Consider the following 72,089-nt stretch of genomic DNA (forward strand, 5'->3'; position numbering starts at 1 on the left):
CTACTGACCCGTACTGGTATGAAAGTCCTGGAGTACAGAATATATGTGAGGTATTGTCTAGAGTCTCATGTTGCTAAGCTGAGCTGCTGTCGGGGATTAAAGAGTGAGCCCAAACTGTGTGTCATATGCTGTGAAGTCATGTGCTCTGGCCGCTGTGCCACATCTGTGCAAGTAGTGTCAGCATGTAGTTATAGGTACTTGGATGAACTTTTGTTTAGAACATTGTAGCTTGTGTATGGTTCTTAGGTGGTGTTGTATAGGGAGTGCGAAGGTAAATCAATATGGTATTTGTAGAGCACAAACTACTCACCCCTATGGGTGAGTAGAGCTGGGGATCAAAGCGAGAGGTCTGTGCTGCAAAGTGAGATGGTCTGGCCGCTGCGCCACAGCTGTGTGGAGAATACATGTTGGCGAGGATGCGGGAGTTGGCGTTATCTGGCCCTAACATAGCGGGCCTAAGTTGTAAGTTATAGGGTGACTCTAAAAAGAGCCCTTGTGTTCATTTGTTGGAGCTACATATAAGTGCGGATGAACAGCTTCAAGTTATTCAGGAAAACTCGGTTTCCCTGATCTGTGAAGTGTACTCCATCACTTCTGTATATATCCGCCATATCAAAACGTATGTTGTTGTTGTATATGGACCCCATTTGTGGTCTCTGAGGTATGTAGAGACAGCTTTGTTGACTTTTTTCCGAGATTTTTCAATCTGAGGACAAAATTGTTTGGACCATTTCCACTTCTGTCTTTGGCATATATTGGAATATACAAAGACAGTTTGAGGCAAAAGTAACAACAATTGTCCAAAGGTGTCCTTCTTAAGCATTTCCAAATCTACCCCAGTCAATGTACCTAGGTCGTTTCCACCACAGTGCACAATCATGAGGTCAGGGTGTTGGAGATGCAAACAGGTTTTAACCAAAGGCAACAATTGGTGCCACTTCAATCCTCTCTGTCCAAACCATTTAATGTCCACATTTTATAAACCTAGGTCTAAGTCAATACGTCTCTGTTCTGCATACCTCTTGCACCAGAAAACATAGCTATGTCCTACGATCCACACTAGCATTTTGAAGGTATGGCTGGAAGGTATGGAAAGATGTCTGTGGCTCATGCAGTTCCTTTGTAGAATAAGAGATATGTTTAAAGATGGGGAACTAGTTTCTTTTCGCATACAAAACAGTACCTGATTGGGAGATGAAAAGCATTGTTTTTTAAAAGTAGGGTGCACATTCGTTTTGTGGAAATGTATGTTTGTGATTGGTTAAGAAAAAGCAGTTTGCATGTACAAATTATAGTACATATTATAGGATATAATTTGCTCAACTCAACCACACCTGCTACTTGCATTTGGAAGGCACTGTTCGAACTTAAAACAATTGTGAACTTTTAACCTGCACGTGCTGTTAAATGTTAGAGAAAATGTTGCAAAAAAATATCGTCAGGTTTAAAAACATTGATGAACTTTTAACCTCCACGTGTTGTAGAATGTTCTAGAAAGTGTGTTGATCACATCATAACACATGGCAATATCATTTGTTCGGACCTGCGCAGCTAGGCTGAAGCACCCCACCCCTCTCGCTGCAGCGTGTTCAATTGGAGGCCCTGTGCACCCAGGCCGCTCTGCTTACCTGCTGTCATTGTTGTGTGAGCAAACACTACGGGCAGCAGTGCTCACAATTCAGATGGAGTGTTGATTGCAGGAGAGTGTACACCTCATGGATCCCTTTCGTAGACGACGGGCAGCAGGGCTCACAATTTAGAGCCCGTGTTGATTGCCAGGACCGAGTACACCTCATGGATCCATTTCTTTTTTTTATTACGCATTGTGATATGCGAGGTGGATGCGGCAAATCATTTGAGGTAATGTGGAAGAAGAGGAACGTGTGGCGTCGTGGTTATCCTATTTATAAGTACGCAAAGTGGGCTGGGCTTGCGTACGCCAGGCCAGCGTAGGGGTGTGAATAATTATTCCAGGGACTTTGGCGTTGTTCAGTTCCTGCCTGGCCAGGAAGTGTACTTATGTGTGTTTCTTTTGTAGTTTTGACCTCGCAGAGTGTGCAATTTAGATTAGTGTAGCATGCGTCGGGAGGGCGGAAACTATCGTTAATGAGATGGCATGTGATCTAGGATGTGCAGTCTGTCCGTGGCTGATGATGCTCCTTAGAGCCAGCAATACCCAAGCCGAAAGGCAGCACAATAATGTGCAGACACACACACCAGGGGCATCATGTAACACATATTTGTTTTTTGATGGAACGTTTGAGATGCATGGCAATCACACGTGGAAGGCTAATGTACAGAGCATGAATATTGATAAAGATGTGATCGTCGCATGGTGTGTGTAGTATAAGATATGTGTATACAGGAAAACACTTTTCAAAAAAGCTTTCTAAGCAGAAGAGGTGTCTCTCATCAAACGCTGAAGAGAGAATGAGTAAAATGGGTGGGGTCGTTCAACTGTTACAATGGGAAATGTTATGAACCAATCAAATGCTTTTTTTTCAGGTCACATGGAAATCGCGCATCGAGCGCGCAAGGAAACTGCCCCAGACGCAATTTTGACAAGTTTATTACAGTAGAAATTACAGTTAGAAATATATAAATGTTTAAAATAATTTAGATTTTTGCATGCTCTCATATACTGTTTAAAGTTATTTAGATATACTTTTGAGACAAAAAAAAAAAGGAATGGCGAACCCGGCGCGATACTATACGTCTGTGATGTAACACCGGGCCTGGCAGCGTTTATTCGTTGAATACGCAATGCGCAGCAGGCACGACCCCACACGTACATGACGTAATGCGTGGCTTGGTACTGCGTACCTGTCGGGTACCAAAGTAGTACCTGGGGTGACTTCATGCGTATATGATGTTACGCGGGACGCGGTGCCACAAACTCGTCGGATACGAAATGCGCATCATTTACGAATATAGCAATATGGCGGATAGGATTCATGTGGTGATGGAGCTTTGTATGCTACCGGTATGGGAGTGCAGTTTTCTCTCCAAAAAAAACCAAACATTTTTTGGGGGAAGATATAAAACATTACATGATTTTTAAAGTTAAAACCAAGCAGTATAATAGAGTTCCAAAATATTTTAAAATATAATAGAAAAAATATAGGTTTTATAAATATTAAAATATGAAATTAATATTTAAAAAACCTTTGAAATTCACTGAAAAAAACCATAGGTTTTACAGACGTTACAGTTAGGAATTAGCATTTAAAAAACCTTTGAAATTCACACAAAAAAAAACATAGGTTTCAGGGACGTTATAGTTAGTTGAACATTTGACTCATATAAAACCAGAGAAATTCGCCTGTTATAGTTAGTTGAGCTACCTATAACTCGCGCGCCCGCAATGCACTGCTGATGATGTCACATATTACATCACTCATGACATGGTCAGTGACATCACTGATGACATCACTCATGACATCTCAAATGACATCACTGATGACATCACTGATGACATCATCCAGTGAATGTGTGGAACGGCATGGTGAGCAAAAAAACGACGGATGTAGGCCCAGATCTCTGTACTGGGGTGAATGTATGACATTGTTCTGCATTCTGTCCATCAACTGTTGTTTTTGCATTTGTCACCCCGAGTGGAAAGGGTATGCCCAGACGTCGGTCCCGTGCTCTCCATGCCACTGGAATCATGCTATCCTGGCTGAAGAGGGGTGAAACCTCGAAACCGGTCCTAGGATGCTTGTTTCCAGTCCAGGGAGGACCTGGCTTGGCAGTTCAGGCTGGACTGTACCCATGAGGCACTGGGTCAAGACTGATTTGCATATGGCTGGGTTCAAACAGGAACGGCAGGGTGAGCAAAAACACTATGGATTTAGTCCCAGATCTCTGTACTGGGGTGAATGTATGACATTGTTCTGCATTCTGTCCATCAACTGTTGTTTTTGCGCTACAAGAATGAACCTGTGGCATTGAAACCCTGATCCTGAGGCATAGAAACCCTGTGCAGCTACAGGGATGGGCTGTCCTGCTCCAACAATTAACCTGTGTCAAAGAAACCCACATTATTTGAGGGAATCATTCTGGGTACTGCAGACTCATGTTATACTCTATCACAATTGAGTCTCCACTTGATAAAGAGGAGTCATCAACCAGGAGTACTGGAAGGAGGGTCTAGTACACCACACACAGGGCTGGGCCAGAATCTGAAGCTGACATGCAAACAGGCAGCTTCCATCATGTGTTCACTTGCGAATAAGCCATATCAGGGCCAGTCCCAAGTTATTTACCTGTGGGAATTTGTTCAAATAATGGCATTGTAACATTTAAAAGGAACCCATGTCTTATCCTCTGATGTTGTGTGTAAGGGCACAGCCTTTTATTTCTACATACGTTTACATTGTGCAACTTTGTGAAACTAAAATGGAGTACTACTCTAACACCACTGCATTTTTCGGTTACTGCACTGCAATGATTAGGTATTTGCACTAACAAATGAAAAGCTGTTGGTCTTTCATGCACTAAACTGGTTTGCATTTTTACTGATGTATAATTGTAGGTGTGTGTTATACCAGCAGCGAAGCAACTGGAGGTCTGTTCTACTGGTAATAGGTCTTGCATATGCAAGAGCTATTGGCTTTGCCAATATATTTCCGTCATGTTGTACACCACAGTGGCTGCTGTTCAGCATGGCTAAACATTAGATGGGTAAAGGAGAGTACAGTGGCGTGGAGTGTCGTAAATTGGAGTAGAGTGGAGTGTTATGGAGTGGCGTGGAGTGGTGTACAGTAGAGTTGAGTGGTGTGGAGAGGAGAGGAGAGGAGTGAAGTGAACTGGAGAGTCATGGAGTAGCATACAATGTTGTGGAGTGTTGTGTAGGGAGTAGAGTGTCAGAGTGGAAGGATGAAGTGTTGAGTGGCGGAGAGTAGAGCACAGTGTCAGAGTTGAGTAGAGTGTCATAAAGTCAAGTGGCATAGCGTGTCGTGTAGTAGGGTAGAGCAGAGTGGAGTGGCATAGAGGGTGTTGCATAGAGTGCTGTAGAGTATAGTGGTTTACAGTGGACTAGATTGTCATAGAGTGGAGTGGCATGGAGGAGAGTGGAGTATAGTGAAGTAGAGTGTAATAGAAGAAAGAGGAGTAAAGTGGCATGCAGTGGAATTGAGGGAGTTGCGCAGAGTGCAGTAGTGTCGTAGAATGGCATATAGTGGAGTGGAGTGTCAGAGGAGCAGGGTTTAATAGAGTAGAGCATCGTGGAGTGGATTAGAGTAGAGTGGAGTAGAGTGGCCTAGAGTGAAGTGGCGTAAAATACAGTGGTGCATAGCAGATTGGCGTAGAGTGCAGTGGTGTAGAGTGCATCGGTTATGAGTAAAGTGGTGTAGAGTGCATTGGCGTAGAGTGCAGTGACGTAGAGTAGCATAGAGTGCAGTGGTATAGAGTAGTGCGGTGCAGAGTAGATTGCAGTGGTGTAGAGTGCAATGATGTAGAGTGGAGTGGCACAGAATGGAGTAGAGTGGCGCAGACAAGGGTGGAGAGGCATAGAGTGGAGTGATGCAGGTTAGAGGCAGAGGTGTATATTGGAGTACTGTAGAGTGCAGTGGCATGGTGTGGAATGGTGCTGAGTGCAGTATAGTGGTGCAGAGCTGAGTGGTGCAGAGTAGAGTGCAGTGGCATAAAGTGCAGTCATGCAGAGTAGTGTCAGAGAGCAGGGTTGAAGAGTGCAGGGTCATAGAGTTGTGCAGAGTAGAGTGGTACACGGTAGAGTGGAACAGAGAGCAGTGATGTAAAGTACAGTGTGCAGAGTAGAATAGAGTGGCGTAGAGAGCAGTGCTGTAGAGTGATGTAGAGGTGTAGAGTGTAGTGGCATAGAGTAGAATGTTGTAGAGTATAGTGGTATAAAGTGCAGTGGTGCAAAGTAGTTGGTATAAGTCCAGTGGCATAGGGTGCATTGGTTTTCAGTAAAGTGGTATAGAGTGCATTGGCATAGAGTGCAGTGGTTAAGAGTACAGTGGCATAGCGTAGACTGCAGTTGTGTATAGTGGAGTAGATTGGTGTAGAGAGCAGTGGCATAGAGTTCAGCAGCATAGAGTTGATCGTTTCAGAGCAGAGTGGAGTTGTGCAGGTTAGAGTATAGTGGTGCAGAGTACAGAGCAGTGGCATAGAGTAGAGTGGCACAGCATTGACTGCAGTGGCATAAAGTAGAGTGGCAAAGAGTGAAGTAGAGTGGCATAGAGTGCAGTGGCATAGAGTGTAGTGGTGTAGAGTGGATTGATTCAGAGTAGAGTGAAGTGGTGTAGAGTAGAGTGGTGCAGGGTAGAGTGGAGTGTTGCCGAGAGGAGTGATATGGAGCAGTGGTGTGGAGTGTATTGGCACAGATCCCAGTGCTGGAGAGTGGAGTGGTGTGGTGTGGAGTGGTGCAGAGTGGAGTGGCCTAGACTGGAGTGGTGTAGAGTGCTGTGTTATAGAGTGCAGTGGTACACAGTAAAGTGGTGCAGAATGCATTGGCATAGAGTGCAGTAGAGAGGCATAGAGTGCTGCAGAGTAGAGTGTGGTGGCATAGAATAAAGTGGCGCGGAGTAGAAAGGCATAGAGTAGAATGGCATAGAGTTCTGTGACAGAGAGTACAGTGCTGTAGAGTAGAGTGACGTGGAGTGCAGTGGTGCAAAGTAGAGTGGCAAGAGTGCAATGGTGTATAGTGCTGTGGCATAGAGTGGTGCAGAGTCAAGAGACAGCTTGTAATGATGGAGAGAGGCGTAGAGTATACTGGCTTACAGTGCAGTGGTAAAGAGTAGATTGGTATAGAGTGCAGTGGAATAGAGTGTATTGGTTTTGATAAAGTGATGTAGAGAGCATTGGTGTAGAGTGCCGCAGCATGGAGATGCAGCAGCATAAAATTGAGTGGCGAAGTGTGGAGTGGCATAGAATGGATTGGTGCAGAGTGGAACAAAGGGGCTTAGACTGCAGTGGCATGGGGTAGATTGCTTCAGAGTAGAGTGAAATGGCATAGAGGGCAGTGGTATTTAGTAGATGGTCGTAGAGTGCAGTTGTGCAGAGTAGATTAGAGTGGTTTGGAGTGGAATGGCGTAGAGTGCAGTGGCATAGAGTGGAGTGCTGTAGAGTAGAGTGGCATAGAGTTCAGTGGCGGAGAGCAATATTTTAGAGTACAGTAATGTAGAGTGAAGTGGCATAGAGTGGAGTGGTGCAGATTACAGTGGAGTGGTGCAGGGCAGATTGTGGTGGCATAAGAGTGGAGGGAAGCAGAGTACAGTTGTGTAGGGTGGATTGGCATAGAGTAGAGTGGTGCAGTGGCATAGAGTATAGTGGCATAGAGTGCAGTAGAGTGGCGTGGAGTGCTGTGTCAAACAATGCAGTGGTGCAGAGTGACAGAATGCAGTGATGTAAAGTGCAGTCATGCAGAGTAGAATGTTTTAGAGTGCAGTGGCATAGAGTGGTGCAGAGTAGAGTGGTATAGAGAGCAGTGACCTAGAGTACAGTAGTTCAGAGTAGAATAGAGTGGTGTAGAGTGCGGTGATGTAGAGTGAAATGGTGTAGAGTGACATAGCATGCAGTGGTGTAAAGTGAGGTGGCATAGAGTAAAATGCTGTAGAGTATAGCGGTGTACAGTGCAGTGTTGCAAAGTAGTTGGCATAGGTACAGTGGCGTAGAGTGCATTGGTTTTGAGTAAAGTGGTGTAGAGTAAATTGGCATAGATTGCCGTGGTTTAGAGTACAGTGGAGTAGAATGCAGTGAAATAGAGAACAGTGGTGTAGAGTAGAGGGGTGTAGAGTGCAGTGGTGCAGAAAACAGTGCAGCGAAGCAGTGTGGAGTGGAGTGGCGCCGTGTGGTGTGAAGAGGTGCAGAATGGAGGGCAGTGGTATGAAGTGGTGCGGAGTGGAGTGGGGTACCGTGTAGTATGCATGGTATGGTACGTACAGCCATTACATACAACACATCTTCAATTGAAATGACCATTACATTTGCACTCACATACAGTTTTACTGATAAAAGTATACAGTGCACAAACTAAGTGTGCAAATGTAATCACACAATGTATTGATTTGATTGTCAGCACAATTAATTTACAGACATTTACATTTTGTTGTGTGCCAGAAAAAAAATATCTTTAGAGCCTTCCTCAAGCAGACCCCATTACCCAGAATGATTGTCACATATATCCTCTCACTTTGAAGTCAGAGAAAGAATTCCCTTTTCACAACCCTCAAGGAAGTTCTTACAATGTTGTAAATATGTAATCTATTCCTGTACGATCCTAATCCTATTGTGTTTTTGATTTTTGTGTGACTGCCACCTATTGTTATTTTACTTTTTCATTTATCTTGTTTGTATTTTGTAGGAGAGTAGGATCTGCACTTATGTTGCCCCCACTTTATTTCTGATGTTATCACTGGTTTCTGGCTATAGTCTGGCTGGGTCCCTGCTAATCAGGGCCCCAGTCTCTCTGTTCTCTCTAAACATCTTGAAGTGCATATTAGATGCACTAGTGATTGGATACTGTGGTACTTTATGAGCCCCTAGTATATGGTATCTTAGGTACCAAGGGCATAGGTACTTTACAGGCCTACCAGGGGCTGAAGCATGTATTATGCCACCCCTGGGAAGCAGACTAAATCTGACACCACAGGCCTGCTACTGCAGCCTGGGTGAGGTAGTGTTAGCACTCCTCACTGAGGTATAGGATCCTATATCTCACCATACACACAAATATAAACCTATCAGTCACCCCTAAGGCAGGCCCTATCAATCCTGAGGGCTGGGTGCTTGGTTTACAATGTGAGGGGGTGCCTCTGCCTGAGCAGGGACCCTCTGCATCTGTCAGTCTATTCTCTGTTGCTTTTTTGGGGGGGGGATGTGGTTAAACCATATACTCTTAAGTGCATTATAACCTAACGGTAAATGCTAACTTTGGAATGACTGCATCAAAACATGTTGTGTTTGGTGTCAAACAACTTGGAATCATACCCCCACACCAGTAACTGGTGTGGGAGTATGATCCCACCCTTCTAGAGGGGATGACATGTACCCACTGTGGAAACACGGTAGAAATCTGAAAGAGCCCTGGCATCACAAAATAGATGCCACCAGCACAGACACTGGGCTGCCCTCCTGCTACAAACTGAAACTCGCAGTGGAGGAGGCCCAACAATAGGCATCCTGTCACAAGGAGGTGTCACCACCTTCCAGACAGGATTTAGTGTATTGGGGCTGTGTGGGTGCACTCTTAGAGTGCTTTGAAGTCCTGCACTGGGGGAGCAGTAGGCTCCTCTGTGCATATGCCAACTCAAACCGGTTCAGGGGCTACCTGCCCCTGCTCTGGCACAAAACTGGACAAGGGGAAGTGGGTGTAACCACCCACTCCCCTGACCCTCCTCGAGGAGTGGTCATAGAGCTAGTTCGTCCCTCTCCTTTAGTAAAAGATAGGGAAACCTTGCCACTGCAAATCAGATATCCCTGGACAATGCTCTACAAGAAGAATCCTGGCCCTTCGACCTTCCACTACCTTTGGAAGACTGAAGAATCTCCCTTGGAGTCAAGGAGTGACTCCCCTGCTTGGCAGGCACCAAAAACTTGAAACAACGGTCGCAAACATTCCCGCTCCTGCCAGAGTCCGAAGTCCCTGCAGCCCCAGATGTAGATTTCCTGACTTCTTGACGGCCATTGTGAGTTCCCAGCAGAGCTGAGGTGAGTGCACCCAACGAGTGACGAGGAACAGCAATACCCAGGTACCGTGTACTATTGTTGAGTGCAACCCCTTCACGATGTTCTACGAAATTGTGCATTGGACCACATGTGGTCCAAGCCTCCAGCAGGATATTTCTTGAAAATTAGAGACCTACCTTATCCCGAGTGCCCGTGGCCTCCTGTGAAGCAAATCCTCACAAGGCGTCTTTGCGATCCCTTGCCCATTGGCTTGTGGGTCTCCTGATTACTTTCTCATCAAACCAAATGGCTCCTCTGGTTGCGCCAGGCCTGCCCTGACTTAGCTTTGCTGGGTGAGTCCCTCAGACCTTGCTGGTCTGCATCGCTGACTTTCTTCACATTCCACGAGACTTGCTGTTGCCAAGGCTTGTTGGCTCCAATCCAGTTGCCGACACCTCAGTAAGCTGCAGACTTCATGGGACACTCCGAATCCAGCTCTCGGCCATCATCGACGCCTCCTGGACCTCATGGCTGAAGAGTCAAAACACCCTTGATCACCTGAAATCACCCGACTTCCGTGGGCATCCATCTTCCTGGCCCCGGGTCACTGGCAAGTGACTGTGAACACTGTCCCTTCTGCTTTCAGGTCTTCTTCATCTTGAATACAGCCTTGGATTCCACCGGACACACCTCCAGTCTTCGCAAGCAGCAAAACTTCTTCGGCTTCCATAGAAAACGACGACGCGACCCGACACCAAAAGACACCTATGCACCCGGCTTCCCTGGGTGAGGTAACTCATGCACTTCGGTGCTCCTGTGGGTGTTGGCCCTCTAACTACTTACCTTGTAAGTTGCTTGCTTGTAGACTCTCTAGAAGTACCCTTAAACTTTAAAAATCCAACAGCGACTTGCTCTATTGAAATCAATAGGGAACCCGTGGCTGTATTCTCACACTGCACGCGTCTCCCGTGGGTCTTTTACTTACCTGCCTTGGGTGGATTTGTGAAGCCCCAGCGATTCTACAGGCCCTAGGCCTTGTCCCCTTGCAAGTCGACTTTCCTAAACCTCTTTTTTAGTATATGGTCTGGCACGCCCCTAGGGCTCCAGCCATATTTGTGCTTAACTTATTGTGAAACGTTGATATTTGCATAGGTTCCTGACTTCTAATCTCATAAAGAGATTAGTAGAGTGTGTCTAGAAATAAATACATATATATTTGATATATATACCTGTGTGGTGTCCTTTCATTTGGTAATTCAAGAGAATATAAAGTAAAACAAGCTGCTTTACATTCCTCTGAGACTTAGCCTGAAGGCTGCTCTCCACAGCTACCACTAGGATAGCTTTCTTTAAAAGTTTGTCTTAAACCTATCTACCATAAGAGTTGAATTGGACTGGTGCAAGGTGGCCACTATAACTAGTGACCAGCATATGCCAGGCCAACTTCTCATATATCTGTAATGTGTAAGTATGTAAATTTCCTCATGTAACATACTTGGGTCTATTGTGAAGCGCTCCAACACCTTTGGGTAGAGTCCGTGCTATATAAAATTGCAATAAATAAATAAAAGAATAATAAACACGAAGCTCCTAGGAAGACACAGCCTGACGTTTGACCTTTATCTTTGAATGCACAGCAAATGTTACAAGATAAGAACAAGATTTAAAGGCCTTTTTACAGAAAGCGAGTTAGTAGAAGAATACAGTAACAAGGTTCTGCGGGAGGGACAAACTCGAGGTGGACAGCCTAAAGCAAATAAAACCAGCAAACAGAAAACCGAAAATGTGGTTTACAAAGCCAAAGGAAAGCAACGGGCAGAATGCATTCCTAGGTCACTGTAGGAGAGTAGGATCTGCACTTATGTTGCCTCCACTTTTTTTCTGATGTTAACACTGGTTTCTGGCTATAGTCAGGCTGGGTCCCTGCTAATCAGGGCCCCAGTCTCTCTATTCTCTCTAAACGACTTGGAGTGCATATTAGATGCACTAGTGATTGGATACTGTGGTGCCTTATGAACCCCTAGTATATGGTACCTTAGGTACCAAGGGCATAGGTACTTTACAGGCCTACCAGGGGCTGAAGCATGTATTATGCCACCCCTGGGAAGCAGACTAAATCTGACACCTCAGGCCTGCTACTGCAGCCTGGGTGAGTTAGTGTTAGCACTCCTCACAGAGGTATAGGTTCCTATATCTCACCATACACACACATATAAACCTATCAGTCACCCCTATGGCAGGCCCTATCAATCCTGAGGGCAGGGTGCTTGGTTTACAATGTGAGGGGGTGCCTCTGCCTGAGCAGGGCCCCCCTACCGCTGGCAGGGTCTATTCCCTGTGGCTGTCTGTGGATGCGGTTAAACCATATACTCTTACGTGCATTATAACCTCCCGGTTAATGCTAACTTTGGAATGACTGCATCAAAACATGTCGTGTTTGGTGTTAAACATCTTGGAATCATACCCCCACACCAGTAACTGGTGTGGGAGTATGATCCCACCCTTCTAGAGGGGACGACATGTACCCACTGTGGAAACACGGTAGAAATCTGAAAGAGCCCTGGCATCACAAAATGGATGCCACCAGCACAGACACTGGGCTGCCCTCCTGCTGCTGACTGAAACTCGCAGTGGAGGAGGCCCAACAATAGGCATCCTGTCACAGGGAGGTGTCACCACCTTCCAGACAGGATTTAGTGTATTGGAGCTGGGTGGGTGCACTCTTCGAGTGCTTTGAAGTCCAGTACTGGGGGAGCAGTAGGCTCCTCTGTGCATATGCCAGCTCAAACCGGTGCAGGGGCTACCAGCCCCTGCTCTTGCGCGAAACTGAACAAAGGGAAGTGGGTGTAACCACCCACCCCCCCTGACCCTCCTAGAGGAGTGGTCATAGAGCTAGTCCCTCCCTTTCTTTTACTATAAGATAGGTACACCTTGCCATTGCAAGTTAGATAACCCTGGATGATGCTTTACAAGAAGAATCCTGGTCCTTCGATGTTCCACTACCTTTGGAAGATGGAAGAATCTTTCTTGGAGTCAAGGAGTGACGCCCCTGCTTGGCAGGCACCAAAACTTGAATCAACGGTCGCAAACGTTCCTGCTCCCGCTGTAGTCCGGAGTCCCTGCAGCCCCGGAAGTGGATTTCCTGACTTCTTGACGGCCATTATTAGTCCCCAGCAGAGCTGAGGCGAGTGGACCCCACGAGTGACGAGGAACCGCAATACCTGGGAACCGTGTACTATTGTCAAGTGCAACCCCTTCATGACGTTCTATGAACTTGTGCTTTGGACCAATTGTGGCTCAAGCCTCCAGCAGGTTTTTCAGTGAAAATCAGAGGCCTACCCCATCCCGAGTGACTGCGGGCTCCTGTGAAGCATTTCCTCAAGAGGCGTCTTTGCGATGCCTTGCCCGTTGGGTTGTGGGTCCCCCGAAGACTTTATCAACTCAAAGGGCTCCCCTGGTTGCTCCAAGCCTACCCTCACTCACCCTCGCTGAGTGAGTCCCTCAGACCTTGCTGGTCTGCACTATTGACTAAGTTCACTTTCCACAAGACTTGCTGTTGCCAAGGCTTGTTGGCTCCAATCCGGTTGCCAACACTGCAGTCAGCTGCAGACCTTGTAGGGCACTCTGAATCCAGATGCTGGTCATCGTCTATCTCTCCTGGACCTTGTGAGCGAAGAGTCAAAACACCCTTGATCACCTGAAAACACCCAACATCCGTGGGCATCCATCTTCCTGGCCCAGGGTCACTGGCAAGTGACTGTGAACACTGTCCCTTCAATTTTCAGGTCTTCTACATCTCGAATCCAGCCTTGGATTCCACCGGACACTTCTTCAGTCGCCGCAAGCAGCAAATCTTCTTTGGTCTAAATAGAAAACAGCGACGCGAGCCGACACCAAAAGACACCTATGCACCCGGCTTCCCTGGGTGAGGTAACTCGTGCACTCCGGTGCCCTAGTGTGTGTTGGCCCTCGAATTACTTACCTTGCAAGAGGTTTGCTTGTAGACTTCCTCGAAGTACCCTAAAACTTTAAAAATCTAACCGCGACTTGCTCCATTGTAATCAATAGGGAACCCGCGGCTGTGTTTCCACACTGCACGCGTCTCCCGTAGGTCTTTTACTTACCTGCTTTTGCTGCATTAGTGAAGGCCTAGTGATTCTACATGCCCTACGCCTAGTCATTCTGCAAGTCGACTTTCCTAAACCTCTTTTTTAGTATAAGGTCTGGTACGCCCCTAGGGCCCCAGCCATATTTGTGCTTAACTTATTGTGAAATGTTGATATTTGAATGTGTTCCTGGCTTCTAATCTCATAAAGAGATTAGCAGAGTTTGTTTAGAAATAAATATATATATATTTGATATATATACCTTTGTGGTGTCCTTTCATTTGGAAATTCAAGAGATTATAAGGTAAAACAAGCTGCTTTACATTCCTCTGAGACTTAGCCTGAAGGCTGCTCTCCACAGCTACCACTAGGATAGCTTTCTTTAAAAGGTTGTCTTAAACCTATCTACCATAAGAGTCGAATTTAACTGGTGCAAGGTAGCCACTTTAACTGGTGCAAGAATTCAAACAAGAACTGTTTGAACACAAGGGCGCACTATTCACAAGCCCTAAAAACGGTGCTAAATAATTTATCTAATTTTTTTTTCTAGAGAAACAATAATCTTGGAGCAATATTTTCACAAGAACAGTGATAATCCAAATGTTTTCCAAAAGTGAAATAAATCAATACATTCATATTATGAAATATCAATGATTTCCTAAGATTGAGCACCAAAAAATGCTAAAAGTAGCGCAGGACAAACACCGTTGGTTGAGAAAGTAAATCCATGAAGCAAAATGGTAACAGTTCAACACACTGCCTTCTTCTTTATTTCCTTATACAGTCTTTTCAATTCTTAATTGAGTTACACCAGCATCAATGACTTCCCAATGCATTTTGGTGCGAACACCTTCGTCAGGGGAACACTGCAAGAACATATATAACGTATATGACAATCCACATATTACTATGCATTTAAAAATACATTCTATGGATTCATTCACAAGAAAGTAATGTCAGGCCAAATCACCAGATTCCTTCAACAGAGAAACCAATGAGTCAGTTTCAAACAATGTGTTACTGTTGTGATACCATAAATCTTTAAAACCATGCATATTGACCAGTGCCACGTGAGAAGTGAATCAAAAAGAGATGCCCAGTGTGCTGGGTTTGGAAAAAACGGTGAAAATGCCCTTAGTGCAAACGAAATAAAATGAAGCACTACCACGTCGTTTACAGTTCAGTACAAATCACGCATGCCAAGTTGTCTCCCTTGCAAAACGCCGGGGGAAAATAAAAACTAGATTGACTGAGCATAAAAGCTTAATCCGTACAGCCAACATGAAGTCGTGTTTAGCAGCACATTGGATTGAACAAATGCACACTATACCACAACTGCGTTTTACTATTCTTGAGCAGGTGTCAGTATTGCCGCATGTTGATCCCGCCAGGCATTTGGCACAAAGGGAAACATTCTGGATACGTTTTCTTAAAACAATGAGTCCTTGGGGATTGAGTGATAAAATTGAACTTATTTGTTTTTTATGAAAGCAATTTTTTTGTCTGTTGGGTTTACGAACTGCAATTGTATGTTTCTTTTACATATATATATTTGTTGTTTACTTTTGACATGTGACAGATAATTCAATGAGCATGAATCCTTTAAAAACATGCAGATTGTCAGTATTGTTAAATTGAGACTTCCAGGTTTTACATTTTTTTAAAGGGGAGGTTATCACACATTTTAACAAACACGCTTTTATTACCACACTTTCAGCATATCGTTCACTTTCTTTATTTGTGCATTCCCATCACAGCATCACGCGAATCTGGTACATGACTGACACTTTTTCCACCCTTTGTCTCTCAACAATTTATATTTCCATATTAAAACACTGTTAAGCTTGGCTATATTTTTCTTATAAGCCATTTGCCAGAGGTAGTCTTTATTAGTTGTTATCGTTTTTTGTTTACATTAGACGGACTAGCTGCTGAGATTGGTTTGTCTCTTTTCTGTTTCTAGTCCCTAGGGCCTATTGCGATAAATGAGTCCGGTTTTTATGTTTGGCACCTACTCGCGCACACGTTAAATTTGAAAAACTGAGGCGTCTCGGGTTCACGATCTCGGAAGAGAAAGGAAGTATTTCCACATGCGCACTTTGATTTGAGGTAAATGCACAATCGTCGGGCTTGTTTTGAGCCACAGTATTGTCAATCTGGACGCTGATCACAGTCTTGGTAATACCGTCACCTTTATTTGTCTTTTGCACTGGCATTGTTGCTATCGAGGAATTTATAGCAGGATTGAACGCAAAGGATTATTGAGCAGCCGCTTTTGATGAAAGCAGGTGCATATCACTATGGGCACTAGTTGGGTGTTGTCGGATATTGTCTATCATGGTATAAGTGGAATCGCCTTAGTTATATCCACTCGTTTTCTTTTTCACCTTTTATAGAATCGACAACCTTCATCTACATACCGCAGCAACCTCACAGCTGCGTTATCTGGTATTTACACAGGTGAGTCCCCCGGCGTTTTGCAAGGGAGACAACTTGGCATGCGTGATTTGTACTGAACTGTAAACGACGTGGTAGTGCTTCATTTTATTTCGTTTGCACTAAGGGCATTTTCACCGTTTTTTCCAAACCCAGCACACTGGGCATCTCTTTTTGATTCACTTCTCACGTGGCACTGGTCAATATGCATGGTTTTAAAGATTTATGGTATCACAACAGTAACACATTGTTTGAAACTGACTCATTGGTTTCTCTGTTGAAGGAATCTGGTGATTTGGCCTGACATTACTTTCTTGTGAATGAATCCATAGAATGTATTTTTAAATGCATAGTAATATGTGGATTGTCATATACGTTATATATGTTCTTGCAGTGTTCCCCTGACGAAGGTGTTCGCACCAAAATGCATTGGGAAGTCATTGATGCTGGTGTAACTCAATTAAGAATTGAAAAGACTGTATAAGGAAATAAAGAAGAAGGCAGTGTGTTGAACTGTTACCATTTTGCTTCATGGATTTACTTTCTCAACCAACGGTGTTTGTCCTGCGCTACTTTTAGCATTTTTTGGTGCTCAATCTTAGGAAATCATTGATATTTCATAATATGAATGTATTGATTTATTTCACTTTTGGAAAACATTTGGATTATCACTGTTCTTGTGAAAATATTGCTCCAAGATTATTGTTTCTCTAGAACAAAAACATTACATAAATCATTTAGCACCGTTTTTGGGGCTTGTGAATAGTGCGCCCATGTGTTCAAACAGTTCTTGTTTGAATTCTTGGATTATTGTATTACCTGACGGGGGCTCATCAGGCTTCACAGGGGCAGCAACACTTTTTAGGAATTTCTTCAAGTTAAAACTGATTGAATTGGTTGATAACCTGCACACCTCAGAGTTTAAGTTTATCAGATTTATCTTTTTCTCACTTTAACTAGTGACCAGCACATGCCAGGCCAACTTCTCACATTGGTGGGCAGCGTGTGGGATTCCAGCTTGCCATTGTTTTACCAGAAAATCTCTATTTGAATTACTAACTGAAAACCACTTAAGGTACTAAAGGTACATATAAAGTCAAGCTTAGTATCAATAAGTTCTACTAAACTTAGAGCTGTTTGTGAAGGGATAGCACATCCTTGCTACAGCTCAAGCTAGGATCAGTCGGCCACAAACTAGAGTAGGTAGTACAACACTGCACAACACTAGAATGTCCTCAAGGGATGGAGCCAGTGGGTCCACCCAACCTCAGTGTAAGGACATGACCTTCTTTGACTTGAAGGCCATGTGTGTTGCAAGACATCTGGGGTTAGGACAGAGTCCCTTCACACAACACCTGATAAATTTGCTAACAGCAGGTGATCTGAAACTGCTCTAGAACCTAGTGGATCTGGATCAGGGAGTGGGTCAGCCATAGTCTCTGGGTCAGATGATGAAAATCAAGATGACCTGGAGTCTGTGATGGAAGGGCCAGACCCACAAGGGTCTGCAAGGGACAGAGGAATTCTCCCTAAGAGAGCTGACAGAAGTGAAGAGAGGCCTAGGTCCCCTTCAAGGGAATCTAACCACTCATATCACCCTGGCAGAGAATCTGACCATCAGAGGAACTCATACTTTAATAGAGAAACCTCCTCTGAAAGAAGGTACAAGGTGCTCCAGTATGAGGAAGCTAGGCTTGCCCTCAGAACCAAGCAATTGGCCTTAGATAGAGAAGCCTTTGAGGTCCAGAGAGCTTCTAAGAAAGAGGGGTTAGAACCCCCTGGTGGCAGCAACAGTGTCCCTAGAGGCATAGGAACCTGTCCAAGGTTGTTCCTCCCTACCAGAGTGGGGATGATATCCACAAATGGATAACTGCTATGGAGAGGGCCAGTAAAGTTCAGCAGGTCCCCCAGAAACAGTGGGCAGCAATCTTGTGGCTCTCCTTTTCTGATAAAGGTAGAGACAAGCTCCTCACTGTTAGAGAAGAGGATGCTCATGATTATGAAGTCCTGAAGAGTTCACTGATAGAAGTGTTTGTCTTAACCACTGAACAGTACAGGTTGAAGTTCAGAGATACCCAGAAAGCACAGACTCAGGACTGGACTGACTTTGTTGATTGTGCAACCAAGGCTCTGGAGGGTTCGCTGGTTGGTAGTAGAGTTACTGATTTTAAAGGATTGTATAATATTATCAAGAGAGAACAGATCCTTAATAATTGCCAAACACAGTTGTTGCATCAGTACCTGGTGGACTCTGATCTGACCTCTCCCCAAGAATTGGGAAAGAAGGCAGACAAATGGGTCAGAACCAGGGTGAGGCAGAAAACCCAGAACCAAGGGGGTGACACTAAGAAGCAAGATCGTAAAGGCTCTGAGAAAGGTGGGGATAAGGCAAAAGACCATAAGTCTTCACAAGGGCCCCAAAAATCTGCATCTGGTGGGGATTCACAGTATGCAAAGGGAAAATGCCAAAAGAAGCCCGGTGCAAATTCTGTAAACAGAAAGGGCACTGGACGTCTGATTGTACCAAGTCCAAAGACCAAACCACCACTCAAGCCCCTAAGGCAACTGTTCCCCCTAGTACAAGTACTGGTGGAGGTGGTAATCAGAATAAGGGTGTAATAGGGTTGACCTTGGGTTCTGATGTGGACTCTGGCCTAGTCAGAGAAACCACACAGGCATTGCTAGTTTGTGAGGGAGACCTTGATATGTCCTTCCTAGTGAGCCCCAGTAATCTGGGATAGTACAAACAGCAGCCTATAATAAATGGCAAACAGGCTTTGGCATTCAGGGACACAGGTGCTAGTGTCACCATGGTGGCAGAGGATCTAGTGGACCCTGCACAGATCATCCTGGGTGAAATGTACCAGGTAACCAATGCAAGCAATGTCAGGACCAACCATAGTCTGGCAGTTGTGAATTTCTCCTGGGGAGGGGTAACTGGCCTCAAAAAGTTAGTAGTCAGTGCAGACCTCCCTGTCGAATGTCTATTGGGCAATGATCTGGAGACTTCAGCCTGGTCTGGAGTAGAGTTATGGACTCATGCTGAGATGTTGAGCATACCTGCAGAGGTATTTGATGTGACCAGGTCACAGGCCAAAATGCATAAACCTGAACCAGCTCTGGATCCTGAAACTATGGACCAGATGCTACCCAAGAGGAGGAGCAGTAGGGTTAAGGCTGTGCCTTCCCCTCTGTCTCAGATCTTGGATTCCCCTCCTGAGGGAGGAGAAGCAGATCCTGAAGAAGGAACTACTCCAGAGGGACTTGAGCCTGATCAGGTTGAGTTCTTGGTGCAGGGGGACCTTCCAGGGAAGATCTGAGTAAGGAGCAACAGTGATGCCCCTCTCTTGAACCCCTCAGACAGCAGGCTGCTGCTGAGGCTGCTGGGAGTGCTAGTGGGTCCAATAAGGTTTATTGGGATGAGGGACTCCTATATTCTGAGGCTAGAGATCCTACCCCTGGAGCCACCAGGAGGTTGGTAATACCTCAGAAGTTTAGGGGGTTCCTCTTGACCCTAGCACATGATATCCCATTGGCAGGACACTTGGGCCAAAACAAGACCTGGGACAGGCTTGTTGCACATTTTCATTGGCTACACATGTCAGAGGACAACAAGGAGTTTTGTTGCTCCTGTGTCACTTGCCAAGCCAGTGACAAGTCAGGTGGCACAACAAAGGCCCCCCTGATACCACTACCTGTGGTGGGGGTACCCTTTGAAAGGGTAGGGATTGACATTGTTGGTCCCCTTGACCCTCCAACAGCCTCTGGGCACAGGTTTATCCCGGTGGTAGTGGATCATGCCACCAGGCACCCAGAAGCAATTCCCCTCAGGACCACCACAGCCCCTGTGGTGGCAAGAGCCCTCATTGGAGTCTTCTCCAGAGTGGATTTCCCTAAGGCGGTTATATCTGACAGAGTTACAAACTTTATGTCAGAGTATCTGAAAGCAATGTGGAAGGAGTGTGGTGTCAATTACAAATTCACTACTCCCTATCACCAACAATGCAATGGGTTAGTTGAGAGATTCAACAAATCCCTAAAGGGAATGATTAAAGGCCTCCCAGAAAAGCTTAGGTGAAAATGGGATCTTTTACTTCCCTGCCTTCTGTTTGCATACAGGGAGGTCCCACAGAAGGGGGTTGGCTACAGCCCTTTTGGACTTTTGTTTGGGCACCCTGTCAGGGGTCCATTATGTTTGGTGAAGGAGGGATGGGAGTTACCTCCCAAACAGAATGTGATGGACTATGTACTTGGTCTCCGCTCCCGGATGGCAGAGTACATGAAGAAGGCCACCAACAACCTTGAGGCTAGCCAAGAATTGCAAAAAGCTTGACATGTCCAAAAGGCTGTCCTGACTGTTTACCAGCCAGGCCAGAAGGTGTGGGTGTTGGAGCCTGTGGCCCCAGCAGCTCTCCAGGACAAATGGAGTGGCCCCATACAATTGTTGAGAAAAAGGGAGAAGTCACCTACTTGGTGGATCTTGGAATTCCCAGGAGCCCACTTAGGGTGCTCCATGTCAACAGATTAAAGCCATATGTGGACAGGGCTGACATGGGCTTGCTCATGGCAACTGATGAGGACCAGGAGGAGGAGAGTGCCCCTCTCCCTGACCTGCTCTCACTGAACCCTGATAATGGGTCAGTTGATGGTGTTGCTTTGGCAAGCAGCCTCACTGAACATCAGCAAACTGAATGCAGACAAGTTCTGCAACAGTTCAGGCATATGTTTAGCCTGACCCCAAGTCAGACTTCCTGGTGCACCCATGACGTGGACACTAGAGACAGTCTGCCTGTCAAGAGTAAAATCTACAGGCAACCTGACCATGTCAGGGACTGTATCAGGACTGAAGTCCAGAAAATGTTGGAATTAGGAGTTATTGAGCCTTCAGATAGCCCTTGGGCTAGTCCAGTAGTCCTTGTGCCAAAACCTCATACCCAGGGTGGTAAGAAAGAGAGGTTTTGTGTAGACTACAGAGGCCTCAATGCAGTGACCAGGACTGACGCCTACCCAATTCCAAGGGCAGATGAGCTCATTGATACTTTGGCCTCAGCCAAATATCGGAGTACATTTGACCTAACAGCTGGCTACTGGCAAATCAAGTTAGCTGATGATGCCAAGGACAAAACTGCATTTATAACCCCTTTTGGGCACTATCACTTTGTGGTGATGCCCTTTGGTTTGAAAAATGCATCTGCCACTTTTCAGAGGTTGGTGAATAAAGTTCTGACTGGTATGGAAACTTATTGCTCAGCTGATCTAGATGCTATTGCTGTCTTTAGTTCCACCTGGCAGGATCACCTGGTCCACCTCAGAAATGTTTTGGAGGCCCTGCAAAAAGCAGGCCTCACTATCAAGGCCACTAAGTGCCAGATTGGGCAGAGACAGGTTGCGTACCTGGGCCTCCTTGTAGGTGGAGGCCAGGTTCAACCATTGCAGAGCAAAATCCAGAGCATAATGGAATGGGTAGCTCCAACAACCCAGACACAGGTTAGAGCCTTTGTAGGCCTGACTGGGTACTATAGGAGGTTTGTTAAGGGATATGGATCTATAGTGACCCCCTTAACTGACCTTACCTCTAAGAACTTGCCAAAGAAGGTTCAGTGGACAGCTAGCTGTCAAAAGGCATTTGATGACCTCAAGCAGGCAATGTGCACTGCCCCCATCTTGCAGAGTCCAGACTACAAAAAGAAGTTCATTGTCCAAACAGATGCTTCAGAGCTGGGTGTGGGAGCTGTACTGTCTCAACTTAATGATGAAGGTGAAGACCAGCCAGTAGCTTTTATAAGCAGAAGGCTGACACCTGGAGAGAAACGTTGGTCAGCTATAGAGAGGGAGGCCTTTGCTGTGGTGTGGGCCCTGAAGAACCTAAGGCCATACTTGTTTGGCACTCACTTCATAGTTCAGACTGACCACAAGCCCCTCCTATGGCCCAAACAGATGAAAGGTGAAAATCCTAAATTGCTAAGGTGGTCCATTTCCCTACAGGGGATGGACTATTCAGTAGAACATAGACCTGGGACCCAACATGCCAATGCAGATGGACTCTCAAGGTATTTCCACTTAGAACATAAAGACTCAACTGGTCAAGGTTAGTTTAATGTCCCTGTGTTTGGGGGGGGGTTGTGTAGGAGAGTAGGATCTGCACTTCTGTTGCCCCCACTTTCTTCCTGATGTTAACACTGGTGTCTGGCTATAGTCAGGCTGGGTTCCTGCTAATCAGGGCCTCAGTCTCTCTGTTCTCTCTAAATGACTTGGAGTGCATATTAGATGCACTGGTTATTGGTTACTGTGGTGCCTTATGAGCCCCTAGTATATGATACCTTAGGTACCAAGGGCATAGGTACTTTTACAGGCCTACCAGGGGCTGAAGCATGTATTATGCCACCCTTAGGAAGCAGACTAAATCTGACACCTCAGGCCTGCTACTGCAGCCTGGGTGAGGTAGTGTTAGCACTCCTCACAGAGGTATAGGTTCCTATATCTCACCACTCACACACATATAAACCTATCAGTCACCCCTATGGCAGGCCCTATCAATCCTGAGGGCAGGGTGTGAGAAAGTGGCTCTGTATATACTGTTCCCTAATAGGTACAGGGTGTACAGAGTCCACAGTCCCCCAGAGGCTGATAGAGGTCAAAGTTAGGTATGACCTTACTCTCAAAAGTGGTAGCTTGGTCGAGCAGTAAGGCAGTACCAGAGGACAGTGCAAAGCATTTATTGTACACACTCAGTCAGCAAATGGTTTCACACACTCAATAACTGAACTCTAGGCCAATGGTTTATATATATAAAATATATGCTTGTTTTATTTTTAGAACCACAAAGGGGGTAAAAATATACTTTCTCAGAATGAGAGGTTGAATATAAATACTTTTGTCTTAAGCAATAAATTTGTGTAAACAGTCACCGTTGGTTGCAATAAACAATCCTATTTCCTAAACATAACAATGCATTGAGCTCAATGGTAAATTCAGGTTATTTGTAATAAATTACTTTTCAGATTACTTTTGGAATTCCAGGTCTGGCTCCTAGAACCAGCCTTGGGTCAGTATTCAGAATCAAGTGATGAAAGTCGACTTAATAACTGTAATGATTTTTAAATAATATTTAGCTATTTCAAAAGTTAGCACTTAGAAAATATTTCAAAGAAAACATTCAATGGATCTCTATGGCAAGAAATTCACATTGCAGGTAGAGTACTTTATCGTTACTTTAGCAATCCAGGACTGGGTGCCTAGACCCAGGACTGGGGTCCTTATCAAAAGCAGGTAAGTAATTTCGTTTTCAGAAATGGTACGATTTTAAAAGAATATTTCAATTTTGCAAAAATAGACACTTAGAAGAAATTTCACAGAAAAGCAGACAATGGTTTCCTATGGGAGAAAAATGAGTTAGAGGTAAGTATAGTTGTGAACACTTTTCAGGGTCAGGGCTGGGCACCAAGATCCAGCACTGGGAGCTCACCTAGGAGCAGGTGAGTAAATTCGTTTTTGTCACTTGGCTGATTTTTGGTGAATTTTTGCAGTTTTGAAAAGTTCACACTTCGAAGATTTTTGAAGAAAAAGCCAGTCAATGTTACCCTATGAGGAAAATGAAGTTAGCGGTTTAAGGGTAAGTACTCGACTGGCAGAGTTGAAATTCCGGGCATGGACTCAGGGGTCCCCCAGTGTCAGGTAGGTACAGTTGGTTCACCCTCAGCGGTTTCAGGACGGCCGGGTGCAGAGAGAGTTAGGCCCAATGTTATCCTATGAGGGATAGGGGGGCCTTGGTTGGTGGCTGCTGTCTGGCAAGCCACGCGGCTGTGGGAGCTGGGCTCCTGGTCACTTACTCAGGGCAAGTGGGGGAAGTAGGTTAGTGTAGAGAGGGCACTGCCAGGGCCACTCGGGCGGCTGGGTGCAGGGTGCTTTTGAGCCTTCGGGCGCTCAATGGAAATCAATGGGAATGTTCCGGTTTGGAAACAGGCTGCAGGCTCGGGGACGAGGATGTTTCAGGTGCCACCACCACTTCGAGAGGTAAGTTGGGTAGTTGTAGGTTAGGTGGGTACCCCGGGATTGGGCACAGGGGGCCGCAGGGCGCCGGGTGCAGGGGTGCCTTTTGACGTCGGGAATCTTACCCTCTGGTTGATCGCGGCTGGGGTGGCACTTGGTTCTGAGGCTGCAGGCTTCTTCCGGGATGTCGAGGGGGGTCCTTGGGTGCCGGACTCCGGGTCACAGTCGCCGTGGGGTCGTCCTCAGGGTCTTTGTCCACTCCGGCACTGGCCAGGCTTGGCTGGTGCAGAGTGTGTTGGGTCCGCGGTCCCGGGCTGGTGCCAGGGATAGCAAATAGGTTTCTTGAGTAGAGCCTCTACTCGTGGGAGTCCCAGGGGCTTAGAGCTAAAAGGTAGCCAGGTCCTCCGGGGTTGGTGAGGTTGCTGGCCACGAGAGATGCCGTGCTGGTGCAGGTTCGAGAGTCGACAGGCCGGTAGGGCTGGGGCCAAAGCAGTTGGTGTCTTCATCTCTTTTTAGCAGCTGCAGGGCAGGTCCTTGTTCTTCTTGCTCTTCTTGTAGTTTTCTATCTGGAATCTAAGGAAGGAAGGTTCAGGGTGCCCCTAAATACTAGATTTAGGGGCGTTACAGGTAGGTGAAGGCCAGGGACCAATGGGTCCTTGTCCTGGGGTGGGTACACCCCCTATCCTGCCTCTCTCCTGTGGGAGGGGGGCAGTAGCCTAATCCTGATAGGGTAGGGCCTCCCAGCTTCACCTGCCTCCCCCACCTGAGGGGTGGGGTGGGCAGGCTGGCACATCCCCTGTCCTTGTATGGGGTTTCCGGCCCAGCTTCCCGCCAGAGTGGGGGGTTGCAGTGGCCTGGGGAAACTCCAAATGGCGGCCTGCCTTTGAAGCTTCCCTTTGCTCATCCTGGGGGAGGAGATTTCTCACCTCACCCAGGATGTGCATTGTTGCAGGCCCGGGAGAGCAGGGGCTCTCCCACCCAGGGGTCCAGCAACGTGTCTGCTGTGTGGCAGCCTGGGCAGCCTCAGAGCAGACGTGGATTGTAAGTTAGCTGTAAGGGGGCATCTCTAAGATGCCCTCTGGGGTGCTTAGTACATTAAATCCTACACTGGCATCAGTGTGGGTTCAATGTGCTGAGAAGTTTGATACCAAACTTCCCAGGCTTCAGTGGTGCCAATATGGTGCTGTGGAGCTCGTGTTTGACAAGCTCTCAGCACCATGTACTCTTAAATGACAGCACTGCACTTACAGTGCCCAGGAATGGACCCGGGTACTGTAGGGGCACAGGGCTCCTGCTCCTGTGCCCACACCATAGGCGTAATGCACCCAGCTAGAGGGGTGGCTGACATATGCCTTGGCAGTGTAGGTGATGGGCATGGTACACAGTAATGTGTGCCATGTCGACTCTTTGTTTTGTCCTGCACCCAGACACTCAGCCTGCAAGGGCAGTGTGAGTGTAAGGGTACAGGGCCTCTGAGGGTGGCACAATGAGTGCTGCAGCCCTTAGAGGCCTTCCCTGGCCACAAGGCCCTGGGTACCTAGGGTACCATTTACTAGGGGCTGACATGTGGCTAGGGTTTGCCAATTTGGAGTTTGTGTGGTTTAAGGAAGGAACATAGGCCCTGGGCACCTGATTGGCAGGAACCCAGGGTACACTCAATCGAAGTTCATTCAGCAATTTAGCAAAAAGTGGGGGCATACCATGCAAGAAAGATGGCACTTTCTCACACAACCCCCCCCCCAAACGAAAGGTGATGAGACTAACCTTGTCCTATGGAGTCTTCATTGTCTAAGTGGAAGAACCTGGAAAGTCCATCTGCATTGGCATGGGCAGTCCCTGGTCTGTGTTCCACTTCAAAGTCCATTCCCTGTAGGGAGATGGACCACCTCAGTAGTTTTGGATTTTCCCCTTTCATCTGCATTAGCCATCTGAGAGGTCTGTGGTCAGTTTGAACTAGGAAGTGAGTGCCAAACAAGTATGGCCTCAGCTTCTTCAGGGACCAAACCACAGCAAAGGCCTCCCTCTCAATGGCACTCCAACGCTGCTCTCTAGGGAGTAGTCTTCTGCTTATAAAAGCAACAGGTTGGTCTTGGCCTTCATCATTGGTCTGGGATAGGACCGCTCCTATCCCTAGCTCAGAGGCATCAGTCTGCACTATGAACTGCTTGGCATAATCTGGAGCTTTTAGAATTGGTGCTGAGCACATTGCTTCTTTTAGGGTGTCAAAAGCCTTTTGACAACTAACTGTCCAGTTAACTTTCTTGGGCATTTTCTTGGAGGTGAGTTCTGTGAGGGGGGTCACAATGGACCCATACCCCTTCACAAACCTCCTGTAGTACCCAGTCAAGCCAAGGAATGCCCTGACTTGGGTCTGGGTTGTTGGAGCTATCCAGTCCATGATGGCCTGGATTTTGGGTTGTAAGGGCTGTACCTGGCCTCCACCTACAAGGTGGCCCAAGTACACCACAGTGCCCTGCCCTATCTGGCATTTGGACGCCTTGATAGTGAGACCTGCACTCTGCAGAGCCTCTAAAACCTTCCCAAGGTGGATCAGGTGATCCTGCCAGGTGGAGCTAAAGACAGCAATATCATCAAGATAAGCTGCACTAAAGGACTCCAACCCAGCCAGGACATGGTTCACCAACCTCTGGAAGGTGGCAGGGGCATTCTTTAACCCAAAGGGCATCACAGTAAACTGGTAATGCCCATCAGGGGTGGAGAATGCTGTCTTTTCTTTTGCTCCTGGGGCCATGCCAATCTGCCAGTACCCTGCAGTTAAGTCAAAGGTACTGAGAAATTTGGCAGCCCCCAATTTGTCTATCAGTTCATCTGCTCTTGGGATAGGGTGAGCATCTGTCTTGGTGACAGAGTTGAGCCCTCTATAGTCCACACAGAACCTCATCTCTCTCTTTTCACCCTGTTGATGAGGTTTGGGGACCAGAACCACTGGGCTAGCCCAGGGGCTCTCTGAAGGCTCAATGACCCCTAACTCCAGCATCTTGCTGACCTCAGCTTTGATGCTTTCCTTGACTTGATCTGACTGTCGATAGATTTTGTTCTTGACAGGTGCACTGTCACCTGTGTCCACATCATGGGTACACCAGCTTGTCAGACCAGGGGTCAGGGAAAAGAGGCTAGCATATTGTTGCAAGACTTGCTTGCAGTCAGTCTGCTGTTGGGCAGAGAGGGTGTCTGAAAAAATCACACCATCTACTGACCCATCTTTTGGGCTGTAGGATAGGAGGTCAGGGAGTGGCTCACTCTCTGCTTCCTGTTCTTCATCAGTCACCATCAGCATGGTGATGTCAGCCCTATCATTGTAGAGTTTAAGGCGGTTCACATGGATGACCCTTTTGGGTGTCCTGCTAGTGCCCAGGTTAACTAGATAGGTGACCTCACTCTTTCTCTCTAGGATAGGGTAAGGGCCACTCCATTTGTCTTGGAGAGCCCTTGGTGCCACTGGCTCCAAAACCCACACCTGTTGCCCTGGTTGAAATTCAACCAGTGCAGCTTTTTGGTCATACCAGTGCTTCTGGAGCTCCTGGCTGGCCTCAAGGTTCTTGGATGCTTTTTCCATATACTCAGCCATTCTGGACCTTAGGCCAAGCACATAGTCCACTATGTCCTGTTTGGGTTCTTGAAGAGGCCTCTCCCAGCCCTCCTTTACAAGACACAGTGGTCCCCTTACAGGATGACCAAACAGAAGTTCAAAGGGTGAGAAACCTACTCCCTTCTGTGGCACTTCCCTTTAAGCGAAAAGCAAGCATGGTAACAGGACATCCCACCTCCTTTTGAGTTTCTCAGGGAGTCCCATGATCATACCTTTCAATGTCTTGTTGAACCTCTCAACAAGGCCATTGGTTTGTGGGTGGTAGGGTGTAGTAAACTTGTACTGCACCCCACACTCTTTCCACATGTGTGTTAGGTAAGCAGACATGAAGTTGGAACCTCTGTCTGAAACCACCTCCTTAGGAAAACCCACCCTGGTGAAGACACCCAGGAGGGCCTTGGCTACTGCAGGAGCTGTAGTAGTCCTAAGTGGAATTGCTTCAGGGTACCTAGTAGCATGATCCACTACTACTAGAATGAATTTGTTCCCTGAGGCTGTGGGAGGTTCAAGTGGACCCACAATGTCCACACCTACCCTTTCAAAGGGGACCCCCACCACTGGTAGTGGAATGAGGGGGGCCTTTGGGTGGCCACCTGTCTTGCCACTGGCCTGACAGGTAACATAGGAGCTGACAAACTCCTTCACTTTTTGGTGCATCTGGGGCCAGTAAAAGTGACTCACTAACCTTTCCCAAGTTTTGGATTGCCCCAGATGTCCAGCTAGGGGGATGTCATGAGCCAAAGTTAGGAGGAACTCCCTGTACTTCTGTGGCACTACCACCCTCCTGGTGGCTCCAGGAGTGGGGTCTCTTGCCTCAGCATACAGTAATCCCTCTTCCCAATAAGCTCTGTGGGTACCACTGACATCTCCCCTGGCTTCTGAAGCAGCTTGTTGTCTCAGGCTTTCAAGAGTGGGACAGTCTTGCTGACCCTGGCACAGCTCTTCCCTAGAGGGTCCCCCTGGGCCCAAGAGTTCAACCTGGTAAGGGTCAAGCACCATAGACTCAGTTCCCTCAGGGGTATCTACATCCTCTCCAGGGGGAGAGGGGTTCTGAGTGTTTGGCTGTACAGAAGCTGGTCCCCCAGTCTTCTTGCCCTTCCTCTTGGTTGGTTGGGCCATTATTCCAGGCTCCAAACCTACTTTTTCACCCTTCCTCTTGCTCTGTGCTCTGGTTTGCACACACACCAATTCAGGGATGCCCAGCATGGCTGCATGGGCCTTTAACTCAACCCCAGCCCAGGCTGAGGTTTCCATATCATTTCCAAGCAGACATGCAGCTGGCAACTTTGGAGAGACCACTACCTGTTTCAGGCCAGTAACCCCCCCCCCAGCCTAATGTTACCATGGCCATGGGATGACTAGTGGTGACACTGTCAGCGTTGGTGACTGGGTAAGACTTCCCAATCCAGTATTGCTCAGGGGAAACCAGTGTGTCTTTCACCATAGTGACACTGGCACCTGTATCCCTCAGAGCTTCTACCCTAGTTCCATTTACCCAGGGGTACTGTAAGTATTTCTTTAAGTTGGGGGGCCACACAGCCACAGTGGCAAACTCCACTTCTCCCAAGGAGACTAAACTTGCTTCAGTGTGTTCCCAGATTTGCTCAGGGTACACCTCTGATCCCATTTGTATACTTGCTGCCCCAGGAGTGGCTGTACTGGGTGCCTTAGGGGCTTTGTTTTGGGGGCAAGATACAGTTAGGTGTCCCTGCTTCTTACAGGTATTACACCAGGCCTTTAAGGGATCAAAGTTCTTCCCCCTATATGGTTGGGGCACATAGGGAGTAGTTTGGGTCCCACCCACCTGAACAGGTTTTTGGGGCCCTTTGGAAGACTCAGACTTTTTATCTTGGGGATTCTCACCACCTTTCCCCTGGGGAGGTTTTGTGACCACCTTCTTTTGGTCACCCCCAGTGGTTGTCTTGGTCACCCTAATCTTGACCCAGTGGTCCGCCTTCTTTCCCAATTCTTGGGGAGAAATTAGACCTAGGTCTACCAAATGCTGATGCAACTTTTCATTTGTGCAGTTACTCAAAATATGTTCCTTCATGAATAAATTGTACAATCCAGTAAAATCCTGCACACCATGTCCAGCTAACCAACCATCCAGTGTCTTCACTGAGAAATCTACAAAATCAATCCAGGACTGGGTCTGGGTTTTGTGAGCCCCCCTGAATCTAATTCTGTACTCCTCAGTGGTGAATCCAAATCCCTCAATCAGAGCTTTCTTCATGAGGTCATAGGATCCTGCTTCTGGCCCAGAGAGAGTCAGAAGCCTGTCCCTGCAGTTACCAGAGAACAGTTCCCACAGGAGTGCCCCCCCAGAGAGGTTTCTTTACTTTCCTGATATCACAAGCCCTCTCAAAGGCTGTGAACCATTTGGTGATATCATCACCTTCCTCAAATTTAGGGACAATCCCTTTGGGGATTTTAGGGTCAGAAGTTTCCTCCCTATCCTTGTTTTTATTATTGCTGCCACCATTGATGGGTGCTAAACCCATCTCTCTCCTTTCCTTTTCTAGGGCCAGGAGTCTGGACTCTAGATCTATTCTTCTGACCAGCCTCACAAGGCTGTCCTCTTCACTGGGGGGTCCCCCAGTGTCGTCTCTGGGACCAGAGCCACCTGTGTGGTCTCTAGGTGCCCAGATGCTATGTCTTGAGTTGGAGGGTATGGGTGCCATCTCCTCCCTAGGGAATAGTATGGGGAGGTTGCTGTCCACCTCCCCTGTTTCCCTTTCCTCATCTGACTGGCCATCACCATGTTCAGATGGGTGGTCTTTAGCATACTCAGCCAGGAGCTCCTGGAGCCCTTGTTTGGTTGGATGCTGACCCATTTGTAAATTTTTGAGTTTACATAAGGACCTCAATTCCTTGAAAGACAAGTGTAAGTAAGGTGTGAGGTCGAGCTCCTCCACCAGGTCCATGTTATTATTATCACTAATAGCTGGGTTTGTTTGAGACATTCTAACCTGACAGTTCTAACCCTCTACCCTGACTATAGTGACTTTTATTTTTCTAAAATTCTAATGGGACTTAAGCAAGGCCCTAGCAAGACTTTTAGTAATTTTGGAAAAACCAATCAGAATTCTAAAGGCAATTTTTAAGAGTTCTGTCGTGTGATCAGATGGTAACCAAGTAGTCCAACAAATGCAAGTTTGTATCCCACCGCTGATCCACCAATGTGAGAAAGTGGCTCTGTATATACTGTTCCCTAATAGGTACAGGGTGTACAGAGTCCACAGTCCCCCAGAGGCTGATAGAGGTCAAAGTTAGGTATGACCTTACTCTCAAAAGTGGTAGCTTGGTCGAGCAGTAAGGCAGTACCAGAGGACAGTGCAAAGCATTTATTGTACACACTCAGTCAGCAAATGGTTTCACACACTCAATAACTGAACTCTAGGCCAATGGTTTATATACATAAAATATATGCTTGTTTTATTTTTAGAACCACAAAGGGGGTAAAAATATACTTTCTCAGAATGAGAGGTTGAATATAAATACTTTTGTCTTAAGCAATAAATTTGTGTAAACAGTCACCGTTGGTTGCAATAAACAATCCTATTTCCTAAACATAACAATGCATTGAGCTCAATGGTAAATTCAGGTTATTTGTAATAAATTACTTTTCAGATTACTTTTGGAATTCCAGGTCTGGCTCCTAGAACCAGCCTTGGGTCAGTATTCAGAATCAAGTGATGAAAGTCGACTTAATAACTGTAATGATTTTTAAATAATATTTAGCTATTTCAAAAGTTAGCACTTAGAAAATATTTCAAAGAAAACATTCAATGGATCTCTATGGCAAGAAATTCACATTGCAGGTAGAGTACTTTATCGTTACTTTAGCAATCCAGGACTGGGTGCCTAGACCCAGGACTGGGGTCCTTATCAAAAGCAGGTAAGTAATTTCGTTTTCAGAAATGGTACGATTTTAAAAGAATATTTCAATTTTGCAAAAATAGACACTTAGAAGAAATTTCACAGAAAAGCAGGCAATGGTTTCCTATGGGAGAAAAATGAGTTAGAGGTAAGTATAGTTGTGAACACTTTTCAGGGTCAGGGCTGGGCACCAAGATCCAGCACTGGGAGCTCACCTAGGAGCAGGTGAGTAAATTCGTTTTTGTCACTTGGCTGATTTTTGGTGAATTTTTGCAGTTTTGAAAAGTTCACACTTCGAAGATTTTTGAAGAAAAAGCCAGTCAATGTTACCCTATGAGGAAAATGAAGTTAGCGGTTTAAGGGTAAGTACTCGACTGGCAGAGTTGAAATTCCGGGCATGGACTCAGGGGTCCCCCAGTGTCAGGTAGGTACAGTTGGTTCACCCTCAGCGGTTTCAGGACGGCCGGGTGCAGAGAGAGTTAGGCCCAATGTTATCCTATGAGGGATAGGGGGGCCTTGGTTGGTGGCTGCTGTCTGGCAAGCCACGCGGCTGTGGGAGCTGGGCTCCTGGTCACTTACTCAGGGCAAGTGGGGAAGTAGGTTAGTGTAGAGAGGGCACTGCCAGGGCCACTCGGGCGGCTGGGTGCAGGGTGCTTTTGAGCCTTCGGGCGCTCAATGGAAATCAATGGGAATGTTCCGGTTTGGAAACAGGCTGCAGGCTCGGGGACGAGGATGTTTCAGGTGCCACCACCACTTCGAGAGGTAAGTTGGGTAGTTGTAGGTTAGGTTGGTACCCCGGGATTGGGCACAGGGGGCCGCAGGGCGCCGGGTGCAGGGGTGCCTTTTGACGTCGGGAATCTTACCCTCTGGTTGATCGCGGCTGGGGTGGCACTTGGTTCTGAGGCTGCAGGCTTCTTCCGGGATGTCGAGGGGGGTCCTTGGGTGCCGGACTCCGGGTCACAGTCGCCGTGGGGTCGTCCTCAGGGTCTTTGTCCACTCCGGCACTGGCCAGGCTTGGCTGGTGCAGAGTGTGTTGGGTCCGCGGTCCCGGGCTGGTGCCAGGGATAGCAAATAGGTTTCTTGAGTAGAGCCTCTACTCGTGGGAGTCCCAGGGGCTTAGAGCTAAAAGGTAGCCAGGTCCTCCGGGGTTGGTGAGGTTGCTGGCCACGAGAGATGCCGCGCTGGTGCAGGTTCGAGAGTCGACAGGCCGGTAGGGCTGGGGCCAAAGCAGTTGGTGTCTTCTTCTCTTTTTAGCAGCTGCAGGGCAGGTCCTTGTTCTTCTTGCTCTTCTTGTAGTTTTCTATCTGGAATCTAAGGAAGGAAGGTTCAGGGTGCCCCTAAATACTAGATTTAGGAGCGTTACAGGTAGGTGAAGGCCAGGGACCAATGGGTCCTTGTCCTGGGGTGGGTACACCCCCTATCCTGCCTCTCTCCTGTGGGAGGGGGGCAGTAGCCTAATCCTGATAGGGTAGGGCCTCCCATCTTCAAGATGGCGAGAGCCCGGAGATGTGCTTCACCTCGCCTCCCCCACCTGAGGGGTGGGGTGGGCAGGCTGGCACATCCCCTGTCCTTGTATGGGGTTTCCGGCCCAGCTTCCCGCCAGAGTGGGGGGTTGCAGTGGCCTGGGGAAACTCCAAATGGCGGCCTGCCTTTGAAGCTTCCCTTTGCTCATCCTGGGGGAGGAGATTTCTCACCTCACCCAGGATGTGCATTGTTGCAGGCCCGGGAGAGCAGGGGCTCTCCCACCCAGGGGTCCAGCAACGTGTCTGCTGTGTGGCAGCCTGGGCAGCCTCAGAGCAGACGTGGATTGTAAATTAGCTGTAAGGGGGCATCTCTAAGATGCCCTCTGGGGTGCTTAGTACATTAAATCCTACACTGGCATCAGTGTGGGTTCAATGTGCTGAGAAGTTTGATACCAAACTTCCCAGGCTTCAGTGGTGCCAATATGGTGCTGTGGAGCTCGTGTTTGACAAGCTCTCAGCACCATGTACTCTTAAATGACAGCACTGCACGTACAGTGCCCAGGAATGGACCCGGGTACTGTAGGGGCACAGGGCTCCTGCTCCTGTGCCCACACCATAGGCGTTATGCACCCAGCTAGAGGGGTGGCTGACATATGCCTTGGCAGTGTAGGTGATGGGCATGGTACACAGTAATGTGTGCCATGTCGACTCTTTGTTTTGTCCTGCACCCAGACACTCAGCCTGCAAGGGCAGTGTGTGTGTTAGGGTACAGGGCCTCTGAGGGTGGCACAATGAGTGCTGCAGCCCTTAGAGGCCTTCCCTGGCCACAAGGCCCTGGGTACCTAGGGTACCATTTACTAGGGGCTGACATGTGGCTAGGGTTTGCCAATTTGGAGTGTGTGTGGTTTAAGGAAGGAACATAGGCCCTGGGCACCTGATTGGCAGGAACCCAGGGTACACTCAATCGAAGTTCATTCAGCAATTTAGCAAAAAGTGGGGGCATACCATGCAAGAAAGATGGCACTTTCTCACACAGGGTGCTTGGTTTACAATGTGAGGGGGTGCCTCTGCCTGAGCAGGGCCCCTCTGCAGCTGGCAGGGTCTATTCCCTGTGGCTGTTTGTGGATGCGGTTAAACCATATACCCTTAAGTGCATTATAACCTCCCGGTTAATGCTAACTTTGGAATGACTGCATCAAAACATGTCGTGTTTCGTGTCAAACATCTTGGACTCCTACCCCCACACCAGTAACTGGTGTGGGAGTATGATCCCACCCTTCTAGAGGGGATGACATGTACCTACTGTGGTAACACGGTAGAAATCTGAAAGAGCCCTGGCATCACAAAATGGATGCCACCAGCACAGACACTGGTCTGCCCTCCTGCTGCTGACTGAAACTCGCAGTGGAGGATGCCCAACAATAGGCATCCTGTCACAGGGAGGTGTCCCCACCTTCCAGACAGGATTTAGTGTATTAGAGCTGGGTGGGTGCACTCCTAGAGTGCTTTGAAGTCCTGCACTGGGGGAGCAGTAGGCTCCTCTGTGCATATGCCAGCTCAAACCGGTTCAGGGGCTACCAGTCCCTGCTCTGGTGCGAAACTGGACAAAGGAAAGTCGGTGTAACCACCCAACCCCGTGACCCTCCTAGAGGAGTGGTCACAGAGCTAGTCCCTCCCTTTCTTTTACTATAAGATAGGTACACCTTGCCATTGCAAGTTAGATAACCCTGGATGACGGTTTACAATAAGAATCCTGGTCCTTTGACGTTCCACTACCTTTGGAAGACGGAAGAATCTCCCTTGGAGTCAAGGGGTGACTCCCCTTCTTGGCAGGCACCAAAACTTGAATCAACGGTCGCAAACTTTCCCGCTCCCGCCAGAGTCCGAAGGCCCTGCAGCCCCGGGGGTGGATTTCCTGACTTCTCGACGGCCATTGTGAGTCCCCAGCAGAGCTGAGGCGAGTGGACCCCACGAGTGACGAGGGACCGCAATACCTGGGAACCGTGCACTATTGTCGAGTGCAACCTTTTCTCTACGTTCTACAAACTTGTGCTTTGGACCAGTTATGGTCCAAGCCTCCAGCAGGTTTTGCAGCAAAAATCGGAGGCCTACCCCCATCCCGAGTGACTGTGGGCTCCTGTGAAGCATTTTCTCAAGAGGCATCTTTGCGATCCCTTGCCCGTTGGCTTGTGGGTCCCCCGATGACTTTCTTATCAACTCAAAGGGCTCCAATGGCTGCTCCAGGCCTACCCTCACTCACCCTCACTGGGTGAGTCCCTCAGACCTTGCTGGTCTGCACCATTGACTAAATTCACGTTTCACAAGACTTGCTATTGCCAAGGCTTGTTGGCTCCAATCCGGTTGCCGACACCGCAGTCAGCTGCAGACCTCGTGGAACACTCCGAATCCAGCTGCTGGTCATCGTCGATCTCTCTTGGACCTTGTGAGTGAAGAGTCAAACCATCCTTGATCACCTGAAAACACCCAACATCCGTGGGCATCCATCTTCCTGGCCCCGGGTCACTGGCAAGTGACTGTGAACACTGTCCCTTCAATTTTCAGGTCTTCTACATCTCGAATCCAGCCTTGGATGCCACCGGACACTTCTTCAGTCGCCGCAAGCAGCAGATCTTTTTTGGTCTCCATAGAAAACAGAGACGTGACCCGACACCAAAAGACACCTATGCACCCGGCTTCCCTGGGTGAGGTAACTCATGCACTCCGGTGCCCTAGTGTGTGTTGGCCCTCAAATTACTTACCTTGTAAGTGGCTTGCTTGTAGACTTCCTCGAAGTACCCTAAAACTTTAAAAATCTAACCGCGACTTGCTCTATTGTAACCAATAGGGAACCCGCGGCTGTGTTCCCACACTGCACGCGTCTCCCGTGGGTCTTTTACTTACCTGCTTTTGCTGCATTAGTGAAGCCTCAGCGATTCTACAGGCCCTAGGCCTAGTCATTCTGCAAGTCGACTTTCCTAAACCTCTTTTTTAGTATATGGTCTGGTACGCCCCTAGGGCCCCAGCCATATTTGTGCTTAACTTATTGTGAAACGTTGATATTTGAATGTGTTCCTGGCTTCTAATCTCATAAAGAGATTAGTAGAGTGTGACTAGAAATAAATACATATATATTTGATATATATACATGTGTGGTGTCCTTTCATTTGGTAATTCAAGAGATTATAAGGTTAAACACGCTGCTTTACATTCCTCTGAGACTTAGCCTGAAGGCTGCTCTCCACAGCTACCACTAGGATAGCTTTCTTTAAAAGGTTGTCTTAAACCTATCTACCATAAGAGTCGAATTGGACTGGTGCAAGGTGGCCACTATAACTAGTGACCAGCATATGCCAGGCCAACTTCTCACAGTCACTATTCTGATTGTCCCCAAGATGTCTTTAGCAACTGTCTGGTAGGCTGCAACTGATGGAGCAGGGGAAACAAAATATCTTTTGACCCCTTTGAAATTAATGACCTCATAACTTTAATGATACTAATTGTCTGAACGCATGTACTAATCAACAAAATGCACCTTTATTAGGCACTACATGTGGGAAAACTAACTGGCTTTGCAAAATCTAATTTATTTACAAGTGTGGATTAAATAAACATAGGTCTCGTGATTTACGTAATAAATAGAGTAAAATTACATGGATTTTGTTGTGTAGTAGAATTATACTGTGGCAAAGAATGCAGATGGTAAGTAAAATGGCTTTAAATGTCGCTTTTGCAAGGTAACACAGGTTATTAGAATGGCAGGTGGTAAACAAAAAGGCTTATTTTCTATGTCTAATTTCTGTTGTGTTTGTTCTTATATTAGTTTTGTTCGGGCCTGGTAGGCCATGCCTGAAAATGGTTGCCGGAGAGGGATGGGATTGCGTGCGCCGAAAAAGATGGCCCCGCGCATGAGCAAAGTGAATGCTCCAGTCATGTGTATGCGGCCTATGCCAGGAGTGAGCGATGTCAAGGCCAGCCTGACCTGAAACGTGAGTGGTGCCCAGAGTTCAGCATGTATGCATGGGAACGGATGAGAGAACTGAGCTACAGAGGATGACCATCGGAGTTTGTTACAAATTTCATTAACAAGTTAAATTTCCCTTGGACACTGTGGATCACGAGAACTACTGTATGCATTTATTGTTTTCAAACAGGTTCGAACATGGAGGGCGATGAGGTGACCATCACCACCCCTCCAATTGACCAATTAGAATAAATTCAGCCCCTAAACATTTTAATTTTGAGTGTAGCAAGTTAGAGGAAAAAGTATAAATTTAATTAAATTGTGTTTACATTATGAGGGTTCCGAAGTCCAGAGCTGCTGAAGGTCCTGAGGTTTTGGTCCGATCCGATTCGACATTCCTTTATTTTTCTATCCTGATGCTACGAGAGACTCTGTCATTTTGGACTTCGAACTTTGATGGGGAGTAGGAACAAGACCGCCGTGGGAGTTGCCCCGGGAGGAGATTGCATCCGAGGAGGTTAGAGGGACAGTCAGTCAGTAATGGGAGATCTATCCTGTGATCTGCGGTTCATTCTTCTCTCTGGTGAACCCTTCTCTTCATCGCCCTATGGCCAAGGGTAATGAGTATTTTCTGTTTCTATTTTAATTTTACTTAAATGCTTACAGATAATGTTAAATGTACTTGTCTAATAAAACTTTACTTATTTACTTTCATTCAATAAATTCTGATAAAATCATATGCTAACTCTGCGATTGAGTCTGTGATTCTTAAATTAAACATGATCAATAAGTATTAAAGGTTTTAATCGTGATTGAGCTGGACTTAATCATCATCAACTCATTCTACTAGTTGGTCCATCGACCAAATAGCAGAGTACCTTGATGTTTGAAACCGACAGTTTCTAAGATTAATGTATATAATGTGTATAATGTATATTCTGTCATTTTTAATAAGGTACCCGGTTCGTCCTGCAACTCGTCTACTTATTATTAATCCAGAAAACTGAGTACATTTGTGTATTCGGTATCATGGGCCCCACCAACGTAGGTTTATATGAATAAATAGGTGTAGGGGTTTTCTGGGTTGCTGTCATAAGGGAATGGGTTTTAAATAGCAGCGCAGCATCACAACCTAAAAAGCATACTAGTGACAAGGAAACCATTAATGACCCTTCAGACAATGATAAACGAGGACAGCTATTATGGTTCTCCTCTCCTAAGTCATTCGCTTCTCTCTCCTCCTGTCCCCCCTCTGAAAACCTCGTCTTACATAACAGTACGAAATCCCTGGGTCTACACTATTTTTCTATTAAAGAATGTGTTCACAACTACATGACAAATAAAGACAGATACCACCATGGAAAAAGTTGGGCATGTCCCTTTTTAGGACAAAATCCCTCACCAAAAGGTGACATGCTTCATCATAGGGACTCTCCTCTCAAAGGAAAAACCTAGTTCCTTTGAGGGCTACAACCCTCTCATTGAGAGGGGAGCTCAGAGATGTTTTGTAACAACGAGGATAAACTAAATCCTCATATGAAGAGCAATAAGATTGTTAAAGAGTGAGGGCGCAACGCAAAAAAAGTGAAAACAGTGAAACTAAAACTAGCTAGGAGGTGTCGATACTGGATTTATTCTAAGACACCAACTGCCAGGATTAAAACCAGGCTATTGACGCAACATACAAACTGTAATCGTGAGAACCTCCTTTACCTGATTACCTGTCCATGTGCGGTACGTGGGCATGACCACACGTAAAGTGAAGGTACGAATTCTTGAACACAAGAGCACGATTAGGTGTAGGAAAACCTCTACTAAATTGACCAATCATTTTTTGTCAGCTCAACACAGTCCTGCTGACCTTAAATGGACTGTATTGGAAAAACCACATATTCCACCTCATATCACAGATGTGACCTCTTTTTTTTTATTTAAACGCGAGCAATGGTGGGTCTATAAATTGAAAAGTGACAGGGTAGGTCTCAATGATGAGATTCCGTGGGTTTCTCTATAATAGAGACTTTATACATGCCAGACTTTTCTGTTTTTTGTCTCTAGATTACTGCCTCAGAGACAGCTGGTCGTTGAGATATACTGGATAGTTTGTTCTCATTTTTCCAGTAAATAAGAGAGCTAAATTGTCATTTTTAGGGGTTTTCCCTTTCTGTGACTAGTTGGTACAGGTCTTCGCTTATTATAGGTGGATGACTACACTCTCTGTATTAGTATAGTCACGCAGACGCTAACAACATGAGGTTATTCCTCATTTTTTGCATGCTCAGTTATCACCGTTATGCTGTCTATCCTGTGCGGTTTTGAACCTGGGGCGAGATGAATGTTGACACAGTGATCCGCGTAGATGCGTTGAGGTAGTGACAGTATATCCACACATGCGCATTACTTATCTCGCCTAAACGTGTGAATTAGAATGTCATTAATTAGAGATCGTTGGCAAACAAATGATGTTAGCACAAATAACGTGTTAGGGGTTTGGCAAACGACAGATGATTATGTTTCGCTTTAAAATTTAGTTTTGTGAAGTGGTTCCACAACTGCGCATGTGCCGTTTGTCATTGAAATTATTAGCGCGATTGCGCGTTTTTGTGAATATTTACTTTGGAAGGGGAAAGGCAACTGCGCATGCACAACTGATCAGTGTTTTCATCGGCGCGATCACGCAGATCAGTCTGCAGTGACGTATCGAGCACAGCTGGTGCCGATTTGATCACACCATAGAGCACTACTTATACGGCCTCAGTCTCGCAGTCAACTCACCTCCGGTCGCCGGCTCAATTTGTCACAGAGTACCGACGGAGAGGTGAGTTTGACTGTATTGGGCTAACATACCTTTTCTGGCTTGGGAATTCTTCCCCCCTTTTTTTATCACCTAGTGGTTCCCTTCTGTTCTCTTTGCCTCTTTGTCAGAGGGTTGTGGATGCTCTGAGAGGACCATTTTAAATCACTAGGTTGCTACTCTTTACTGGGTCTTGTTAAAACAGGTGCTTGGTAAATCTTAGAGCGCTGTTTGCATTGTTCGTTGTATGTTGGTCTCTTTTAAAGCCTTTAGGTGCTTAAGTTATTGTGTGTGGGAGAAGTGTGAGAAAGGTTTTCCTGGGACTTACTCCTTCTACACAAGAATTAGGCACTAACATTATGATTAATGAAGATACTAGGTTATTGGTTTGTTAATTTTTTAGTAAACCAATAGATATAGGCCAACAGAGATAATCGGTCTCACTATTTATGAAGTCCCTTGATTTCGCCTTGTTTTTCACTTTTTGCTCTGATTTTCATGCCTCATTGATAGTCTATAGGATTTTGAGTAGCCATAGACTAGGGAGGACATGTTTTTGCTAATGGCATTGTACACCGTTTTTCAGAGCGGTGCCCCCTTCCTGAGCGGCTGCCAGGCTGAGGTGGGTCTGAGTACCCAGCAGTTGCGGGTAAGATTTGTTAAAAATTAAATTTCACAGTACCACATGATATATTAGTGCGTAATTTGATTATTCTTATTGATTTTGTATTATTATTATTATTATTATTATTATTATTATATTTTTATATTTTTTTATTTTTAGGTACACTCGTCCATACTATAACTGCTGGACAGAGGTTTGAGGTTAAATACCAAAAAACATATATATCCTTTTTTTGTTGCACTGATTTATTTGTTCGCAGCAGCACCTGTTTGAGGTCCTGAAGAAAGCCTAACCCACGTTTGGGTATTATGGCTGAAACATGTTGACCAACTTTCTTTTTCGCCTTAGCGGTTACAAATCCATACCGCTGGTGCTCTGGTTTTAATCCTGACAGTTGGTGTCTTAGAATAAATCCAGTATCGACACCTCCTAGCTAGTTTTAGTTTCACTGTTTTCACTTTTTTTGCGTTGCGCCCTCACTCTTTAACAATCTTATTGCTCTTCATATGAGGATTTAGTTTATCCTCGTTGTTACAAAACATCCCTGAGCTCCCCTCTCAATGAGAGGGTTGTAGCCCTCAAAGGAACTAGATTTTTCCTTTGAGAGGAGAGTCCCTATGATGAAGCATGTCACCTTTTGGTGAGGGATTTTGTCCTAAAAAGGGAAATGCCCAACTTTTTCCATGGTGGTATCTGTGTTTGTCTTTATTTGTCATGTAGTTGGGAACACATTCTTTAATAGTAAATAGTGTAGACCCAGGGATTTCATACTGTTATGTAAGTGTAGTTTGGGGAATAAATCCCGGGTGGTCTTTAAAATTTTCCTCAGGACCCTCTTGTTTTCAATCAGTGTTTGTTTGCGAGAACTTCTCATCGTCCCCTGTCTTCCTCAAATGCCCCTCCTATTCTGCACTGACTTTCCATTGTCTACGACAGGGTTACTCATAGTACGGCCCACGGGCCGCCAGCGGCCCGGCAAGCCCTCCTTGGCGGCCCGCGGACCTTGCAGACATCCTACCTGTGTTTAAAAAAAAAAAATAGCAAACACTGCCGGGTGCAGCAGCCCAGACTCTGCTCTGTGGGGGCCGGGGGATTCCAGTGATTGTCAAAGTGGAGATGCAGGAGCCTAAGAGGTGAAATACAGCAAAACTTTATTAACATGTAAATGGTCTTTTAAAGACCTGTGAAGTACTCGGGTGCGGCTGTGTGTGCGCGCTGGGAAGCTGTCTCAGTGCAGCTGTGAGTGCGCGCGCTGGGAAGCTGTCTGAGCCCGGGCTGAGGGCTGACACACAAAGGGGGTGAGATGACAGAGAGTGATGGAGGGAGGGAGAGGGAGGCAGAGGGAGGGAAGGAGAGAGACAAGGGAGACAGAGGGAGACGGAGGGAGAGGGAGGGAGACGGAGGGAGAGAGACAGAGGGAGAGGGAGGGAGAGAGACAGAGGAAGAGGGAGGGAGACGGAGGGAGAGAGAGGGAGACGGAGGGAGAGAGACGGAGGGAGGGAAAGAGACAGGGAGAGATAGATAGAGGGAGGGAGACAGAGAGAGACGGAGGGAGGGAGGCAGAGGGCGGGAGGGAGACGGAGAGGGAGGGAGACGGAGGGACGGAGACGGAGGGAGGGAGAGAGACAGAGGGAGAGGGAGACAGGGAGGGAGACGGAGGGTGACAGAGGGGGGGAGGGAGGGAGACAGAGGGAGGGAGAGGGAGACAGGGAGGGAGACGGAGGGTGACAGAGGGGGGGAGGGAGGGAGACAGAGGAAGGGAGAGGGATACAGGGAGGGAGACGGAGGGTGACAGAGGGGGGGAGGGAGGCAGACAGAGGGAGGGAGAGGGAGACAGGGAGGGAGACGGAGGGTGACAGAGGGGGGGAGGGAGGGAGACGGAGGGAGGGAGAGGGAGACAGAGGGAGAGAGACAGAGGGAGAGAGACAGAGGGAGAGAGAGAGACAGGGAGAGATAGAGGGAGGGAGACAGAGAGATACGGAGGGAGGGAGATGGAGGGAGGGAGATGGAGGGAGGGAGGGAGAGGAAGGGAGATGGAGGGAGACGGAGGGAGGGAGACGGAGGGAGGGAGACGGAGGGAGGGAGACGGAGGGAGGGAGACGGAGGGAGGGAGAGAGAGAGGGGGAGGGAGAGAGAGAGGGGGAGGGAGGGAGGGAGGGAGACGGACGGAGGGAGGGAGGGAGACGGAGGGAGGGAGGGAGGGAGACGGAGGGAGGGAGGGAGACGGAGGGAGATGGAGGGAGGGAGGGAGATGGAGGGAGGGAGGGAGATGGAGGGAGGGAGGGAGACGGAGGGAGGGAGACGGAGGGAGACAGACGGAGGGAGAGAGGGAGAGGGAGGGAGGGAGAGAGACAGAGGGAGACAGGGAGGGAGAGAGACAGAGGGAGAGGGAGGGAGACAGAGGGAGATAGACAGGGAGGGAGACAGGGAGGGAGGGAGACAGAGGGACGGAGGGAGATGGAGAGAGACCGGGAGGGAGACGGAGGGAGATGGAGAGAGACCGGGAGGGAGACGGAGGGAGATGGAGAGAGACAGGGTGGGAGACGGAGGGAGATGGAGAGAGACAGGGAGGGAGACAGAGGGAGATGGAGGGAGAGAGGGAGACAGAGGCAGGAGGCGACAGAGGCAGGAGGCGACAGAGGCAGGAGGCGACAGAGGCAGGAGGCGACAGAGGCAGGAGGCGACAGAGGCAGGAGGCGACAGAGGCAGGAGGCGACGGAGGCAGGAGGCGACGGAGGCAGGAGGCGACGGAGGCAGGAGGCGACGGAGGCAGGAGGCGACAGAGGCAGGAGGCGACAGAGGCAGGAGGCGACAGAGGCAGGAGGCGACAGAGGCAGGAGGCGACAGAGGCAGGAGGCGACAGAGGCAGGAGGCGACAGAGGCAGGAGGCGACAGAGGCAGGAGGCGACAGAGGCAGGAGGCGACAGAGGCAGGAGGCGACAGAGGCAGGAGGCGACAGAGGCAGGAGGCGACAGAGGCAGGAGGCGACAGAGGCAGGAGGCGACAGAGGCAGGAGGCGACAGAGGCAGGAGGCGACAGAGGCAGGAGGCGACAGAGGCAGGAGGCGACAGAGGCAGGAGGCGACAGAGGCAGGAGGCGACAGAGGCAGGAGGCGACAGAGGCAGGAGGCGACAGAGGCAGGAGGCGACAGAGGCAGGAGGCGACAGAGGCAGGAGGCGACAGAGGCAGGAGGCGACAGAGGCAGGAGGCGACAGAGGCAGGAGGCGACAGAGGCAGGAGGCGACAGAGGCAGGAGGCGACAGAGGCAGGAGGCGACAGAGGCAGGAGGCGACAGAGGCAGGAGGCGACAGAGGCAGGAGGCGACAGAGGCAGGAGGCGACAGAGGCAGGAGGCGACAGAGGCAGGAGGCGACAGAGGCAGGAGGCGACAGAGGCAGGAGGCGACAGAGGCAGGAGGCGACAGAGGCAGGAGGCGACAGAGGCAGGAGGCGACAGAGGCAGGAGGCGACAGAGGCAGGAGGCGACAGAGGCAGGAGGCGACAGAGGCAGGAGGCGACAGAGGCAGGAGGCGACAGAGGCAGGAGGCGACAGAGGCAGGAGGCGACAGAGGCAGGAGGCGACAGAGGCAGGAGGCGACAGAGGCAGGAGGAGGGAGACAGAGGCAGGAGGAGGGAGACAGAGGCGGGAGGAGGGAGACAGAGGGGGGAGGAGGGAGACAGAGGGGGGAGGAGGGAGACAGAGGGGGGAGGAGGGAGACAGAGGGGGGAGGAGGGAGACAGAGGGGGGAGGAGGGAGACAGAGAGGGGGAGGAGGGAGACAGAGAGGGGGAGGAGGGAGACAGAGAGGGGGAGGAGGGAGACAGAGAGGGGGAGGAGGGAGACAGAGAGGGGGAGGAGGGAGACAGAGAGGGGGAGGAGGGAGACAGAGAGGGGGAGGAGGGAGACAGAGAGGGGGAGGAGGGAGACAGAGAGGGGGAGGAGGGAGACAGAGAGGGGGAGGAGGGAGACAGAGAGGGGGAGGAGGGAGACAGAGAGGGGGAGGAGGGAGACAGAGAGGGGGAGGAGGGAGACAGAGAGGGGGAGGAGGGAGACAGAGAGGGGGAGGAGGGAGACAGAGGGGGGGAGGAGGGAGACAGAGGGGGGGAGGAGGGAGACAGAGGGGGGGAGGAGGGAGACAGAGGGGGGGAGGAGGGAGACAGAGGGGGGGAGGAGGGAGACAGAGGGGGGGAGGAGGGAGACAGGGGGGGGGAGGAGGGAGACAGGGGGGGGGAGGAGGGAGACAGGGGGGGGGAGGAGGGAGACGGGGGGGGAGGAGGGAGACAGGGGGGGGAGGAGGGAGACGGGGGGGGAGGAGGGAGACGGGGGGGGGAGGAGGGAGACGGGGGGGGAGGAGGGAGACGGGGGGGGGAGGAGGGAGACGGGGGGGGGAGGAGGGAGACGGGGGGGGGGGAGGAGGGAGACGGGGGGGGGGAGGAGGGAGACGGGGGGGGGAGGAGGGAGACGGGGGGGGGGGGGAGGGAGACGGGGGGGGGAGGAGGGAGAGAGACGGGGGGGGGAGAGAGACGGGGGGGGAGAGAGACGGGGGGGGGAGAGAGACGGGGGGGGGAGAGAGACGGGGGGGGGGGAGGGAGAGGGAGGTGTAGAGAGGGAGGGGGAGGTGGAGAGAGGGGGAGGGAGGGGGAGAGAGGGGGAGGGAGGGGGAGATGTGTGTATGCCGGGTCTGGTGGCTCAGTGGACGAAGGCGTCTGCTGCAGGGACCTGTGTTCAACCTCATGGTCACAATTTTTTTTGCATTAGCCCCGCCCCTCCCCTCTGACCCCGCCCCCACCGGTGCGGCCCTCAGCCACAAACCACACTGTAAATTTGGCCCCCGAGAGAAAGTTTGTGAGTACCCATGCTCTACAGTCCAATATGACAGCACTGCTGGCACTAAGGTGCTGCTCGACCATGTCGGGTACCAGGTTCACGTTTATCCTTGGATTCAGAGAGGAAGTGTAATCAGCAAAGGTTGTAAATGTCTGAGTCCGACGGATGGCGAGCTGATAGCAGACAGAAGGTGGAGGGGAGGGCACCGCCCCCTCCTTGCCCACGGCTAGTTTTCGTGTGCCAGAAACGCGATGCCAGTTGGCATCATTCAGACGCGGACCGGCCTTTTTTGAAGGTGGATGACAAAGCTATTTACAATGGGATTTGTTGGCCCGTCTACAGGTTGGTTTGTTCCTGCACAACGTACATTGTAGGGCCCTGGGTGAATAGACTGGTATGGTTATTCTTGGCAGCGAAGCTAGAAGAGCAGGGCGGATTACTGTGTGGAAGCTCAAGTTAATCTACTGTATTTATTCTATGTGCTGTGAGCCGCGCATGCAGAAAAGAGCTACACAAGTGGACAAAATAAGGGCTGCATCGAAAGCGACAACACTGCACAGAAGGGCAGACATTTTAACCCCTTCAGCGCTGGGCGAATTCCGCCGCGGTGCTGAAGGGTTCGAGCGCGGGCGGGCTCATGACGGAACGGTTCCGTCATGAGCACAGCTCAACCGTGGCTCATGACGGAACCGTTCCGTCATGAGCATGGATCTATGAGGTAGAAACAAGATGGCTTGCAAGCTTAAGATTTGTAAAACAGTGGCTAAACTAGAAGCGAGAGCTCAGAACTGCCCTGGAGTTAGATTTTATTCTATTTAATTTGTTGCGTGGTATTAAATATCACTCAACAGCAATAAAATTTAGACATATTTGCATCATATTAAATTCCTATCATGTTTGTAAAAAAAATCTTCGGTGGATACTTGCGCTTTGGACTGCAGACTGCACATGATCACATTATACCTCCTTGTGTTCAAAGCTTTGCCATATAGCTGACCATAAAAGCAGTGTCTCTTTTAAAGCTACCTACAAACTACCACTTCCACAGTACTGTTTTACCAGTTAACACCTTTCGCTGGGATTAAGAAGGTGTGGAGTTCATTGGGGGACTTCTCTGCTGGCACCCCAAAAGGTGGCCTATGGGTCCTTTCAAATGTAACCAACTGAACGGAAAAGTGATCCAAGCTCTTCCACCAGACTTTTTGTCAAACTGGAAAGGCAACTATTTACCAGAACACGTGTTCAAGACTGTGCTGAAGTTTAATCTTCACCAAATTCCGAAAGAGTTCGCGTCAGCCTCGTGCCCCCCAAAGCCCTACCATGTGCACAGTTTAATACTAGTGAAGATAGGATGTAAAGGGAGTTAGTTCACAATCCTCTTCAGGCCACTCCCCATCTATGTAATCAACTCAAGGAAGGAATTCAAAGTGTGTGAAACACTGCTTCCTTCTGCAGCACATATGTATGAAGGAGTTTTGCAACAAAGAAACACCATGTAGTAAGACCATTGAAAAATCTGTAATTCTATTACAGGACCAGAGGCTTCGGATTATGTTATCTCCTTCTTTACTGCGTAAAATGACAGCAGCCAATAAACATACAATTTAGTATAAACAAACGACATTGTCCATGTTACTTAGCGTCAGCCACGCCTCCTTAGTCCTCCATAAGAGCCTTGGTCACTGTCCCAGCCTCCTCTTTCTTTGCTGCTCACAGCAAGAGATAAGTACCCCTCATATTGACTTTCCTTACGATTACTGGTTTTGTCTCAAATTAGTAAGAGCGTGCGGCGCTTTGTGATATTAATTGTAGTTAACAATAAGCATTTAGCTTAGATACTGTTACTCATGATTTTCCTAAGCAGTGTGTGATTCGGCGCTTCGCGCCGCAGGCGGGAGATTTGCTCCGCTTCAAAGTTTTACTTGTATTATCATAATTTATCATAATTTAAGCGCGATCACCGCGCATTGTACCACGCCGCTCTGCGGTGAAGTTACGGGACCGTCTTCGGTCCCAGCGTGTTAAGCGCCGTGTCAGGGCTTCCCTCATCGCCCGTGTACACGTAAGAGCCGGGTGGTTATCGGCCGACGTGTGCAGCTCACGCGACGCCCATTGGGCTATATTTGGGCTTCATTTGGGCGCGCGTTAGGCTGCACACGCCGGTCTCGGTTCCCTGTTGGTTTTGGAGCGCGTTCTTTCGCTCCGTGCTGCATTTCCTCGAGACGCCTGACTGGCTGCAATAAGAGTCGCCCTGGGAGTGAGCACACACTCCATATAATTATTTCTTTTGGCTCTGACGCCTGCTAAGGCTGCAATAATACTGACTACAGCTTCTGCTGAGGGGGCTTGGTACAAATTTGAATTGTGTGCGCGTGGGCTGCCCCCCCCCCCCCCCCCCCATTACTCCTCCATTTTATATATATATATATATATATATATATATATTTCTGGACAACTCGCAATTGAAACTCCCTGGTAGGAATCACGGGCGCAGACCACTTGAAGTGCCAAACAATTTTATTTATTCATTTTCCCCATCGATGTCAGGACGCGTTTCGGCCGTCCAAGCGGCCTTGATCACCTGACCACGCGTATGTGCAAGTCCGTTTTTCAAGTGCATACGTAATTTCAATAGACATAGAAGAAATGTTTTGACATCAGGAAATACAGTGTAAATACAATGCGTTCATCGAAAATAGACAAATGTCTGAAATATGTCACATTGTAATTTGAAATACAAGGCCCAAATGCCTATGATTATATCCATTAAATATATTTCGTATACATCTCTCTCCTTGATGTCGTTTGACCTAATGTCCTTTGTCATATTGTTTTTTATATATAAAGTGCTCACCGTGTTATAGTAAAAAAACCATCATATGAATAAATTCCAAAGACTCCCACAGTAGTCCAACTTTAAGTTCGAATAAGTAGCCTATTAATGTGCAAAAATGCAACAGTACTAGATGAATATAAAGTGACTGGTGCTACTTGGTGCAAAAAAGGCAATCATTTTAGAACAGAAGTCTGACTCCATGTTCAAAATACAAAGTCAATTAAAGTGCATAATGCAACAGTACTTTGATGAACATAAAGTGTCTGGTGCTACTGGTACAAAAAAGGGGGGCAATCCGTTAATGAAAACTAAGAATAAAATATACAGATAATCCAATTATAATAATATATAAAGGGAGAAAAATTCAATACAGCTAGACAAGCAAGTTCAAGTCAAATTCATCAGAGTAAAACAGGCAGACAGATATAGAGAATATATGTGAGACTAGTGACATATTTGAAATGATTAATAAAAAGAACTGGGTATATAAATATAATGTCTACCCTAAATTGTCCTTAAAACCAATCATTAAAAATAGCAGTAAAAAGTCCCAATAAACTATACCTGTATTACTAAGCTCAAAAGGAGGGGAGAGTAATGCTACCAGGTAAAACAGTGGTTGCCTATATATACATAAAATTTAAAGAAAGGTATAAAGATCTTCCGTGGCATTCAGACCACCCGGCCATTTGGAATCAAACTCCAAAATATATTGAGTTTCCAAACGGCGGAGTGTGGCCTCCCTATTGCCGCCTCGTTTCTTCAACGGTACTGATTCGATGGCAAAATACTTAAGGCATTTGGGGTTGCTATTATGTACCTTTTCAAAATGCCTGGCCACGGGATAATTCTGATCCTTATTGTTGATAGCTCTAATATGCTGCAGAATGCGTTTATGCACTGCCAACTTCGTGCTGCCTATATACTTCAAAGAGCAGTCACATTCCAGGACATATACACAGTGGTCCATTTTGCATGTGAGATGTTGTTTAATTTCCCTTTGTATATCTGGGAATGCCGTGCAATAGGTTTTAGTGTTTATGCCAAACTGGCAGGCCTTGCATGTAGAGCATTTAAAAAAACCATTTCTTATAGGCAACCACATTTGTTTTTTAAAAGTCTCTTGACTGTTATCCGTCAGCATACTGCCCATGCTTTTAGCTTTACGGAAGGTGATGGAGGGATTGAGCGGCATAAGGCGCCCTATCACTGGGTCCTCACGTAAAAAATGCCAGTGTTTCCTCATTATATTCCTCAATTCCTTTTCTTGTTTGGAATATGTTAAGATGGGGCGTACCGGTTCTTTGTTAATGTTTGGTGCCTCCTTTTTACCTTTTTTTCTGTATTCCAAAATTTCCTCTCTTGGTTTTAGTTGGGATCTTTTCATGGCGGCCTCCACTACTTCAAAACTATACCCTCTAGCCAGGAACCTCATCATGCATTCTTTTTGCTTTATTTCCGTATCTGAGGGTTGCTACATATACGCCGGATGCGGAGCATCTCCCCATAGGGTATACTTCTAATTAAATGCGGGGGATGCGAACTGGTTGCATGGAGAAGTGTGTTCCCTGCCGTAGGTTTTCTAAAAAGGGTAGTAGTTAAAATATTATTGCTGACTAAAACCTGTAAATCTAAAAATGTCACTGTCTCATTGTCAACATTAGATGTAAAAGAAAGGTTAAAATCATTACAGTTAATATCCTCTACAAATTTCAGCACACTATCTTTGGATCCTTGCCATATGATAAAAAGGTCGTCGATGTAACAAAACCATAACATTACATTGTGAGTAAAAACATACTGATATTTGCGCCTGACAACAAGCTCCTCCCACCAGCCCATAAACAAACAGGCATAGCTGGGGGAGAAGCTGGCGCCCATCGCTACTCCTCGCAACTGTTGATAAAAACAACCATTAAATAAAAAAAAGTTGTTCTCTAAACAGAAGGAAAGCATATTCAATAACATTTTCGTGTGATCAGCATATTCCATTGTTCTAGTACTCAGATAGAATTCGGCCGCTCTAAGACCATCTTGGTGTTTAATGCTAGTATACAGCGAACATACATCTAAGGTAACTAACAAATAGTCCTCTTTCCAACTGAAGTTGTTGATCTTTTTGAGGAAGTCACCTGTATCTTGGATGTATGAATCCAATTTTTTCATATGGTCCTGCAGGAAGTAATCAATGTATTTTGAAAGATTCTCAAAGGGGCCGTCACAGGCTGCAATAATTGGTCGGCCCGGAGGTAAAGTCAGACTTTTATGGATCTTTGGGATAAAGTACATGTAAGGTGCTAATGGATGATCTTTTTTGATGAATTTAAATTCTTCCCAGCTCAGGAGACCCAAGCCTTTCCATGCCAATAGATTTTTGAATAGAGTCTCTTGTGCATTTTTGTATTTGAAAGGCGTGCTTTTGCTGTAACACCCTACATCATCTAGTTGTCTGTGGGCCTCCTTGAGATAGTCTGTTGTGGGCCAGAGTACAATATTTCCTCTCTTATCCGAATTACGGATTATTAAGTCTGCCTTCTGTAGTTTGGAAATCAGCTGTTTGAATTTTCTCTGTTGATTGGAATATTTTATTTTCCTTGCCGAGTTGCTCGTATACATAAGTTTTTTTGAGTTGAACGGTCACATGATCACTAAATGTGTCCAACCCGTCGTGGGTTGTGTGTATATATATATATATATATATATATCTTCTACCAACTGGGTGGATTTGAGGCAGTTGCTCCACCATTGCAAGCATGGATGAGTGGGTACGGTATGAAGATGAGGAGGATGTCTATTATGAGGGACAGCAGGAGACTGTCCTTGAGGATAATATAGTGGAGGCTCTGGACGCCTCGGTCCAATCCTCGGTGAACAGGGCCCTGGAGACTACAGTACCTTCTACTGTACAACAAGCATTGGCAGCTGCATTGAAGCCAATTACCAAGCAGCTGGAGAGTTTTGCCAAGCGCCACGGTTTCACTAAGGAGAGGCGCAGTGGGCGCCCAGATACGGAGGTAGTCAAAGTGCGCCGCTGGCCGCATGCCACGACCCTGGACGCACTTCCCCCACCTGCGGGTGGCGATCATGAGCACTCCACTGGAGGCAAGGCCAAGAGCAAACAAAAAGTCTATGTGGACACTGATACAACTAATACCGACACCGACACGAATACCACGGATGAGGTGTCCCCCCCCCAAGAAGAGGGCCAAGAAAGTGGTTCCTTCACCTTCGGAGACTGTCGAATACCCCTTTCACTTTCAATCCTAGCGAAATAGTCCACCCTAGATCTACGGACTGGGCTCCGGCACCCGAAGTAATTGAATATCTCCATGAGAATATTCGTAAAGGGTTTGATAAGGAGGTCCGAAATCGACTCGGAATGTCCTAGGCTGGACCTACCGGATAAAGTCGCGGAAACGCTGGAGATAGACGTAAGCTTGCTTACGTTTTTGAAGAAATTCGCCAGGGATCCCAAAAAAGGGATAGACCGAGCCTGGAGAGGGTGTCAAGATAAACTCCTTGACGTCGTGGGTCCCCTCGCAAAGATATTGGAAATGGCCTTGGTGGCCAAAGAGTCAGCGACTCCAGTGGACCCGGACATCCTCGCCGGGTGGACACAGAGGGCAATTTGCCTGCTCGGCAATGCCAACTGTGCCATATCGACAGAAAGACGCAAGTCTCTGCTCATGCGTATGGACTGATTTGGCTGCTGCTGAACCGGGACCGCTTGCAGAGGGTAACTTGTTTGGAGACCGGTTCATGAAGGATGTGTCAAAGTATGTAGGGACCTTCACATCTCTTGATAAAGCTCAATCGGGTATAAAGAGGGTGTTTACGAAGGGCCTTTTCAACAGGGCCGGACGAGGTAGGGGACGCTCGTCAGGCTGTTTCTCCAATCAAGGTCCCCCCAGAGGTGACTTCGGTCATGGAAGAGGTGAATGGGACTCTACCAGAGGGGGAACCTTCTATCCCACCCGTTGCCGCTTCAACACTCGCAGATTCCAAGGAGGTGGAAACAGAGCAGGCTTCCAAGCACAAAGTTCAACAGGTGAGTGTGCCAGACTTGTCTCTTTTACCATTGGGGGGTCGCACTCAGTATTTCCTACACAATTGGCGCACCCTTACTCAGGATGCGTGGGTGCTTCAGACGGTTCAAGGATTCCACCTGGAATTTTACGAACCTCCCTGTCAGGGCGCGTGGCCCAGGCCTCTCCATTTTTCCCAACACTAATGCAATTTTATAGACAAAGAAATAGAAGACTGGCTGCAAAAACACGCAATAGCTTTATGCATTCACAAGCCTCACGTTTTTTGCAGCAATATCTTTCTGGTCCAGAAGAAGGGAGGTGGCCACAGACTGGTCCTGAATTTGAGGGAATTCAACCATTACCTCATGTACAAGCACCTTTTGGCGGACCTGTTGAAACCAGGAGATCGGCTGGTCAGGCTGGATCTCAAGGATGCCTACCTGTCCATTCCCATTTTTCCTCCACACCGCCGTTTCCTGCAATTTCAGTGGAAAGGTCGGTGGTTCGAGTATTTGGCCCTTCCTTTCGGGCTTTCCTCGGCTCCTTGGTGTTTCACCAAGGTGATGAAGCCGGTGGTCGCGCATTTGCGGGAGCGGGGGTTGCGCATGATTATTTACCTGGCCGATATATTAATCATGGCCCACAGTCCGGCTCTAGTATCGCAGCACCTTCAAATGACCATGTCTCTTTTACAGAGCCTGGGATTTGTAATCAATCAGACCAAATCAGCTCTAATACCGTCGAACACCACCGAGCTCCTGGGGTTTGTGATAGACTCCCAGAAGGCTCAATTGCATCTTCCCAGAGCGAAGCTCAGGGATTTGAAAAAAGAGATAGTGGCCATGTTAGCCAAACAGAAGGTATCACTCAGGGTCATCGCCAGAATAGTGGGTTTATTGGCATCATCCATTCAAGCGATATTTCCGGGCCCACTGCATTACAGAGCGCTGCAGAGACTAAAAATTCAACACCTTCAGAAGGGTCTGGCTTACTCAGACCTGGTCCCTCTCTCACAGGAGTTTCGGGACGAGATGCAATGGTGGCTTGGCCACGTGGAAGCATGGAACGGAAGAGCCATTTTCGGCTCCCTGCCAGAGGTAGTTATCGAGTCCGACGCCAGTCGTTGGGGCTGGGGAGCGCGTTGTGGTGACATTTCCACAGGCGGAAGATGGTCTCCCCAAGAGTTAGAATTACACATAAATTGTCTGGAACTCCTAGTGGGCTCCTTTGCAATTCGGACTCTGTCACCCAAGCAGACAGCTTGCTGTATCCTTCTGAGGATGGACAATGTGTCGGCAGTGAGGTACATAAACAAGTTGGGGGGAACGAGATCATCCCTGTTAGTGGAGATTGCCAAGGACTTCTGGCACTACTGCCTGAGTCACCAGATAACGGTGATAGCGGAATATATTCCAGGACAGTCCAACCTCATAGCGGACTGGAATGCCAGACATCTCAGGGACTACAGCGATTGGAGATTGCTGCCGAGCATATTCCTATGGCTGCAGGAAGTTTGGGGCCCGTGTCAGACGGACCTATTTGCTTCCAGGTTGAATCGGCAGCTCCCAAACTTCTTTAGTCGGAGGCCGAACCCAGTGGCGAAGGCAACGGATGCGTTCCTTCAGGATTGGTCGGGGACAGTGAATTACGTGTTCCCGCCGTTCCTTCTCATTCCGAGAGTGACCTTTCATATTCTCAGGCAACAGGCGGAGGTGATCTTAGTGACGCCACGGTGGAGATCGCAACCATGGTTCCCGATATTGTTGGAAATGAGCTGCGATCTTCCCAGGAGGCTCCCTTGGTCGGAGTTTCTTCTCCTGGAACCTCACGGGGAACGACATCCTCTGATCATATCGGAGCGGTTGTCGATGATGGCATGGCGAATTTCCGTCAACAGTGGGATTTTAGGAGACAGCTTCAGGCTTCATCAAGCAAGCGTTGGCTCCTTCCACCAGGAAGCGATATTCCTCGGCCTGGACAGGTTGGATGGGTTGGTGCGTGGAATGAAATCTGGATCCCGTGGGGGCAGGATTATCCAATATTGTGAACTTTCTTTCGGAGAAAGCAGCAAGTGGTTTGGCTTATCAGTTATCAAGAAAACAGTTATTTGCGAAGTTAGCGATGCTGTTATGCTTATCAGCTTGTAGACGTTCATCGGATGTACGGGCATTGGAGATTACAGGTAGAGTATTTGCTCCGGAAGGAGTTTCCTTTACTATTACGGGCCGTACCAAGACACTTTCTAGGCATATTGAATATAATGCTTTCCCTAGCAATGAGAAATTATGTGTTGTCCAATGCTTGAAAACCTATGAGGAGTGTACTCGGTCATTGAGATCGGAGGGTTCTACGCAACTTTCGCTTGCAATACAAAAAGGTCTAAGCAAATAGCTCAATTCTTCCACAAAAAGATCTCCGTGATCCAACAAGCCTTCAGTAACAATTCAGAGGAACAACTGACCTTCTCCCTTAGTTCCAATAGCAAATTTCACCTCTTGGTCCTCCATCTTTACTAGTTTTCCCTGAGTTTTAGCTTGAAGAGTCACTGACCCTTCTCCAAACTATTAAGTCTGGCTCTCCTACCGACCCATGTCCAGCGAATATCCTGAACCTATTCGCTCCCACCATAAACCTCTCCTCAGGCAACATGCCGAAATTATGGAAGAATGCTAAGATTCTTCCACTGATAAAAAAGGCTAACGCCAAACTAACAGACCCTGCCAACTACAGGCCAATCTTCCTGCCCTCTCCAAAGTTTTAGAGAAGCATGTAAACCAGGCCCATTGATGATGGGAAGCTCCTTCATGAGTCCCAATCCAGTTTTAGGGTTAACTACAGTGCGGAGTCCGCTCTGCTGGATGTGACTGAATTTCTCAAGGGTAAGCTGGACCAGGTAGGCAAGGCTGTTGTGATAGTGCTCGATCTGTCGGCGGCCTTCGATACGGTCCAACATGAGAGGCTCCTGGAGAGACTTGCTAACATCGACCTGGGAGGGCGCCTTAACATGGATGTCATCCTTCTTGCCAAATAGATCTCAGGACATCTGGCTCCCACCTTTCTCATCCCCGGTTCTGGCCATGAATGTAGGTGTCGCTCAGGGCTCCATTCTCAGTCCTACCCTTTTTAATATATATCTATCCCCCCTTGCATTTCTGGTAGAGGAAGAGAGCGTCAAAATTGGTTCCTATACTTATGACACTCAGCTGATTTTTACATGTGAAAAAGGAACCGACTTTGACGGTGCAATGATTAGGTCTTGCCTCACAAAGGTTTTTAACTGGCTTAAGATCAATCAGCTGAAGTGCAATCCTGACAAAACTGAAGTAATCCAGAAATGCCTGACTGGAGCTCTTGGTGGCCAAAAGATCTGCTGCCCCCCCCCCCCCCCCCCCCGGAAAAGGATAAAGTCAAAAACGTAGGAATTGTCATAGACATGACACTCCATGTGCTTTCCAATCCTAAATCTAACTGAAGCTTGCTTTGGCATACTCCGGATGCTAAAAAAATTCCTGCCACTGTTACCGCATGAAAGTAGAAAGATCGTGGTGCAGGCTCTGGTGACATCAAAGCTTGACTATGTCAACAGCTTGTACCTCTGTCTTCCCAAAGCCCTTATCCAGCGCCTACAAGTAGTAAAAAACGTGACCAGAGCCAGCCTAAGACCTAAACCCAGATCTAGTATGAACCCTATTCTTAAGTCTCTACACTGGCTCCGCATAAAAGAACGGATCAACTTCAAAGCGATGACCATCTTCTTTAAAGCTTTCCACAGCTTAGCAGCCGGCTACCTAAATAAGCGAGTTAATCACTGCACAACATCTAGACCCCTAAGATCTTCCAATGCCTACCTGGCCATCGTGCCTAAAATATGCCGTGCCCGCACTGGAGGCAGATCCCTCTGCTTACTAGGCGCAAAATTGTGGAGTAGACTCCCTGAGTCTCTGAGACTAACCACAGACCTACTCTCTTTCAGGAAGAACTTAAAAACCTGGCTTTTTAATAACTGATGGGTCTTTTACGCACGTTTTCCTCCCGCTGTCATGTGTCAAGACACTCTAGTCTGAGTGGCTGCGCGCTTTATTAAATACATTATTTCATTTAATTTTATTAGGTCCCTGACATTGCAAAGGAACACTCCAAATTCTAAGGGCCTTATTTATGAGGCCTTGTTTCACTTTTATGCCGCGGGTGCGTCACTTTTTGTGACGCACCGGTAGCGAAAACAAGCATTGGTTTAGCCAATAGGTCTCGCTTTTGGGACCTTATATGTGTTTAGCCATGCAACAGTTGCATAACTAAACACTTATAAGGTCCCAAAAGCGAGACCTATTGGCTATGCCAATGCTTGTTTTAACTGCTGCAATCTGTTGAAGCCTCACGGAGAACATCAAAGCGGCCGTGCGGCCGCGAAGGTGATCGCGATCAAACATCAAAGCGGCTGTGCGGCCGCGAAATTGAAAGTAATCTCGGTAAAGCGCTTGCGCGCGCCCGCGCACATGCACTGTAGCTCTAGGCTGGCCTGGTAGCACTTTTTGGAGCCCTCACAAAATGTCTCGCCAGACCAGCGCATGCGCTGGGTCAGGCGAGACCTAAAAATGTGCCATGTTGCGCCCTATTTACAAAGTGACCCATCTAGGCAGATGTGTCACTTTGTAAAGCCCTGCACCTCATTATACCTGTTCAAAATACAGAAAGAAAACAACCCCTGTGACAAGATAAACCCTCAAAAACCACAGAAAAAGAACAGTCAATTATTATCTGCTTTTGTTTTATTTATAAAAATATATATATTTGTAGATCAATTTCTTTTTTTTTGAATAAATCATTTTTTTGTGAATAAATATTCATACATCACTAGCTATAATTCAAACTAGGGTAGACTAAGCAATACAATCCACGAAAAACATACAAAAGGTGACAATGATACAATATAAAGAATGATTACATACAAATATCAATAATACAATACAAAAACCATATAAACGTACATTTGCGCCAATAAATACACAATTGCGCCGACGCGCGTTTCGGAGTCTTCCTTCCTCAGGGCGGTATTGGTATTACAAGGACGGAGAAACTTAATATAATGTACTACAATAAACCAACAAAATAAGGAAAGCAACTAACATAAATTGGCTTTATGCCTCGTCAAGAAAAGTTCTGTGGAGAAAGAGATAACGGGGTTATCAATTATCACATATGCGAAAAAATATATAAATTAAGCGAGCACGTAGTGCTTCCAAATTGCTAGAATACATGGAGAGCTAGAGAATAGAAATAAAGAGATATAAATTTTGAATGGAACAAAAAATAATAAAAGTCCATTGGTGAAAGTGATTGAGAACCCATAGTCCATGAAGAAAAAGAAGCGAATGTTGAAAAAAAAAAAAAAAAAAAATTTGTGCCAGGTATAATGTATGCAGGGTGGGTGTTCCTCCGCAAAAAGGCTCGTAGAAGTGGCACATTGAAATCTATGAGAACTCAGTGCGCCACTTCTAGGAGGCCATTGCGTCAATATCTTACACCTGCCTCACAGCAGGTGTAAGACTGATGCAGGCCCTTTCACATGGGGCTTGCCCCATGTGAAAGGACACATTGCTGGACTTGCGTCTATTTTCAGACACACCCCAGCGATGCATCACTTTTGCGCCTACAGATACGCCAGAAATACTGACGTATCTGTAACTCCTTGCGACATGATGCGACATACAGTAAATATGACGCATCCGTCACGTTGCAAGGAGGGTGCACTAAGAAGTGACGCATCCCTGTTTTCACACAGCGATGCATCACTTCTCATAAATAATGCCCTAAATGTGTTTACATCTAATATTCAGGGATAGGTATGTGTGTTTTCAATATTGTAACACAGCAGCAGCACACCAATATTACTGCAAATAATCTCTGTGACGCCCTCCCATTTCTTATGTGTTAGGCCTTGTTTTGATCTAAAAGAAACTTTTTTTCTGTATACTGCATGAGACATAAACAACATTTCTCAGAAAAATGGCTGTACTAGACTATCACACATCAGGCACATAAAACATAAATTAAAGGAAAACTGTATTTAAAACAATCCGTTCAAGAAATAATCAAGGTCATTAGGGCAAAACTCTGGAGAACGGATCTGACTTTGTCAGGGGGCCCCCTGAAAGGCTGGGGCCCTGGGCCAGAGCCCACTTTGCCCATGCATTAAAACGTCTCTGACTCCGTGCATTTGATGAAGGGGGTGACTTCAAAAGAGCCTTCTGTAGTGCACAAGGATCCTTTTCAGCTCAAACTGGCTCCAGACTACCAGTAGGGGGTAAATCACTCCTTTGCATGGGGACAGGACACAACATATTCAGATGCAAGTGTGAACTACCTCTCCCTGCCCAGAAAGACTATCAGTATGCAGGTGTATCCCCTGTCACACCCATCCATTCTCATGTTGTGGCTGTCTAGAGCAGGGGTACTCCTAGTACGGCCCACGGGCCGCCAGCGGCCTGGCAAGCCTTTCTTGGCGGCCCGCTGACCATGCAGACATCATACCGGTGTTTTTTTGTTTTTTTTTAACAGTGTCAGCAAACACAGACTCTGCTCTGTGGGGGCCTGGGGATTCAAGCGATAGTCTGAGTGGAGCTGCTGGGGCGCTAAGAGGTGAAATACAACAAAGCCTTGTTATCATGCAAATGGTCTCTTAAAGACCTGTGAAGTACTCTGGTGGGGCTGTGTGTGTGCCCTGGAAGGGAAGCTGCCTCAGCTGCCACACAAGCGAAGGGGGGGGGGCAGGGGGGGGGGGAGAGGTGACAAAGAATGACAAGAGAACAGCAGGGTGTGAGAGTCTGGTAAGGGGACAGAGGGTGACAGAGGGCAGTAGGGAGAGACAGAAACAGACAGACAGAGATAGAGACTAACAGAGACAGGGACAGATGGAGACAGATAGGCAGAGACAGGGACAGAGAGATAGAGGCAGAGACAGACAGAGAGGCAAAGAGACAGACCGACGGAGACGAAGAGTGAGGGCGACAGAGAGAGAGGGAGACGGAGAGAGAGAGAGGGAGACTGGGAGAGAGAGAGAGAGGGAGACTGGGAGAGAGAGGGAGACTGGGAGAGAGAGGGAGACTGGGAGAGAGAGGGAGACTGGGAGAGAGAGGGAGACTGGGAGAGGGAGGGAGACTGGGAGAGGGAGGGAGACTGGGAGAGGGAGGGAGACGGGGAGAGGGAGGGAGACGGGGAGAGGGAGGGAGACGGGGAGAGGGAGGGAGACGGGGAGAGGGAGGGAGACGGGGAGAGGGAGGGAGACGGGGAGAGGGAGGGAGACGGGGAGAGGGAGGGAGACGGGGAGAGGGAGGGAGACGGGGAGAGGGAGGGAGACGGGGAGAGGGAGGGAGACGGGGAGAGGGAGGGAGACGGGGAGAGGGAGGGAGACGGGGAGAGGGAGGGAGACGGGGAGAGGGAGGGAGACGGGGAGAGGGAGGGAGACGGGGAGAGGGAGGGAGACGGGGAGAGGGAGGGAGACGGGGAGAGGGAGGGAGACGGGGGGAGAGGGAGGGAGACGGAGAGAGAGAGAGGGGGAGGGAGGGAGACGGAGGGAGAGGGAGGGAGACGGAGAGAGAGAGAGGGGGAGAGAGGGAGGGAGACGGAGGGAGACAGAGGGGGGAGACAGAGAGGGGGGAGACAGAGGCAGATGGAGAGGGTTGGAGACAGAGAGGGGGAGACAGAGAGGGGGAGACAGAGGAAGACGGAGAGGGAGGGAGAGAGACAGAGAGGGAGGGAGAGAGACAGGGAGGGAGAGAGACAGAGAGAGGGAGGAGGGAGCGAGACGGAGGACGGAGGGAGAGGGAGGGTGATGGAGGACGGAGGGAGACGGAGAGGGAAGGAGAGGGAGAGAGGGAGGGAGACAGAGAGAGAGAGAGACAGAGACAGAGAGGGGGAGACGGAGAGAGAGGGAGAGAGACGGATTGAAGGAGAGAGGGAGGGAGATGAGGGAGGGAGATGGAGGAGGGAGGGAGACGGAGGAAGAGGGAGGGAGAAGGACGGAGGGAGACGGAGGACGGAGGGAGACGGAGGACGGAGGGAGACGGAGGAGGGAGGGAGGGAGATAGAGGGTGAGAGAGAGAGAGCTATGTGTATGCCGGGTCCGGTGGCTCAGTGGACGAAGGCGTCCGCTGCAAGGACCTGTGTTCCACCTCATGGTCAGTTTTTTTTTTTGTTGCTCTAGCCCCGCCCCCTCCCCCAATGACCCCGCCCCCAAGGTGCAGCCCTCGGCCACAAACCACACTGTTAAATTTGGCCCCCAAGAGAAAGTTTTTGAGTACCCCTGGTCTACGAGGACGTAGCTTCCATTGGTGCAGTAGGCTCAGTGGCACCAGAATCCTCAGAGGCCCACTGAACCGTGATTATTGCTGTATTTTATCAATTCAAACAGCCGCCAGGGGGGCCACTTCCTTGCTCCTTGCTTGCGCCAAAGCCAATAAGGCTCTGGTACCCTTACTGCTTGTCTATTCGTCACTCCCTTCCAATCGCGCCCTCGAAAGTCCTTCTCTCCACTAAATCCGTGTGTCACATCATGACCCGCTGACAGTCCTCTGTGCACGCTGGTGCCACTTGAATGCCCAGGTTAGACATTATTTAAATGATTTAAATGCACAAGTCAGCCTCAAACGGCGGACTTCTGCGCGTGTCTGCAGCCCCGGTCCTGTGGCATCGTCGTGACTAGTAGCGGGCGCCGGCCGCGAGTGACTGCGCTGCCCGAGGGTGGTTCAGGCATATGCACGAGGAACCCTTGTCGCTCCCTCCCTCCCGAGGCACTGAGCTGCTCCGGCTGCTCGCGCAGTCCGTGACGGCTATTGACAATCCATTAACAGGCAATTTCTTATCTGCTGAACGCAAAATACATGCTAATTTGAGAGACTCTTTAAAACAAGCATTGGCATAGCCAATAGGTCTCGCCTTTGGGACCTTATAAGTGTTTAGCCATGCAGCAGTTGCATAACTAAATACTTATAAGGTCCCATAAGCGAGACCTATCGGCTATGCCAAGCGGCGTTGCGGGCGCGAAAGTGAAAGTGATCGCGATTGAGATCGCGATCAAACTTCAAAGCGGCCGCGAAAGTGAAAGTATTCGCGGTAAAACGCGGCGCGCGCGCCCGTGCACATGCACTGTAGCTCTAGGCTGGCCTGGTAGCACTTTTTGGAGCCCTCTCAATAAGTCTCGCCAGACCAGCGCATGCGCTGGGTCAGGCGAGACCTAAACAGACTGGTCACCTCCCCTCCCTGCTGAGCTACGCCTCGTGTGCTGTGGCTCCCTTCTCTCCCGGTGCTCACAGGGGGTGAAGGATCCGCCTTGTACCGCGTGGGAGTACCCAGACCATGCGTGTCTCAGAAAGGACGGACAGCAAGGCCACGCCGGCGGCGCTGGGTCGCATTGCTTACATGACAGAGCTCTCATTCCAAATGGCGGGTGCAGCCTATTAATGCCGACTCTGAAGCCAGGCTGCTGGCACGCCTACCAGAGCGAAGTGACAGGCCTGTGTGCACTTAAACGAGGCAGGGAGACAGAGGCATGGAAGACAAAGCAGGCAGGGCATAGAGGACTGAGGCACAAATGAGGTTTCGGGTGCAACATGGTCATTTTATCTTTAAGGCCTAGCACTAAGAGGACCATGTTTCACACCACAACTGTAGGCAGTGGATGCCTGCAGGAGTGGGGTGCACTGAGCTCACGGGGTGAGATGGTCAGTGCCTCCAGGAGGTATTTTATAGACAATCAACAGTGGAGGAAAAGAAGTTTAAAGGAAGGTCCCCGAGCTGCACCCAAAATCTGGACTTCTGATGCGTGGTGGCCGACACCGCAATGCAAGCTGAGTTAAGGAAGGGACTGGGCAATCCTAAGAACAGCACCAGAACACTTATGCACTTATGCACCTCAAGCCACAGAAATGGTGTTGGGGTTAGTGAGCAAACACCCTTTTTATAAGCAGTAACAGTTATAAATGCCTGGTTCTAAGAGTCTTGCCATAAACAGGAACTGTTCTGGGCACCCAAAGCTATGAATGGCAACGTTTCACACAGATGAAATAGTGTTGTGAGTCCAGTGTCTAAGACAGAGCTCTCATTTGAAGCACTGGCTCCCTTGCTGATACATGGACATGGAAATGCTTCTTCGAAACCCAGGCAGTCACAGATAACGCGTAGTGTCAGTAGTGAAGGGGTGGGGTAAGTTAGATGCTTTGCCTACAAATTTGCTTGAATTCAGGAATTAGGCAACATGATAAGCTTCCCTGAGCCAGTTTGGAACTTTGCAGAGAAGGAGGGTCTCATGAGTGATCGAGAGAGCCTGGAATATCGGTTGATTTTCCCCACTCGACCCATTTATTTATCTATCTAGGTAGTAGATTTATATTGGCCCAATCAACACCCCTAAGGATGGCAGAGAACCTCACTAGAGTCACAGGCATTCCAGATATCTTAAATAACGCAGTTTGGGAGTTTCAGAGAATCATTGGGATGTACCACGAAAATCATAATTGTATATAATTGAATCTAGATGAATACTGCTACTGTACTAATTGGATATATTAGGCTTCTTGATTTTTGTAGGAGAGTAGGATCTGCACTTATGTTGCCCCCACTTTTTTTCTGATGTTAACACTGGTTTCTGGCTATAGTCTGGCTGGGTCCCTGCTAATCAGGGCCCCAGTCTCTCTGTTCTCTCTAAACAACTTGGAGTGCATATTAGATGCACTAGTGATTGGATACTGTGGTACCTTATGAGCCCCTAGTATATGGTACCTTAGGTACCAAGGACATAGGTACTTCACAGGCCTACCAGGGGCTGGAGCATGTATTATGCCACCCCTGGGAAGCAGACTAAATCTGACACCACAGGCCTGCTACTGCAGCCTGGGTGAGGTAGTGTTAGCACTCCTCACTGAGGTTTAGCTTCCTATATCTCACCACACACACACATATATACCTATCAGTCACCCCTATGGCAGGCCCTATCAATCCTGAGGGCAGGGTGCTTGGTTTACAATGTGAGGGGGTGTCTCTGCCTCAGCAGGGCCCCTCTACTGCTGGCAGGGTCTATTCCCTGTGGCTGTTTGTGGATGCGGTTAAACCATATACTCTTAAGTGCATTATAACCTAGCGGTAAATGCTAACTTTGGAATGACTGCATCAAAACATGTCGTGTTTGGTGTCAAACAACTTGCAATCATACCCCCACACCAGTAACTATGATCCCACCCTTCTAGAGGGGACGACATGTACCTACTGTGGAAACACGGTAGAAATCTGAAAGAGCCCTGGCATCACAAAATGGATGCCACCAGCACAGACACTGGGCTGCCCTCCTGCTGCTGACTGAAACTCGCAGTGGAGGAGGCCCAACAATAGGCATCCTGTCACAGGGAGGTGTCACCACCTTCCACACAGGATTTAGTTTATTGGGGCTGGGTGGGTGCACTCCTAGAGTGCTTTGAAGTCCTGCACTGGGGGAGCAGTAGGCTCCTCTGTGCATATGCCAGCTCAAACCGGTTCATGGGCTACCTGCCCCTGCTCTGGCACGAAACTGGACAAAGGGAAGTGGGCCTGATACGGATGTTCACACGAATGCAGAGGATGCTGGTGGTGGAGGCTCCCAACTATCCGGCTGCCGCCCTCGGCAAGGAGCCACAGTAGCGGCGGCTTCTTTCTCTATTGTTCCGGCGGATTTCTTCCTTCCCTAATCAGCCTCGGTGATTCAGCGTGGCTGTGCATGATTTGTGCATCGGAGCGCGAAAGGAGCGCTGAACGGTGTATTTCCTTTTGCCCCTGACTAGGGGCGGGACAATCGACCTGTTTTGCGTGCTGTAGCATCCCCCGGGGCAGGACGCATTGGAGGCCCTGATTTTCTGCTTTTTCTGCTTTTCCTGTGATTGTGTGTTCCCCCTCACGGCTGGGCTGGGCTCCGCCCCTTGCATCTCCGGGGGCCAACGACCGGCCGGGTTTGGCTCCATCGGTCTTTTCCTCTTCCTGTCCACAAGCCCCAGGATCTCCTGGATCTCCTGGAACAGGATGCATTATTTTAACGTACCTGGAGGCGCATAAAGGCACGCCTGGTTTCCCGTCTTGCGGGTCAAGGGTGGGCCCGTTTGATAACGGCTCGAGGCAGGTCACCCTCTGAGTGTCTCTTTAAGGTTAGTACTCATTTGAAATCTAGAAAAACACTATATATATTGTGAGTTGTATACAGACTGCAGAGAGCTACGGCACCGAATCATTATCTCACTGGGAATCAAAAACTCAGCGGGAAAAATGGCAACTAAGTCGGGCAAGGGTGGGAAGGTGGTCCCTACAGGTTCAGTTATGGGAACACTGGACCAATTTATTGTACGTGCCTCTTCAATCCGGGCCTACGAAATTGATCGCACTGAAAAAAGACTGTCACTGGATATTGCGGCCAATAGAAGGTCCTCAATGTGTCTCCTAGCCGGGGCGGTGTCTCCCACTTCCACTACCATCATCCCTGGCCCAGTTGTCCAGCCAGGTGAGCGTGTTGGGGTGGACCAGGGTGTACACACCGTCCTAGTACATCCAGCCCCTAGTGAACCCCATCGGGGGTCGGAGTCTGTATCTACACCTGTATCTACACCTGAGGGACAAATAGGCTCTCTAGTTAGTAGCATCTCGCTTGACCCAGCGGAGAGTAACGTTAGAACCCGTTATACACGTGGTGTAAAATCCGCGCACCCAATACCAGTATCTAAGAGGAAGCGTGGGAGAAAGGCCCAGAAGGGCAGGAAGGCAAAAATTAAGAAGCCAAATGCTTTAGCCGAATCTTCTGTAGGTATATCGATGCCTCTAGATAATAGTGTTGAGGTCCTGTCTCCAATGATGGCTGGGATAGATCAAGCGACGCTACTTGGGATAGATACCCCATCGGAATGGACACAGGCAACATGGGATAAAATTGAACAGCTATTTTACAGCACTTGTATCCCTATTTACAAAAAACTGAACTCCATTGAAAAAAGACTTGAAGCTTTTGAAGGTGTAGGAGCTAAAGCTACTAGTAGTGCGGGGTCTGTGGACAGTGCTAGTAGTGCTAGGCGTGGGCAACGTATGTCGGGGACTACTGAGATTATTTCAAGTTTAAACCCTCCAGTCCAGTCTCCACAGATAGTGGTATCTAAAAGTAACTCTACTGTGACCGCGAGTGCTTCTATCCTCCAGAATTCTTTGCATGCTACAAATGGAGCCCAGGACTTACGTAGGGTGGGAGCAGGGCTGGGTGGTTCTAACCTAATCCCCCTTGACCCAGGCAGGGGCAGTAGGGTGCCAAATGATATATCTTTAGCTAGTCTTCCATGTATAGACCTTCCCCCTGCATCTACTCCTTATCTGTGCATCTTGACGGGGGCTCCCCCACTGAGACCAGGTCAACGTGAGGATTACACTGATTTAAAAAATAAGTGTATTCACTGGCTTAACATGAACTGAACTTTACCTCCTGGTGTTTCGGCTAAAATTCTTTTTGCAAGAAGGGTGGATTGGGTTGGGCCAAGACACAAAACGATTGAGGGTGATTGTATCATCATTAACTTTGGGGATACTAGTGCTGTGGAGTACATTTGTGGTTGGCGATATCAAGGTATGGATTCTAGGATAAAACCTCTTCCTTTAACATTCTTTTACCCAGCCTCCTCTTTAGGTCCTTTGAAAGCTAGGGTAGGTAGGAGTGGTCCCGTACGGGGGCCTAGCGGGGAGTTTGGAGTCCTGACAGGAAATAGGTTTGATGTTTTATCTGGCCTAGAGGAGTGTGATTGACAACAAATCACTCCTAATCACCATACCTCAGTATGTATTCCCAAAGGTATTAACCATCCTGATCTAGGTCTGAAGATGGTCGACTTGGTTTATGAAAATTTAAATGTACCTAATCACCCTCTAGATAGGATTATAGTAAATAAACTCCCTTCTGATGATAGTTTAAAATTCCATGGGGAAAATGGGTTAATGAGTCAGCACCGACGATGGGGTTGACCACGAGCCATGGTTCTCCCCATACCCAGGATGGTTGTCCTATGCTAAAGGATTCTTGTACCTATAGACCCACAGTTTTAAAGTTACTATCTTGGAATATCGCAGGGTTGGGCTCTAAATTAGTACTTCCTGAATGGTCAGATTTTATTGAAACTCATGATTTTGTTTTTTTCAAGAATCTTGGGCAATAGCGCCCGTGTTTCGTTTGGGGTATCTTACCTTCCAGGTTCCAGCGGTAAGACAAGAGAAGGGCCGTCCAATGGGGGGTTTGGTTATTTGGGTACGGCAGGCATTAAGGTGCAAAATTTCACAAATACCCACAAATAGTATTGATATCCTCGGGATAAAATTCACTCCAGAACAAAGTCCTAGCCTATATATTTTTAATGTTTATGCAAGAGGTCTGGCTGGTGGGCGACGTTCTTACGTTGTAGCTGACCTGGAAAGGTTGCTGGATGATATACCAAGGGAAACTAGTCCGATGGTCGTGGGGGATTTCAACACCACGTTTGAACCCCTAGGGCCAAAGGACCAATGCATAACGGAGGATGAGGATGCAAAATGGGGTATACCTACACTTGAGGCTGAGCCAATTAAAAAATGGACAGAGGCGGCCATACAAATGAAAGGGTTGTGCATTGGGCATCAGTTGAAGGCCGCAAATGGGCGAACGTTGTCTGATAAGAAGGGGGCTAATACTTTTAATAATGGGCGTAGGGCGAGCCGTATTGATTATGTTCTAGTAAGCCTGTCTTTGTGGCATTGCGTTAGGGACATGGCCGTTGTTACTCGAGTGGAAAGTGACCATAACCCTCTCATTGTCACAATGGCCGGGTTGCTAGATGAAGCCATACCAATTAGGTCAGTGGCAGGGGGCAGTGACTTGGTATTGACCAACGATACACGATACGTGAGATGGAAAAACGTTTCAAGATCCCAGGCATCGCTGGCAATGATGAATAACGAGGTGGATAGGGTATTAGAAGTCTGGGGATCTAGTGAGAGAAGCCAGACTCCCCTGACCCATATTACCGAGATGCACACAGCACTGTTTGAACAATTAAAACTGTTCTTTTGTAAACCTGCTAAGAGTAGTCCGGGTAAGAAGAAGAAAATTGTTGGATGGTTTACTGATAATTGTCGACAGATGCGGAGGAAATTGGGGCTAGCTTTAGGTGAAGGAGACCCAGCAAAAGTAAGGTTGGCACGGGACTCCTATAGAAGAGCAGTTAAAGCAGCAAAAAATCTATGAGACCAGGCAAGATGGATGGAGCTTAAAGAAGCATGCGTGTCACGAAATTCCAAAGTATTTTGGGATACGTTTAAGTGGGATAGGGGGGGGATCCCGGACCCCCCGCAGAACAATGTTGCCCACCATCTATGGGTGGAATATTTTAAACCCCAGTACGCTTCCTTGGAGGATGATTAGACTATGGGTCCTATCGAACTAATTTTTTTCTCTGGTGAGGTGTTCACGGTAGTGGAAGTAGATAGGGCTTTAGATACTATTATCCCTAGCCGTGCCCCCGGAATGGATAATATCCCTGGAGATGTGTTTTTAAATTATAAATCCTCATGGCGCCTGTATATCAGATATTTAGCAAATGCTATTGCCTGTGGGGCTCCAATCCCGGCCTCCTGGAAAGGGGCCGAGATAATACCGGTTTTTAAGAAGGGGGACAAATCCGTTGCAGCTAACTATAGACCAATAAGTCTTATAGACTCCATCCAAAAGATCATGGGTAGACTGATTCTACAAAAGCTGCAGTCCTGGATGGATGATGAACAAATCCTTACCCCACTGCAGGCGGGTTTTCGTCCCCTTACAAGCACTATCGACCAGGTCTTGCCTTTTATTAACATCTATTGGAAGACAGTCGTATTGCGGAAAGGGGCCCTGTACGCGGTATTTGTTGATCTGAAAGCAGCCTTCAATTTGGTGCCACGACGTAGGCTGTGGGGTGTCTTAAGTGAGATGGCGATGTCTGCTGAATTGTTATCTTTAATCGTCCGCTTACAAGAGGATAATCATGCGCGGGTCCGGTGGGGGGCCAGGGGTGAGGTCACTGAGTCATTTCCTGTTGACAGGGGAGTGCGCCAGGGTTGCGTGCTTGCGCCTACCCTGTTTTCGCTCTTCGTTAACGGGGTGGCCGATTTCCTCTTGGAAACCCCCACCAACGCCCCTGTGCTGGCGAAAGAACATATACCTATCCTCATGTTCGCGGACGATACTCTGATAATTTCCAAGACCCCCAGTGGCTTGCAAAAAGCCCTTAGTAGGTTTGAGGACTTTTGCACAACTCGGGGCCTTGTAATCAATACAGAAAAGACAAAATGTATGTCATTTAATGAGCACAAATCCTTCCAGGGCAAGGTAACATAAATAATGTACCTCTTGACAAAGTTGACGCCTTTACTTATTTGGGGGTTACGCTACAGTCAGACATGAGTTGGTCTAACCAAATTAATGTAGCTACCCTAAAGCACAAACAGGCTGGGATTCTTGCAGTTAATTTTAAAACCTCTTTCTCCAAACCAATTAGCCCATTGATGGAGATTTATGGTATGAAAGTCCTAAGCTCCACTCTGTATGGAGCGGAGCTTTGGGGGTTTGAGAATTTATCTACCATAACTGCTGCTGAAAATTCATTTTTGCGTAAGGTCACCAGCGTCCCAATAAGTACACCCATGTGTCCATTATTGCTTGACTTGGGAAGGAAAGCAGTAAGGGATTTGGCGAAACTTCACCCTCTTTTATATTGGCGAAGATTGTGGTGCACGGCTGAACTTTCGCATTATGCAAGAGGGATCAAAGATGTAATGGACACAGATTGTTTCCATAGGATTAAATGGCTAGGGGAGATAAGGTTGTTGTTGGTGAATCTAGGTCTGAGAGAACTTTGGGATGATCCCCAAAATGCTCCTTTTCCATCAAAGAAGATATTGAAGGAGAAGTATTGGGACATGGTAATGGTGTCAGCACGAACAAAGGGTGCAGTAAAACATCTGACAGGCCGGTTCCTTGAATTGAAGATAAATCCTGTATTAGAACATTATTGGGACTTTATTGAGAAACCTTTAGATAGGAAGTTATACTTCCAATTGAGGGTTGGTACCCTACCTGTTAGGTCATTTACTGGCAACTGGGTTGGGGTTATGATGAAAGCCAGTCCAAAATGCTTAGATAAAGAAGAAACGGTTAGTCACCTGTTGTTCTTCTGCCCACTGTATAAAAAACCTTGGGCTATGTGGGTTATACCTATTTGCAAACTTCTAGGATTCAGAAAGCATGACGAGGCCCTAAGAATCCTCACAAAGGACCCATTGCTGCCAATCGCAATGGCTAAGTTTTTAGGCTGGGCCTGGTCCATCCGATCCAGGGTGTTGCTCCAGGCTAATTGACTTAAATGCCCTCAGTTCCAAAGATAGGCTGTATCATAAATGTAAATGTGCTTGTACTTATATAGCGCACAGCTACCCCGGTTCGGGGTTTCCCAGCGCTGTACTCATACCGCTAGGGAACCCTTCCTGGCTTTTTCCCTGTGAAACGTCCACTCCTGGGCATCCCAGCGCTGTTGGGGCCGTTGTGGAGATTAAGTAAGCTATTGCCCAGAGTTGCAGCATGGGACCCATGATTAGAATAGGCACTGAGGCGAGAATATCCGGTCCACGGAATTTATAGCCCGAGACCCTGCCACAACGGGAATCGAACCCTGGTCCCAGACCAGTGCTCTGCATCGAGGTCTGCCGCTCTAACCATTGAGCCACACTTCTCCACTCATAGTATGAACTGCCTGGGATAAATTGAGTATGTATGTATTTTATTTACAGAATTAATTTACTCGGCAGTATTTCTTGTTTAATCCGTTCTTAAATGTTTTTGATTCAGAATATTTATTATCTTAATATACATGTTGTAACGTATGTGTTTTGCTTTTATGACAAATCTGTCGAATAAAGCTATTTTGATTGATTGTAACCACCCACTCCCCTGACCCTCCCAGAGGAGTGGTCATAGAGCTAGTCCCTACCTTTCCTTTAGTATAAGATAGGGAAACCTTGCCATTGCAAATCAGATATCCCTGGACGACGCTCTACAAGAAGAATACTGGTCCTTCGACATTCCACTACCTTTGGAAGACTGAAGAATCTCCCTTGGAGTCAAGGAGTGACTCCCCTGCTTGGCGGGGACCAAAAACTTGTGGTCGCAAACTTTCCCGCTCCCGCCAAAGTCCGGAGTCCCTGCAGCCACAGAAGTGGATTTCCTGACTTCTCGATGGCCATTGTGAGTCCCCAGCAGAGCTGAGGCGAGTGGACCCCACGAGTGAAGAGGAACAGCAATACCGGGTACCGTACACTATTGTCAAGTGCAACCCCTTCACGATGTTCGATGAACTTGTGCATTGGACCATGTATGGTCCAAGCCTCCAGCAGGATTTCCTTCGAAAATCAGAGGCCTACCTTGTCCCGAGTGACCGTGGGCTCCTGTGAAGTAAATCCTCACAAGGCGTCTTTGTGATCCCTTGCTGGCTGCCTTGTGGGTCCCCTGAAGACTTTCTCATCAAACCAAAGGGCTCCCCTGGATGCTCTAGGCCTGCCCTGACTTACCTTGCTGGTCTGCACCGCTGACTTTCTTCAATTTCCATGAGACTTGCTGTTGCCAAGGCTTGTTGGCTTCAATCCGGTTGCCAACACCTCAGTAAGCTGCAGACTTCATGGGACACTCCGAATCCAGCTCCTGGTTGTCATCGATGCCTCCTGGACCTCGTGGCTGAAGAGTCAAAACACCATTGATCACCTGAAATCACCCGACTTCCGTGGGCATCCATCTTCCTGGCCCCGGGTCACTGGCAAGTGACTGTGAACACTGTCCCTTCTGCTTTCAGGTCTTCTTCATCTTGAATCCAGCCTCGGATTCCACCGGACACTTCTCCAGTCTTCACAAGCAGCAAAACTTCTTCGGCTTCCATAGAAAACAACGACGCGACCCGACACCAAAAGACACCTATGCACCCGGCTTCCCTGGGTGAGGTAACTTGTGCACTCCGGTGCTCCTGTGGGTGTTGGCCCTCAAACTACTTACCTTGTAAGTGGCTTGCTTGTAGACTCTCTAGAAGTACCCTTAAACTTTAAAAATCCAACTGCGACTTGCTCCATTGAAATCAATAGGGAACCCGCGGCTGTGTTCTCACACTGCACGCGTCTCCCGTGGGTCCTTTACTTACCTGCCTTGGGTGGATTAGTGAAGCCCAAGCGATTCTACAGGCCCTAGGCCTTGTCCATTTGCAAGTCGACTTTCGTAAACCTCTTTTTTAGTATATGGTCTGGTACGCCCCTAGGGCCCCAGCCATATTTGTGCTTAACTTATTGTGAAACGTTGATATTTGCATATGTTCCTGACTTCTAGTCTCATAAAGAGATTAGTAGAGTGTGTCTAGTAATAAATAATTTATATATTTGATATATATACCTGTGTGGTGTCCTTTCATTTGGTAATTCAATAGATTATAAGGTAAAACAAGCTGCTTTACATTCCTCTGAGACTTAGCCTGAAGGCTGCTCCCCACAGCTACCACTAGGATAGCTTTCTTTAAAAGGTTGTCTTAAACCTATCTACCATAAGAGTCGAATTGGACTGGTGCAAGGTGGCCACTATAACTAGTGACCAGCATATGCCAGGCCAACTTCTCACAATTTTGCTTATAAAATCAAATGAAAATGTTCTAATTCACATCAGGTCAACACATGAAACCATAATTCAAATTGTATAATTGTGCTTCTTCAATAACCTGCATTGCCTGAGCCAGAGCTTTTCTACACTGAACATCTTTGAAATCACCTAAAAGATCAGTTGTCTGGCAGATAAAATATAGCTTCAGAATCAGATTCAGTCAATT

At 47.9% G+C, this 72,089-nt stretch overlaps 1 long non-coding RNA gene across 1 annotated transcript; it reads left to right on the forward strand.

Moving 5' to 3' along the window:
• The first annotated feature begins 15,832 nt into the window (after positions 1 to 15,832).
• Positions 15,833 to 37,811, forward strand: LOC146870590 (uncharacterized). The gene is made up of 3 exons (XR_014959411.1): positions 15,833 to 16,024; positions 16,133 to 16,196; positions 36,934 to 37,811. It is a non-coding gene; the product is annotated as an uncharacterized LOC146870590 (long non-coding RNA).
• Positions 37,812 to 72,089: the final 34,278 nt, after the last annotated feature.

The sequence above is a fragment of the Triturus cristatus genome, chromosome 1_1 (assembly GCF_964204655.1).
Source record: "Triturus cristatus chromosome 1_1, aTriCri1.1, whole genome shotgun sequence".
Classification (NCBI taxonomy): Eukaryota; Metazoa; Chordata; class Amphibia; order Caudata; family Salamandridae; genus Triturus; species Triturus cristatus.